This window comes from Leptosomus discolor, chromosome 2 (genome assembly GCF_034619465.1).
Source record: "Leptosomus discolor isolate bLepDis1 chromosome 2, bLepDis1.hap2, whole genome shotgun sequence".
Lineage (NCBI taxonomy): Eukaryota > Metazoa > Chordata > Aves > Leptosomiformes > Leptosomidae > Leptosomus > Leptosomus discolor.
This window is the reverse complement of record NC_141392.1, coordinates 14,617,350-14,689,438: the sequence shown is the minus strand read 5'-3', so window position 1 is coordinate 14,689,438 and position 72,089 is coordinate 14,617,350. Positions and strand designations below refer to the sequence as shown.

Genomic DNA, 72,089 nt, shown 5'->3' with positions numbered 1-72,089 from the left:
CATGTTTTATCATTACTAATTTATGATCAGTATTAAAGTTACATGTGTGGTCCGCTCTCATAACTGAGGACTCTATGAAGAGTTCAAACTGATAGTCTTCTTGAACACAGCTTAGGTATCCTCTTTAACCAAATGGAATGGTTGACAATGAATAGCTAAATCGAGACATACAGCTAGCCTTGCAGACAGACAAATGTTCAGGAAATGACTAAAGTCGAAGCTTCGTGCTCACAGAAACTGGCAACATAGAGAGAAGCCAGTGGGCAACCTTTCTGGGTTTTGGATGACTGGCCGTGGTCACTTCAAGTTGTTTCCATTGCACTCACCACTTACTTTCAAAATACCTTGTGGCAAGCAATAAATAAATAAAAAAATAGGTTCAGAGCAATAAATTCCAACCCTTAATCCAGTCCCACAACTGTAGGAATTCATTCACACAGCTGGGGGCCGAATATCTTCAAATGTCACCCTGTGTTTCTGTAATGTCTTCAGAAAGAACATGAAATTCCAGTTTCTGTATAAAGAATGCATTTTTTTGCTTCTCATTAATCCACCCTTTGTCAACATTGTACCTGTTCACAGTAAACTAATTCCTTTCAGTCATCCCTTAAAATCCCTTAAAAAGAACAGCTGAGAAGACAGGGCAAATCAAAGTAAATGAACATTATTTTTTAAACTTTTTTTCATTGTAAGAGAATTTATAGTGCTATATTACCCTGATCAGTTTCTGCATTTTCATTTTGACAGTACTCCATGAGGTGGACATTTTACAATATATAACACCTAAAGGGACTTTTCTTTACCAGCAGCATTTTAGAATTAAACTCCTGTCAAGGCGACCAGTTTTGCATGAAAGTGATGTTGCTTTTTTTTTATGAGACTATGCTACAGCTACAACATTTGATTGCGGCATTAAATACATGCTTGCAGCAAATATGTTTTGTGCCAAAGGGAGGTATGTCTTCTGAGGAAGGTGGCAAGCATCTTGCTTTCTGGTCATGCAGAAAATTAATGCTGCATTTTCATGGAAATGTATAGCATCTGATGGGAACTGGATTTTGAATATATTAGAGTTAAATTTCAAAGGTTTTTAGATGCTTTTCTAAAGATGCAGACATGTCTGAGTAGGTTTTTCAAAAATGCCTAGCCATATATGAATTATTTCTCTGGAAGAAAGTTTTGTTAGGATCCCCCTATTTCTGTTTTTTTCTGTGATTAAACATAAAATCTAATCCACAAAATCTGGATCAGCTGGCTCTCCACATAAAAGATCTCAAAATATTTTGTAATAAGCAAAATACCCTGTGTCTCTGCCTGAACCAAACTTTCCTACCTTCTATGGACAGCAGAGTGAAGTTTTGAGCTGAACACAGTTTTCACCTTCATTTTATTTACTTTAAATTGGATGTGTTAAAATCCCATTATTTTTTTAAAAGCACAGTGACACTTAAAAACCTCAGTCTCACAGAAATCTAATGTGATTTCAGCCCCTAGGGCCTAAGGGAATGAGAAAAGTGAGCTGTGCTTTTAAATTTTTTTTTTTTTTAACTTCAAACCATTGAATTAAACATATGGGTGCCTGTCTGAAGACATTATGGATTTTTTAGAGATTTAATCAGGGAAGAAGGTTTATGGCAATAACCTGACTGGATATACCACATGTTTTATTGTCTCTTCTTTGTCATTGTCCCACTTCTCCTTAGAGCTTACAAAACACTTCGTAGTGCTTTGTCAAAATTCTGGCTACACAAAGGCAGCTATATGCTATTCACTGAAGGACTCCAGATCCGTTTTGTGTGAAGCTACTAATGAGCTAATGTGTTGTTACTGCTTTGGAAGGCTGATATATGCACCCTGACATGGCCTTCAGCTGAACAGTGATGGGGACTGAAGCTTGCTTTATTGCCTTGACTGGAGTTTTTTTGAGAAAGGAGGCAGGCACATAATGGAGACGCTAATCTACTGTACTTCTGATCTCCCCTGAATGACCCTATTGCTATAGACAAAAAGCTGTGCCTATTAATCCTTGCCTGTGCCCAAATAACGCTTAGCTTCAGCTAAAATTGCTTTGGAGGGTGTTAATTAGCATTTTGCAGACAACAGAATTTGTGATCCTGCCATTTATCCAATGAGAAAGCGGATTAGGATCACTAGACAGAACGCATCTGCAATACTAGATGGAATGATTGTCACCCACCATACAAATTTAATTTTAGTCATCATAATTGGAGTAGAAAGTTTTAATTTCATATTCTCAAAAATCAGAATCTCTAAAAAAGATAGATCATGCAAATATCTTTGATTCCTTATTTTTTTTTAATTTCACCTTACTAAAAACTGAGAACACTTGTCCAACAACACAGGCTTTTGGTGAAATAACAAACATGCACAAGGAACAGAAAAACTTAAGAGGGAAAAGGAAGACAGTTCTACTGTAATTTTTCCTTCTTTCAACAAATAGTTTTGTTTCTTACTCCATTATTTAAATATCTTACAGTCAACACCTTTGAAGTGCAAGGATTTTGTTAATTTGATGGTTTTGTAACCAAAGAAGAATAAAGATACATATGAAAAGTAATGACAACATTGAGGAAAGCAATAGTTGTCGACCTCCCTGTTAGGATGCTGCTATTGTGCTCCCTGTAATACAGAACTCCAGGCTGGGGAGGGACCTCCTGGGCTCCTTGGGCCACTCAATAACTGCATTATACAGACTCCTTTCGTAACTAGCCATGCTCCAACTGAAAGTAGGTCAGTGTTTCACCCATTTCTCCTGACTACAAGACTTTCCAGACCACGCACTTAAGCTCCTTCTGAAAGCTTCATTTATTCATGAATTGTTCAAGCTCATTTGTTCATGGGCCAAGAATATCCTTTACTTTAAGTAATTCTTTCCTTTCCCCTTAATCCCCAGGACTGGCTCACATAGATCAGTCATCTTTCTCATTTTTCTGTGCTGGACAACCAAGGTTTTACCCTCCCTTCACAGGAGACGCATACTTTAATTTAGTTAATCTTTCCAGAGCACAGATGACCAGAGCTGTGTAGTGCAGTTTTGATGTTATCTTGCCAGCACCCTTCACAATGGTGGTGTTCCTTATCTTATTGAAATCTAGTGAAGCAGGTAAGGTTGAAAGCTTCTCAAAAAAGTTTATCAACAAGGATATCAACCAGGTCTTTACATTCTAGGGAATTTTAAAAATGCTAATTCCTACTTTAATGAAAATTATTTGTATAAAATGAAATGGGCATGGTCCTAATCAGACCTGTATTTAACTGATTAACTACTTCTATCCTAAGCAATTTAACACTTATTTTCAGTTTTACCTGTCACCTAGCTGGGGCGAGGAGTTGGAAGGCAAGTTTTGCTTAGTGATTCTGCAACGATCGAACAGCAGCATCGTTTGGAACAAGTTCAGGGATCCATCTGAGTTAAGGTAGTTGCACAATAATAGTCAAAAATCCATTCTGCATCCAGCTGTCATCTTAGGTCGGCAGCTGAGCTTAAGAAAAAAAGAGTTAAAAGGCAAACAGATTCCAAGCAAACAGTAATACCTTTCTTAAATTTATTTAAATAAAATATAAGACTCATAAAAATAATCCAAGTTCAACTGAGAATGTTTTGTTCAAACAAAAAGCAAAGTGCGTTGTTTCATTCTTCAGCTAAGTTTTTAAGACATTATTTTCCTCTAAGAGCTAAGTCATAAATTCATAACTGAATCTTGATAATGAGTTAGTCATGAAAAGTGGCTAGCAACTTAAAACGGACTACAAAAATGTTCTGCACTTCAAAAAACAAAAGAATAACAAAGGCATTTCTGAAAGGAAAACCTGCAATTAAAAATTTTGATAGTGAAGCACTCACATGTTTTCTAAACAATTCCTGCCCTCTTTGGGACCGATAGTGTGTGTAAAAAAAGAAAAAAAAATACCCAGTTGCTCACCTATAATGAGGGCAGGGCAAAGCAACCAAATTTCAAGGTAATGGAATTTTGCACCTGACTTCAGGCACTTACTTCCCTCCTGTACCAAGATCTCTGCAGCTGGTGAAGTTTGCAAATGTGGTTACAAAGCACCTGAGGCAGCTTCTTCTGCAGGCAGCCTGCACAGCTGGGGGGTTACACAGAGAGCATGGGAAAAACACTCATATTTTGACCAGTGAACTGACTGCTCTGAGTCAGGATATGGCTGTTCTTCAGAGACTGTAACTGTTAATGAGCAAACTCTATTCTCTGCTGAGAGAGCTAGCACAGTTTCTCTCAAGATTTGGTTAATTCTGGGTCTTTAAATGAACGATAAAAAAAACCTTGGAGCTAGAACGTCATCTGGAAGATAATTTGTTCTGTGATTTCTTTTGGAAAAGAACTACACATTGTCCCTAAGTTGAATATATACCCTCAAGTGCTCTAATAAATGCTTTGTTAACACTCTTCTAACGGCTGTTGGACAAAAAGATCTCCTCCGTTTGAAAAAAACCCAAAAGTTTTCTATTTGGCTGTCTGCTGCTCATGAACATAGGTATTATGAAAACTGCTTGGTCAGTATGTAAATCGGGTTTGATTGGTGTCTGAATGAACAAATGGATTATGAACACACTTTTACAAGTGCAGAAATGGAAAATACACACAGGCATGACTTGAAATTGCAGTTATTACTGTGCAAAAGAGGTTTTAAACATCTTTATTGGTCTTTGTTTAATTTCACCTTTATTCTCATGGAGGCATCCATCCCAGAGGAGGCCTGAAAATAGATCGAATTATGTTTCCTGATCATTTGTAACTACTTTTTTTCTTTTTAAAGCCTCTTGCCCTTTGTTCCCCTCTTTCCTAATGTACTGCACCAAAGCCTCAGGAGCTACGGATTTCTACTCAGCCATTTAGACCTCCATTGTTCCAGAGAGAGGCATTTCAACACAGGAAACTTTTTGTAGGTTTCAAAACTTCACATCTCCAACCAAGATACTGAAATACTTGCTAAAGATTCCTTTGCAACTTCTGTTTGTCCTCGAGGAAAGGACAAAGCAGAGACTTCCCATCATAAACTTTAACACAAACCTGACTATCGCAGATTGAAATGGAAGAGAAAGTCAAAATCAAACATGGCTAAATCCATGTCTGAACTTGCCACTTGATGAAATAAGGAGGTAAAAGGACACATACAAAATTAAAGCAAGTCTTCTCTGGCCATTTTTAAAATGCAGGCCCTACTCATCCCTGGAATGAGGGGAAACTATTGAGATGTTCATTGAGTGTGATGAAGATCACCACTGCCACTGTACGGTGTATGACAATGCTTCTGTGGTCGTCAACGCTTTCTTTTAAATATATATGTTGCACCATAACTTAATGATAGAAGGGAGTGTGACTTGTTAACCTAGAAGAAAAAAATCCTGTTCCACAGACCTCACTGCTTTGAAGGTTTATTAGAAGTGGATGAGTGTGTTTTGGTCTTAAAATATTGTTCCACAGTAAAACTATTCAATAGGTCAAAATTAAAATTGGTTTTGGTCAAGGACTGAAGAAAACATCCAACTGTGAGAGTCACCCTACTAGTGCTATCTGCTGGTAAAATATTTCACCCCTGTAGATCTGTTGGCAACATGGCTGTTGCAATTAATTAGAATTAATTCTAATTTATTTCTTTGCTAGAGAAGTCCTATACTTAAACCACGCCATTGGCTTACATTTCTAAGACTGATGACAAAGAGAACAAACAACTGCTTCATGCTGACCCAAAGCTATAAAAAAGTGAGATTCCAGCAGTAAGCAAATGATGCAGCTAGAAAGAGCACGTAAATTTATAGTGACTATTTTGTGAATAAACTGGACGACTTGCTTTTCTAATGATGCCAGTGCAACACCCCCTCTAAATATCACATTAATTTTAATTTTAGTGCTTGCTCTCATCACACATTTTACTGTGCAAAATGAGGTTCATTTTTTCTCTGTCATAGTACATAAATAAAACCCCCAAACTAATGAGTCCACTGCTATGTATAACCTCATTGCCCCAGTTACTGACACGCACAAAAGACAGCACTTTCACACAATTGGGCTAACAGCTAGTGTTAGGGGGCTGGCAGCACTTTGAAGGCTTCATTCTTTATCTGACAACAGGTCACTAAACATATATATTTTTTCCACCTCACTTTTGCAAACTGAGAAATCTAGCTGTCATCTGGAAGTGGAAGGGTGCAGTGTTTATAGATGTTGCATAGCTCGACCTCTAACTGAATGCAGAACCAATCTTGTTGTTCTTTGTCGATTCACCCCACAGGTCTCAAAGACTGTGTAGCTCCTTTTTGGAAAATTGGGGCATTTATACTTTCTGCTTTTCTACAACTCTCAAAAATCGTAATATGTCTATAGTGATGTTTTTCAACTCTCTTATTAGAAATATTTTTTGGTCAACTTATCCTTAAGATGTTATTTAGCAACTTGCACTCCTTCTGTGTAAATCTGTTTCAAAACCATAACCAAAACTTAGCAAACACATAATTTTATTTTCTGTATTGCTCCATTCTAAATTATAATAATACTGACAGCGCCACTAAGTGTCAGAAGAAGCTGACCATAGTTTAATGGCTGTGAGCATATTATGCACTCATTTCCTGAAGCAATGACCTAGAAACTACGTTTTTTCCCCTGCATCATACCAAACAGTTACAGAAGTATGGTAAGGTATGGTAGCAAATCTAATTAATGTTTTTGAGGGAATGCATGGGTTTGAAAGATAAACCTATGCAGGCACTGGAAAGCAACATGTGCAATCAGCTAGTTCCAAGGGAAACACAAACTTATTTATTCTATAGCAAATATTTCTGATATTTCAGAAAAACACAATGAAGGTGACTGATTTCTATTACCAGCAGAGGGATCCACTCAGACATGGTGAAATTCTGGAAGGTTCTGATTCCCTTGGAGAAAGTAATTGAGGCTGCATCCAGCGTACAAATCAACAATTGTCTATTACACCCAGGCTTTTCAAAAGAGCTAAAATGAAATAAAATATTCCAAAATACTAACCTAAGAAGTATTCAGAACTAATCAGACAGATTAAGGAGCTGATGGACATGTCAGCATCCTCTGAAGCATTACAGGGTATCTAACCACCCATCAGAGGGCTGAGTTTATCAGTGACATCTGCTGAGGATCTCCTTCTGGCACTTGCTTGCTGTTTCTTCTCTTGCTTTTTGCTCCCTGCTGTCAAGAACCACTACTCGAGCTCAGCTGCCATAGTTCCACTTCACTGGCCTTTGTGGTAAGTCTCTCTGGATTTCCTATTTTTCCGCACTGTCAAAATCCCCCAAGTCCTTATTTGTTCTCAGCCTTCACACTGTGACTGAGGGCTCCCCTGTCTATCCTACTATGCAAAATCTCAGCCTCTGAGACCAGACTATTTCCCTTTTTCCTATGCAGTGCATCCATCTTTATTGCAAAAAAAATTAAAATCTGTTCCTTTCTTTTCATCTTCAGATCATAAACTTTGCCCTTCTCTTATCAAACTGGCGCTTGGCTTTCTGCTACCCAAATTCATTCCTGTCTCAGTGACTTGAATACTACTGTTTATTGGGAATAACCACAGTAGAAATAATTAAGTGACATTCCAGTCAGTTTGGGTCATCAAACTGTAAGACAACAAAGATGAGTCTTGTCTGATAAAGCTTGAGTCTAAGAGTTTGGCAAATGGCTTAAGGTAGTAAAAACTACAGAGAGTAGGTGAAAGCAAAGAAGCGATTAGATTGTGATGCTATATTAGAAGCAGATCTTGATCTTATAGTTAAATCCTATCCAGATACTGAAGAACTGGGAAACTTTTATGGGAAGTTCTACTGGAGAAGGTACTAAAGTGCCTGAGACAAAGCTGGGCATATCAGCATAGAAGCTGCAGTCACCACTGGGTCTGAAATGGGAAATTATGACCCTAAAACACATTAAATAAGGAAGCCTAGATGCAGACCAAGGTCATTCTGTTTAGTCCTGAATAAATACAACAATCACACAAAAAAGGGTGTTGTTTCAAAGTATCTTGCTCCCATATGAGCATGATAACAGGTAAATTACTTCAATGCCACACGATCATGCTGTGGAGAGCATAACGGCAATAACAGTTAGAGAGAAAGCTCTGCCAGTCTGTCCCACTGGTGTCTTAAACTGTCAACAGGTATGCTACAAATACACACAAATCATACGGATACCACATTTTATATACTGCCTTTTGCTGTCTAAGGGAAAAGTGAAATCACAATGAGGCTCCCCATCATGAATGAAGGGTATTGAAGTAGCCTGCACGTGCCCTGGCAGTGCCACATGACATCATAGGATAGCTCAAGATGGATTTCGTGTTGACATAAACCACTGTTTAATTTCAGTAGTATAGGTATCAAACAGCTCTAAGACTTGCTTCACGGACGTTAAAAGAAATGTTTACTTTTTCAAGCAATTACTTAACTTTTCCAATTATCCAGAAAAATGACCTCATTGTAGCATGTAAATGTGCATTGGAGTCTCTGTATGTAAGCTATAAAAAATACAGTGTTAAAAATAGATACGCAACAGGATTGAGATACTTGAGCCCTATACACATGCAGTATATATGCAGTGAGAGTAAAGGGAACTTTTCTACTGTTACCACCCAAGCCCCTCTGAACATTTACAAAAACAAGGGTATCTGCTGAAGTGTGTATAATGGTATCTACCTTATTTGCAGTAGCCAGATGGGATGACAAAGATCAAGCTTTTACACTGTGAAAAACAAGTCTTTACTTCCAACCTCCTCCTGGAACCCTTAGACAGCTGTTACAATCTCCTTTGTGCTGGCACTTTGCGTTACCTTACCATCATATAGATAAGGTTATGGGATGGGACCTTGTTGGATCAAAAAAATCTGAGCTATTGCATCCCTCAGCTTCTAAACTGAACATAAAGAAATAATGTGGGGCTTTTATTAATTCCATTTACCTTTAAAACTTTTTGTAGACAGCATTTAGTCATTCCTTGCCGATGGTTTAGTAGGAAGATGGCACCTGTAATATTCTCTAGTAAACAGGTATTTCGGTGTTTCATCCATGGTTTGAAAGGTTTAACAGAGCTTCTGCATTTACCATCAACACAAGCACAATTTGGAAGTGTCTTTCTTGGACACGAGGCTTGTGATAGAAACTGTTATAAAGCTAAGTAAATGCCTGCCTAAAATAAAAGGAACCTATCTGTGTGAGCTGGTACAAGGTCAGGAAGTTGGCAGACATTTCCTAAAAATTACTTTGTCTTTACTTGCAACCCTCCATCCTCCATTCAGCTGTGTCCTTCCTTGTAAATCCCGCAGATTTAATCTGTGCAAATCAGGGAAGGGCAGGCAAAGGCTGGAAGACAACCAGCAACACCAACTACAAATTGCTTCTCAAGCTCTTCAGCAGCCTAAAAGAGCCACATAGGCACAAGCATGTGCAATAAATGTATGTGAAAAAAAATGGGTTGTGCATCAGCTTACTAAGTATCTACAGGATTCAGAACAGTCCTGTAAGGTATTCATTCTTCCATGAGACATTGCATATATTTTCCCAAATGAAACAATACGGTGGAGACTGAAGGGATAAACTCTTGGGTGGCACTGAAAACTATGATGCAAACACAAGCTTTCTCTACTGTCACCTTCTAATGCCTGTCTGTAAAATATTAAAAGGAAAAATTATCATCAAAAGAAGTCTGCATCCAACGTTTTGAGAGAGCTGGTTAATATGCATAGTTGTCCCAATAAATCTTTAAATGTGTTTGCAGTATTCGTAAATCACTGTGTGAGGCATTGAAATAACTGGCACTACTGTTTTGGCTCTGTTACCAGTTTTACATCAGGGACTTATTTTCCAGTTTTTTCCTCTAAGTTGCCGTAATCATGTGCTGCAGTTGAATCTAAACTGAATGGCATGCACAATAAATATGCTCCCTCACTGAGATCATGCAAGCACTATAAAATGTAAAAGAAAACAGTGGAAGGCATTGAAGTGGTTCACACTGTGACCTTTTATAAACCAAGAAGAGAAAAACAGCAGAAAAGCAAAATTTGTCAGATTTATCTGCTCCTTTTGGCTTAATAACAGAGACTATGTTTGCTTGTCTTGTGAGGACATCTATGGCGCAGGAAAAAAGCCTACCTGAGCAGAAAAGAAATCCCTGCTCAGAGCCTTCTTTCATCCACTCACAGATGCAACCCAACTGTGTATTTTTTTTTCAGAATCTTACATCTGAAGTGATGACCCTTATGCAAAAGGAGTCACTGAAGTGAGCAGACACCGACTTGCAAAGTAAGCAACATGTTTGGAGCCGAAAGACTCATTCTGTACCTCAACAGCAATCCTGTCTGTCACAGCTTTGTTATTGCTTGATCTTATGCCATGTAAAACCCACAAATCTTCAGAAAGCAAAATAGCTGCAAACGCCAGAAGGGACATTAGCATCTCTCAGTCTCTTCCAAATGTAAACAGCTACAAATCAAAAGCTGATCTTACAAAGTGCCCTTATCAGTGTTTAACAACAATCAGAATCCTATAACAAAAGGTTATCTGCTTTCGGTTGATTATGGTTCATGTATTAACAACAAATGCACTGAGCAGAACACAGAAAAGTCAGTTGGACTAGCCCAGAGTACAGAAGACCCCATTTCTGATCCCAAATCTGCCTCCTGGCTTCCCGCACAACAGAGGCTCCACAACAAGCATCGTGGAGCACCAATTACTGTGTCTCTGGTTGTTTATTCATCTGGTCAAGTTAGACTGTTTTACAGTTTTACAGGGCTTTAAAGTTAGTGCACAGTGATGAGAATTTGATTGCTATAGAGGTGATACATTAGCAAAAGGCCACTTCTTCACATTTCTTGCCTTCCACAATTGTGCTTCAGCTGAAGGAAACAAAAAAAGTCAGTATCAAGTGTGAATCACCTTAGCTTTTCATAACACTATATAATTTTTTGAGACTGCTGTTTTCCAAAACATCTTATATGACAACTCCATGCTCACGATTTTTAAAATGCAAAAATGATGTACATTAAGTGACTGAAAATGTATAAATCAAAGTTTATATGTATATGTAATATACAAACACACCTGGAGAATGTGAGTTTGATAATTTTCAATGCATATTAAGAAACATTACAGTTGTTCTCTGCTTTGCAGTAGAAATACACGCAAAATGATGTTTTACTTTTAAAAAACAGGAGTAAAAATATTAAGCTCTTCTGATTGAAACTGGATTTCTCACTTTCAGACTCTAGACTATTCCTAATTTTATTTTCCAAAGGAAAACTAAATCACTGAAAGTAAATAGCTGGGAATCTATTTCTCTCAGTTGGTCATGCAGATATCTATATTGATATATAGATATATATACATAAACACACACACAGACATCTGTTTCTCAAATCCTCAATTCTGGTACTTTTTTTTTTTTCCTTTTTCTTCCATATTGATGCTACCTCTGGTAAAATGAATTCAGATTCACAGAAAAAAAAATAAGTTGGAAGGGACCTCAGGAAGTCACCTCCTCCAACATCCTCAGAGCAGTGCCAGCTTCAGTGTTCAAAGTGAGATCGGGTCCAGTTGAGGTTCAAAAATCTAGAAGGAAGGACTTTTCATGGTGCTTAGCCACTCTAATGATGAAGAATCCATTCCTTATATCCAAACACAATTTCCCCTGTTACAACTTGTGATCATTGTCCAAGTGGAGACCAGCGACGAGTGGTGTTCCTCACGGTTCAGTATTGGGACTGGTGCTGTTTAACATCTTTGTTGCCAACATGAACAGTGGGAATGAGTGCACCCTCAGTAAGTTTGCTGATGACACCAAGCTGCATGGTGAGGTCGACACGCTGGAGGGAAGAGAGACCATCCAGAGGGACCCTGACAGGCTTGAGAGGTGGGCCTGTTCAAACAGGCCAACTGCAAGGTCCTGCACGTGGGTCGGGGCAAACCCAAGCACAAACACAGGCTGGGCGATGAGTGGATTGAGAGCAGGGGGAGGAGGACTTGGGGCTGCCGGTGGATGAAAAACTGAATATGAATCAGCAGTGTGTGCTCACAGTCCAGAAAGCCAGTTGCATCCTGGGCTGCATCAAAAGAAGCGTGGCCAGCAGGTCAAGGGAGGTGATTCTCCCCCTCTACTCTGCTCAGGTGACACCCTACCTCCAGTACTGTGTCCAGCACTGGAGTCCTCAGTGCAAGAAAGACCCATCGGACTTGCTCAAGCAGGTCCAGAGGAGGCCATGAAGATGATCGGGGGGCTGGAGCACCTCCCCTGTGAGGACAGGGGGAGAGAGTTGGGGTTGTTCAGCCTGGAGAAGAAAAGGCTCCAGGGAGACCTTATAGTGGCCTTCCAGTACCTGAAGGGGGCCTACAGGAAAGGTGGGGAGGGACTCTTTACCAGGGAGTGTAGTGATAGGGTGAGGGGTAACAGTTTAAAACTGAAAAAGGGGAGATTTATATTAGATATCAGGAAGAAGTTCTTCACTGTGAGGGTGATGAGGCACTGGGACAGATTGCTCAGAGAAGCTGTGGCTGCCCCCTCCCTGGCAGTGTTCAAGGCCAGGTTGGATGGGGCTTGGAACAACCTGGTCTGGTGGAAGGAGTCCCTGCCCATGGCAGAGGGGTTGGAACTAGATGATCTTTAAGTTTCCTTCCAACCCAAACCATTGTATGATCCTATGATCATTATTTCTTGCCATAGTGTCCTTCAGAGAGTCTGATCCCATCTCCTTCAAACACTCCCTTTGGACAGTGGAAGACAGCAACTAGGTCCCCTCAACCACACATAGCCTTCTCCAGACTAAGCAAACCCCGTTCCCTCAGCAATTCCTAGCACCTCTCATGCTCTAGCTTCCTAATCATCATGGTGGCTCTCCTCTGGACTTGCTCCAGTTTATCACTGTCTTTAGTGGGAGCTCAACACTACACAGAGTTTTTAGACACAGCTACTGGAATCTGCCTACAAAGTCAACTGGAATAGCTCAGCTCCTCAGTGGAAGCTAAAGATCTAACTTTTCCTGCAGCAGATTATGGAACTTGCATATGCTTCCATCCAATAAAGAGCTACAGCTGGCAAATGACATGTACAATCTTCAGCCACATCTGGGTGAGGGTGTTTATCTCCTGTCTAGATCTAAAATCCTTTTAGAAAGGTCTATGTTTCAGAGATGCTTTAGGCTAAAATCCACCTACTTTGAAGCACAGAAAGGAGGAAAATAAGGAAAAGAAGAGTTGCCCAGTTTCTTATTTGCTCAGTGTCATTACTATAATTCCCCCATAAAGGCAGAAAGTCTTCCAGTTTACTGGGAAAGAACGATTGGGTTTTTCCACTACCATGGACTGCAGGCTTTGCTCCTACATCCAGGAAAAGGCAAGTGCAGAAATATGGACATAGATAAAGCCTTCAACGGGAATGCTAATCCAACCTAAGATAATTCAATATTCGGAAGTGATTCTCAGTCACCCAGCGGATGTAGACATCACTTTTATTTATGACCTTAAAGCTAGTTTTCAGGCACCTGTCTCCCATATCTTGTGTTAGAATTGTTCCCATTATGGCCCAAAAGAAATTTACTGCTGCCCACGGAGAACTCCAGAAACAGTAAGCATATCCGCATGCCGAGTCCCAGCTGCCTTGACAGCCTGGGGAGTTGTCACTGGGCTGAAGGCAAAACTGCCTGGACAAGGCAGCTAAATACAAACCACCTAGGAATATATCATAGCCCTCAGTCATTCACTCCAGGAACCACCACAGATCCATCAGGATGCAACAACAACAATATAATAAACAAGAAATTTCATCTTCAAGGAGGGTCCCAAAACAAAAGCAAGGGTACATTATTTACTTATGCCCTGGTTCCATATTTTGTAAGAGGAATAGCACAGGGGACAAACGAGCGGCATTGCAACTCTTGCCCTAAGGACTGCAGTAGCTAAACAGATCATTTGTACTGAAGTCATTTAGAAAATGGTTATAAATAACCCACATGTTGACCTTCGGCTTCCTGCAGCCTGCGCCAGTTTGAGAAATGACTCCAGGAATAATTCCAGAAAAGAGCCCTGTCCACTTGCTGACTTCCATTCTGCCTTTTGCTTTCACATCCGCTTTCAGATAAAATTGCGCCTGTTGGAATACCCTAGCATATAGCAATGCCATGAAAAATCACACTGCTGCACTATTTCTCCTGCCTTGGGAAAGGAAAACAATCTTGATATTCTCTTCTTAGAGCGCCTTTGCATCCACTTTGTCAATGAGTTTGGATGGAGTCTGGAAGAACATTTCTGTTCTGCAGAACAACAGTGTAGGGACCCTTATCATTTCACATGATTTGTGATTGCTGTAACACTTGTACCAGCCCCATTTGCCCTAGATTTCTTCCATAAATCTGCACTGTAACTTTCCTCAAGCCAGCATTACATTTCCTAGCACCCTCTGCCCCAGTAAACAACACTTTGAGAATCTCCATTGGTAAATCTACCGACCGAATGAAACAAACTAGTCAACTGAAAAAGTCCAATGGCAACATAGAAGTCAGGAAATGCTGGACAGATCCAGCAGAAATTACTGGGGGGAAAATCAAATGCCTGTACGGAAAGTGTTGTAATTTAGTTTTACTCCAGGTCTAAAAGTGGAAAAACTTAAAGCTTCATACTACTTTACAGCGGCGCCGTTCAGGGTCTGCCAATGTTTCCATTATGAACTGCAATTTTCAGGGGTTTATAACTCAGCCATAAAAATTTGCTTTGGGATGAAACTAGAAATAAAAGCTCTCCACCCAAAAACTAATTCTCCTCCCCTGCCTTTTTTTTTTTTTTTTTCTGAAGGAGCAAGTTAAATTGAATTTGGTTTTTTTAAGCCAGCTTTTTTTAAAAAAGATATTTTTGTACTATTACAAAATATAGATTAACTCTGAGGGATCTGGGGATATAGCAGATGACAAACCAAATACAAGCCAGTATCATTACGCTGCAAGAGGGCAACGGTCTTTTTTTGTTTGCATTAAAAATGTGACCATCATCCCTAAGAGACAGGCAGTAGTCATCCTCTGCAACTTTGCAATGGTAAGGTCTCATCCAGAGTACTCTACCCAATTAGACCATTACATGTTAAAAAGGAGTAAAACACAGAAGAACAATAAAAATTATACGGACCTCCAAAACATGACATAAGGAAAGACTGAAGAACTTAGATTTCAACTAGAAACAGAAGATCAAGGGGTAAGTGGCAAGAGTTTCCCAATATGAAAAAAAAAAAAAAAAAAAAAAAAGTCAGGATGGTGATCGGATGCTTTCCAGGTTCATTTCACACAGAGTAAGAAAAAAATGTTTATCTGCAAGAATGAAGTTTTAAGTTACATGTGTGTAAATTCACATGGCAGTGAAGTCATGCAGTAGAATCACTCTCATCTTGACCTGGTCATATTACTTAGCAAATATTTCTCTTGAGACTGGATAATCACTTTGAAGTTGGTGGTGAAACATAGCACTCAGACACAGCTTACTCAAATACAGCACTTGGATATATACCCTGAAGTTGTATGACCAGCTTAAAAAACCCCACACATCTTTTTTACTAAAGATCATTTGGATGGTTTTTCCCCTTTGCTTTGCATTTCTAGAGTTTTTAGAGCATATTTTTTCAGTTTCCCTGCAATTAAGACTAAAATCTTGATATGCTAATAAGCAAAAATCCTCACATAATCATGACTATGTGAGCTGCAGCTCTATGAAATACATCACAAAATCATGAAATTTGGAGCAAAACAAGAGGTTTTAGCTCTGCATATATTCCATTATGCAGTTGGTTTCCTTTCCACATTTAATACGGGAAAGAGAAACTAGACTGAGCAGTTTCTCTTTTCTTGCAGTGTGGCTTTTCTTTCACTTTGCTAAACTAACATAATTTCAAGTGTCTTTTAACTAGCAATCTTACAACCTTTACCTAAAGGCTTATTCCCTATATAACGAAAGCACCAGGGTCATCTATACCAGTTTGAATAGAATTTGGGAATCAATTTGTTCAGTATTTTGGGAAAGAATTAGGAGATTCTTCTGAGATTACTAGCAAGAAGTATTTGCCGGCTTCTAGTCCTTTCTGTGGTAGCTTATCACAAAGGCTGGGAGTTTATAGCAATTTCAATACCGTGTAGAACACTGATTTATAATTTAAAAGATCACAAAACTTTGAAAAGCTTCTCACTATGTTTTATATTTGGCTGAGTGATCAGCTGACAAAGCATTTTACTTTATGCACATCACAAATTTTAAATATTGCTGATTCTTTCCTAAAGAGAAGCGTATTTCCAAGTGGTGGCTGGGGAACAGATCATAATCTTCTCCCCCCTCTCAAAGGCTTCTGACATTTTCTACTCTCCCTTTGGCCCCTGTCAGTATTACATCTTCTCTGAACTTAGTTTATGGCCCTCAGGGCCTTTACTCTGCAGGTTATTCACCATCTCTGCTGTCCTCCCTCACCCTCTCCAACCATGTCTCATTGGATTGCATCATGCCTGTACCTCTGATATCTGCTTCCCAAGTACTAACTGTCAGCTTCAAACCCTACCCTGGCTCACCACATTATACATTGCTTTTGATCCTAATAAAAAAGTATATTCAATTTAAAAAACCCCAAACAAACAAAACAGCAGTGCATGTCACTTTTCTTCCCAGAAGGTCAAATCCTCCAGGACGATATTTCTCAACCATGCGCACTGCTATGACAGCACCTCACGCAGCACACCTGAGGTTGCAACACCAGTTCCAAAAACACTCAAGACCTAGATGTTTTGTCTCTGCATCTGGCTTGTGCAAGTAAAGCCCAGCTTACTGCTGACTGAACAGGCAAGGTCCTGACCTACTCACAGCCAACCAACCTCATAGCACATTCACAGAATCACAGTGTTAGGGGTTGGAAGGGACCTCAAAAGATCATCTAGTCCAACCCCTCTGCCAGAGCAGGACCACCTAGAGTAGATCACACAGGAACGCATCACGTTGACAGGCTCACGTTACCCTGATGCTGACTGGACATGATACCCTTGCCAGCTGTACATCAAACATGCCTCTGCAGGCAGAAGAAACTTCTTGAGCATTTGGCTCCCGCCCCTTCTACAGTTCTACTCTTGAGTCCAAACCACCACTCGCACCAAGTGGACACGGAGAGAGCTGGGCTCCAATCTGAAAACACCTTGGGAGAGGACTAGATATCTTTTTCCAGGGAAGAACAAGCAGAACACAGGGCAAGTACCTCAAAACTATTTCAGGGCAAAGTTGACTAAATCAGATTAAGTGATCTGTGATGGCGCAGACTACACTGAAAGTTTGGGTTTGCCTTGAAACAGTTCAGGAGTCGATGGCCACCAGAGACAGCCTGAGACACAAGCCACAGCTTTCTTGCAGAAACAGTGGCCTAAGTATAAGGTCACAGACAAACTTGATGCATTCAACGTTTTAACAAAAGTACACAAAGTCTGTGTGTCAGCAAACGTGATAACTGAGCTTGGATTTACACAGTAAGTTACACAACTGCATAGATTCTCCTGTTCTTGGTCCTGCTCCGGATGGTACCCCACAGAGCACACTGCTACTGTACGCACACTGCTCCATGCTGCACTGTAGGAGGACAACACATGAGACTCAGTCCCTCCAGACTGCTTTCCCTCCTCGTTATCCCCCTCCCACCAAGATTTTACCAAAATAGACAGCAGACTATATTAGATGCACAGAACTCTCATTTTTCAGACTGGCACTTGAGGTTCCCTAGACCACATCTTACCTTCAGCTAAGAAATTTTCAAGAGAAATAACAAAATGAAGCAATACTATTATAAGCAGTCCTTGGGTGGGTTATAAGTCAAGCTGCTGATGACTGAGGAAGTTTAATCACCTTCAGAGCCCTGTAACCTCCCTGAAATAGCCCAAAATGTTATGAAATGGAATTTGTACACAGAAAGCAAGGAAAACAGACCTTTTTAATTTACCAGACTTACAACTATGATTATGACAATAATGGTGGGTCAGAATGTTCCCATTACATCAGTGGATCTATAATTAGCCCCTAACTTTGTTTTTCTGAGGAAGTATGAACATCTTTCAGCTTGCCACTGGTTGCTGTATTAACTGCAACACAAGTGCCCCCTCTCCACCTGTCAGCATCATGCCACCATTTTACTTATGTTTTCTTGAGGCATTAAAAAAAAAAACACAAACCAAAACCAAATCACACTGCTCAATTGCCCCTTTGAAATCCTTTTCTACTTGATGTACTATCCAGGAGAAGCAGCTCCTCACCTGGCACAGGGCCAAACCCCCAGTAACTCCACTCATGTCAGGTCCTCGGCTGATGTATATTGGCACGATTCAACTGGTCCCAAAAGAGCCACACTAGTTTACAGAAGGAACTGGCACAGACAACTCTGCTCTACTCTGTATAGCATTAACAGGTCCTCCTAATTATTTATTGAAAGAATGTTTTATTTTCCTGCTGCTCTCTAAAGCCAAGTCCCTCCAAGGTGGTCTCAATCCAGTGCCTGGAGCTGGATGTTAAGCTATTTTTGAATGCCTGCAAGTTCTGCGTGCTGCCGTAGGTAACCTTACCAGGTTTGGTCAGCCAGCCAGAAGCTAAATGCATTCAAGCTCTGAGTATGATGCTGGGAACATATCTGGGAACATAATTTGCACCATTTAATTGTCTCAGTAAGCCAAAACACAATTTCAACTACAAGAGACATCAGCGCACGCAGATGTTATACATGTAAATCATTATAACACACTAACTTGTGGTTATAGCACTGGAGGGAATTTGACAAAGTAAAATGAAGCCCATCCTTCTTAGCACCACTTCAGAATTTGATTCAGTACAAAGGGAAGGTTTTAAATAATTGCAGTGAGTTAAATTTAAATGACTTGAGGTAATTACAGTATTTTTTAAAGCCCACCTTAGCACACTGACTGCTATAGAAGAACACCATATTAAACTTCCTGACACTTGTTTACGCTTCACTACAAGAAGGGAAGGACACTGATTTCAAATAGTACTACACCCAGCAATCGATGTAAGTACGCACAGATGCATTTGGTAGATAAGGATCTATGGTAATACTCCTGCTGCAAGTGTAATGTAACCTATTCTGTTAGCCCATTAAAGTTCTGTGGTTAAAAATGTGATGGCTGAAGTAGCTTTCCCAATATCGCTTCCTGTTAAAGAACACAGACTGTCACAACTAGGGAGGAAAAAAAAAAAGAGACACAAAAATATCTACCTGTATTTCCCTGTCTTCCATTTATCTCCCCTTCTTCCCTTTTATCAATTTCACCTGTTAAAAAGGAAAGTAGAAGAGAAATGAGACAAAAAACCTCAAAGAAACGAAGAACTTTTATGACTTTTGAAGACAAAACTCTCTTGCAGGCTCAAAGGAAGCCAGGGGGTGAGAGAAGAAAAGCTTTAGTCAAACAATTTTTTTTTTTTAAAATAACTAACAAAACAGAAATTGTTGCATTGTTGCACTGCATTTACCCCCGCCCCCTGCCCAAATACTATTTGCTGCATTTCAAAACCTCATACAACAAGGGCAGCCAGCCTGCAAGTCTGGAAGGGAATTCAGCACATGTTATTGGTGGATGATTTCAACACAGCCACAAGAGGAATGCATTTAAGGATCCATATGTTTGGTTGGCACCAAATCAAGTTCTATTAAATAACACTGTATTCAGCTACACAACAAATTCACTTACCATACATTTCACATGAGAACTAATTTGTTTGAGAGGAATATTGCTGATGTTTATATTGGTTTACTGTAATGAAAACAGTATTTTCCAAACTATGAACAAATGCATACTAGTAGTTTTACAGTGGCTTAACCAAAGTACTGGTAGTGCTTCAAGAAGGGAATTTATACAATATGTATGTTTCTCAGCACTGCTCACGCCAAACATAGTAAGAGGGTTCCACTTCAAAGATGGAACTTGCTTGTAACACCAGGAGAGCAGACCTAAGTCTCTGCATAGGCCATGGGGAGAGCTGCTGAGGCCAGGAGGACTACAGGCAACTCCAGGCTTGACAGCTTGTTGTGTCCAAAAATGCCTTCAAGAAAACCAAACATGTCTGTCCAGTTCTGTTGGGGTGGAGCACGACACGAGGCTCTCCTTTCTCATGCCACTCTACAGAAATTATGAAGGCAATCACTTACCTGCTGTTTTAGCTGAACATCAAACCCCTAAATTTTAGATGCAAAACTAAGGGCCTTTACACAAAAATGCAAAATTCACATACCATTGCCTATCTGGTCAACAAAGCTGCCAAATATTTTCACGTACAGAAAAACACTAGCGACTGCATTGTGCTATAAAAACAATAGAACATCTTGAGGATTTCACTTAGTAATTCCATGCGCTCTGGCATTAATCAATTGGACATCTTCAGAAAAAACATATTTCCTTAGTGGGGAAAAAACCCAGTTCTTCCAAGACAGTCACCTTCAGTGTTTCACATGTTTATAGTTTTGCTTAGAGAAGCATCGTTTTAAAAAAACAATTGAGAAGGAGCCAAGGATGATTTAATGATGCACTTACTGAAACCTCTGCAAATTGTCTTTTTTGTCAGTTTTCGATATACAAAATCTGCCTTGGCACTTGCAATCTTAATATCCATTCTTTTCTTTTCACCAGGACAGTTCTGACTTCTGGTTATGAGTCATGCTAAGTTATAAATACAAACGGAAGCATGGGCTACATTGTTTCCAAAAAATATGTCAACGTATTATTAAAAATACTGGCACCATCATCCTTCATTTTTGATCCAGTTCATTACTGAGGAAACTATTTTAAATTAGCACATGGCACTCCACATCACCTTTCCATGTGCTGCAGGTGTCCATAGTACAAAAATTGCTTCCTGTAAAGAAAAATCTGCATAGTTCTAAGTGTAAATCTGATGTGATGTGTCATGGGATCAAACATTTCTCCATAGGCTGACTGTCCAACAGGAGAGACAATGTACTTCTAAACAAGCTTCCCAAACCAGTAGGGAAGGAAAGGTGGCAGCCAGACAGTAAGTCCTAACTGGAAAATACTCTGACACATACCAAAGAAAGGGTTCATCCCATTTCCAAACCCTGAGCTGCTCACTGGGAATTTATTTAGCAATTTAAACTGCAACCTGTTCAGTGGAAACATTGACAAACATTCATTTATCTGAAAGGTGCAGCACCAAGGCTTAAGTCAAGATGGGTCTATGGATAAACCCGATTTAAATTATTGCATGTTTGGAAAAATCCTATTTATGGTAACGCAATAGTTCTTGCCCAGAAGGTCATCAACCAGCCATCAGTACTTCTGGAGTGCAAAGAGAATGAAGGGAAGCTCCATTTTCTTTTAAGTATAAATGAAGTCTGCTCCCAGAATGATGTATCACATTAACCTGCAAATTATTCTAACTTACACTAAAAAGTAAACTCAAAAGAGAGACCTTTCTCAGATATAAGCATACCTTAAGTGGGCTAGAGATTAGCAATTGAAAATCACAGCCATGGAAGGGAAGTATGGTTGAGCATTCAACCATTCTTATTACTCTGGAAGTATTAAATCATTGCCTTTGCATTTTTGGCATACTGCTGTGACTAAGGTTCATAGTTATTTTGGCTGCCCCTGATAAGACCTTGGCTACATTAAGAACTTCACCCCAAACCCTCCAAACTCAAACAAAACAAACTCCATGTTTGAAGCCAGACTTTCTACACAGATCCATCAGTGGGAACCATAGGCTCTAATGCAGCAGAGGTTGCTCACATGCTTGAGTATCAGTATTTGGCCAAAATGCACTCCAGAAAGGATTTTTTACACTAAGATCAACTATGACAGCAGGTAAGCCTTGCAGTCTGATTTAGTTCTGCACATTTTAAAGGCCAAGAAGCACAGAAGTAATATTTTTATAAATTCTCTACTGTATACATGACAGTAACATCTCTTGATGGCTTTTTTAAATTCAAACTACAATCTGACGTGCTTGATGTCTACCAGTATACATTCTGACAAACACCTTCAATTACACCAAGAGAGCACAAGCAACCAATTAATTCTTCTATGGTCTTATTCTGAGCTTCAAAGTATTAGATTATTACTCCTTCACGTTGCATTTAATTTAAAACAATAAGCACTTTCAAGAACTCTGAGCAATATATCCTCCAACCACAAAATACCGGCCCTCTGAAGTAGTGGAAAAGCTGTAACTATACTCTCCGGTCTGTTTTGACTGTCTTCACTATGTTTTAAGGCCCAGGTTACAAAGTCTCATTGGCTTTGTTTTCAGAAATCTAACTTCCTTGTCACTAGCAATTAATGATCCAAGAATAATGTTTAACACTCATTACACAACTGTTTTTGAGAACTTAGTAAGGGGCAACCAGCTTTTGCCTGCATTTTCAAAGGAGCCTAATACACAATGAACCCACAAAAGATTTCAGGTGCCTCCTCATCAAAAGCAGTGTCTACAGCCCCCCACATGCTTAACAAAATAACGGAATTTCTGTACTTAACCAAACTAACAAAACCTATCTCAATGACGGCAGGTTAGCTAAGGTAGTCAGGCTCATCACTGTGCCCTAGGGAATAAGGGGCCTTACGAGATCCACGCCATTGGCTCCTCTAAAAAGTTGTTTTTAATCTAACTGTTCAGTACACACAGTGCTCACCCAAGACACAGGGAGCAAGCTCATTTCCTGCCTTTGCCTGAGAAGGTGCAGGTCAGTATCCCACACTTGCAGGAAATTACTCAAACCAGTGATCAGTAGACTGATGCAGAATGCTCTGTCTTCTTTACTTCAACTGCAACAGCTAAACACTCCTTAAGACAGAGATGGAGAACAAGCATAACTCTTTTGGAAGTACTCACCTAAGCAAAGGAAAATCTGGAATACCTTGTCTGCTCTAGTGTGATCATGCAGTCTATACTAAAAAGATACTCGATAAATTGACTATGTAGGTAACATTTTAAGGCCTGGCACACAGGTGAACATGCTCAGAAGGGCAGAGGAATTAACTCCAGGTGTCTCACATCTTTAGCTAACACTAGCCACTGAAGTACAGAATGGGGTTGGGGAAACCACTGCCTTTTCCTTCAGGCTTTCATTTGTAAAGACAAATATTCTCAGTTACAGCTCCATACATGAAAAGTACTTGTTTCCCACATGCTGGGTGAGCGCTACTCCGATCAGTGCTACAACTGATTAGTTGGTCACTAAGATGTGAACAGGATGCTGTTAAGTCCCACTGCAGTGTAGAGAGATACATTTGAGCAGACAATCTGATATGGAAAGTAGAACTGCCAGCTGCTGTTTCTTCTGAGCAGTGATATCAGGTTCCCACAATGGAAGCGGGTTTGGAAAACAAAGTAGGAAACTACATGAATTACTAATTGTGTTACTTCCTTTCTCTAGAGCATCTTTAACAAGCTGCATCACAAATGAAGGTTGACACACACTGGAAAACTCACGGAACGTGTCTTTCTTCTAAGATCTCACAAACAACCTTCTCAGCTGTCCTCGAACATGTGTCAACTGAAAAGTAAACTCCTATTGCTTTCCTCCATCTATGTCTTAACAAATTTCATTCTAACATTGTCCACTAGGTTCCCATTTCTGTGTTTTGCCATCTGGATCTCATCTTTATAAACACAAGTTAATTTCACCCACTTGGCTCACTTCATCTGTAGAGACTCATTAAATGGCTTTAAAGATGATTTACTAAAAAAGCTAGAGCTAAAGATTTAACATGAGAAGAGATTAATTTAAGTAGAGAACTTCTTACTTTAATGTCAAAATTACATTACCAATGACTTCTGGCTTCCCACATTGATCAACTGATTCCTGCCTTATTCACATTTGTTCTCTGACTCTGTACATCTGTACTAGCCCATTAATTACTCAGAAGGCACCCCAAGTTCACAGCAATGATTTAGTCACAAGTTTCAAACATCTGAAATACAAATGTGTAATGGCAGAAATTTAGAAGGAAAAAGAGAGTCCAAACACCAGTGCTTTGTTTCTGAAGCAGTATGGAACACACTGAGCCCAGAGTTAAAGTTTATATTAAACTAGTTTTCTTTTGCTTATTGAATTTCACCAAAACAGTACCAAGCTCCCACAAAGTAACATCAATCTGAATGGATTTACTCACTCAGTTATTTCAGTTATATTTTTAAATGGTATTAAAAGTTTGTACTTAAATGCCAAACTTTTCTTAGTTTGAAACAAACAAACAAACAGACGTTGAAAGAGTTACAGCAGGAACATAAACAGCACACCAACTACCTGCTCCTCCCTCCTCTGGATCAGCACAGCACAGAGTCACCGTCTTTCTAGTTTATGTTCTCATATCTTCAGTAGCTCAAGTGATACAGATCTATGCTTGGCGCTGAAATTTTGCAATTTATTCCTCAAAATGATGTACAGGACTGTATCTTTAAACATGTTTTTCTTCTTCAATCTGTAAGACAAAATGGAAGAAAGCCCACATACGAGAAAAAAAAAAAAAAAAAAAGGAGACAGAGCCCAGAGTTTGCTCCTCCTAAGAGTACATAGCATCTACCTTCTTAACAGCTTCATAGGATATGTAAATGTCCCTAAAGATATCAGGAGGGAAAGATTAGGGATGAATTAGAACGGTTGCATTCTTTTCCATTCTCTTCATCTAAATCTAGGTACAACTGATAAGACACACCAGTTCAGGGCTCTGCAGGCCCTGATGCCTGCTGCTGTAGCTGTGTCACAGAACCACAGAATGGTAGGGGTTGGAAGTGACCTCTGTCCCAACAATGTGTAACCAGTTAGTCCAGAGGGAACTCCATCCAGCAATCAACAGGTAGATCCTGTAGCTGTAGTGCCACAAGCATTGTTGAGAAGCCCTTTCAGTAAATGAACCCCTGCCTTGTGCTCCAGTATCAATTTGAAAATGAATATTTTTAAGCATAGTAAAAAGGAGCCAGGTCAAAAAAAATGGGCCAGTCAGTCAAAACCCTATCTGGATTACTTCTGAAAGATTCTGTCAAGCAGCTGGGCTAATTTTGACTATTAAAGTTTTCATTTGACTAGAGATCTAACAGCAGGCCCACTGTCTTCAAGGACTAATATTGCCTCTGGCTGCTCCTCAATACCAACCAGCAGTCCAACTTTTTCTGGACTAAACTTCAATTTGTTTGTCCAACGTGAGCTAGGCACCATCTGGGACACAAAGCCACACCACCCTCAGCCAATGGGCTACGCGAGTCACACTGTCCTCACTATAGCTACCTGCAGACCAAAGAAAAACTCTATTGAGAGGTTTTCTCACATCCCACAAGTGACCCCAGAACACTGTGATTTGGGACCCAAAAAATTTTATAGCGTATATCTAACAGATTTCCAAGCTTATGTCACAATGCATCTCCTGATTAGCTGGCATTTCACTCACAAGCTGAGGAAGATGGAAGAAAACAGGTGCAAACTGGGGACTTCACTGTTTTCTAGGAATGTCATGAAATGCAGACCTTTGTAATTGTTTCTCAGCCTATATCAAGGGAACAAACCCAAACTCCGTATCCACTGTATTTGCAATCATTGAGACTGCAAAAGCAATCAAAAGAACAGGGTTTGGCTTGGCAGTAATTCCTGTTCCCTCCATGATCTTATTTCAACTGTTTTGTGCTATTCTCTGACCTTGTTAAAAGCCACCTTGCCAGGAGCCCGCCACTTTCCCATCTGAATGCCCTTGTCACCAAAATGAATTACCGCCTTGCATTAGTGGTTCAAACAGCCTCCTGATAGGAAATGCAGGAAGAGCAGAAAATGGTGCAAAACTCAAAATGATATATTATCGCTAAAATGCTACAACTTCACTTGTCAAGGATTGTAATTAGAGCTGGGCCAAGGCAATGTTAGCTCAGCTGCCTCTGAACACACCTGTTTCAATTTAATTTGCAGTAATTAGAAAGCCTAGGGCACCAGGAAAAAATGCTCTACAGTTACTGTTTCAAATAGCTGAGTTTTCATGTGCCATTTAAAATCCTGTTTTTCAGAACAGACTGCTGACTTGCTAATGCTAGCAAAATGAAATAAAGCATAATATTTTTAGCAGCAGGAAGTTGTTACTTGCTACTGCCAATTACATGCCTTGTACTTGAACAGTGACATTTTTTCCCCTTTGCTTATTCTTCAAGATAGGTAAAAGCTGGCTTAGGTCTTGGTGCACGAGGATTCTAACAAAACTCCGAGTCCCCCGGAGCTGGCTGACACTTCTGGAGTCATAGCCAATACTGGCAGCAATCTGCTGTGACAGAGCAAACAACAGCGTCCCAGATCCACTCTTCAGAAAAGGGGGAAGGAGAAGATTAAGCAAGAGACTTGGATCTATTGACTTTGGCAAAATGTTGAATACCTTGTCATGCTAATAAAAGTACTGAATTTGGGGAGGAGAAAATGGGGCAGAGGGGGGGAAATTAAAAAAGCATTAAAATTACATAAGAATAGATATTTATACTCTGAGTTAATTTATCAAACTGACATGGAGATGAATCATCCACCATTAAATAATGGGATACAAGTTTTCTTTATATCACAATCATTATTTACAACTCTTAAATATTCACGGAGGAGTCAAGTATCCTCATCTTTTAATTTAAAATGTGATCTTGCAGGCCAAAATAAAAAACTGTTGGCAAAAATAAGTTTCTACAGGAACAGTGCCCAAAGAATGATTTCTTCAAAAACAGGATAGACCTTAACAGTCATGATGGCACTTTTTTTTTTTAAACCTACACTATAAACCACAAGGGGCTCAAGCAATTCACATTAAGCTAGATCTCTGAGTAACAAAGCGATGAGAACGAATAGTAACAAGAGCCTGTGGTAGAGCTAGACACAGCTACTTACGACTTTTAAATACAGAACACAAACCTTAGTTATTTTTTTGAGGTGACAGACAACTCTGCTTTGATGCAGGTTCATTCCCACACAATGAGAATCCAAGTGAAGCCAATAAGGGTCCTCTCGGTGAACTAACTTGAATATATGCATGTATTCCTACAAGTATAAGTCCACTGTTTTAATAATTGGCCTTTTTATGCTGTATTGCCATTAGAAAGACAACCAGACCACTGTATGCATCTTAGAACACATGCCAAAAAAATAAAACGTATCTGGGAAATTCTGAGCAACAATTCATGAATACTGTTTACATTATTTAGGAATGATTTTAATATTATCTGTCATTATTTTCCATAGACTGACACAGATGTATATTTAAAAACTGGACAAGAAAACAGAAAGAGAAACCCATATGACAAAACGAGTGTTAACAGTCAGCAATATCATTTCACCACTTAAGTGAACTTTATGGAATACAACAGCATGTACCTGAAGCTGTGCTTATACAACGTATATGGGATACCCATACCACGCATGATCTTAAAAATCACAAAAATCAGAAGTATATGAAAGTTGCATCTTCTTTTATTCATTTGTCTTTGCTGCTTCAACAGGTAATTTTGTTACAATCCAGGTTTTTAGTTTTTCTATTTCAGTTATGCTTAACTCATGATTAAGGTCTGGAAAAGTATGAAATGCTGTTGATACTCCCAGTGACTTTAACATCTTGTTGGTCTCTTCACCCCATGAGTAGAGAACTAGTTCATCATCAGTTCCATGACACTGAAATAATTCTGGAAGAACACTTGCATTTCTTTTCAAAGCCTAGATGGAGAAGAAACACTGTCAGACACACCACTAAAATTTTTAAAAGAACAGTTATAATTATGTGGTAATTTACACAAGATTTCATTATTAACCTGCATTTTAGTGGTCATACTGTACCATCCCTACAAAAGCAAACAAGGAAATATTTGAAAAAAACCTGCACTTCCAATTCCAATATGCTACCTCTTGACAAATTAAAGGGTTTGTTTTAAGGTCTATCACAGAATCACAGTGTTAGGGCTTGGAAGGGACCTTGAAAGATCATCTAGTCCAACCCTTCTGCCAGAGCAGGACCACCTAGAGTAGGTCACACACGAATGCATCCAGGCGGGTTTTGAATGTCTCCAGAGAAGGAGACTCCACAACCTCTCTGGGCAGCCTGTTCCAGTGCTCTGTCACCCTCACAGGGAAAAAGTTTTTCCTTATGTCAATGTGGAACCTCCTGTGCTCCAGCTTGCATCCACTGCCCCTTGTCCTATCCTTGGCCATCACCAAAAAGAGCCTGGCTCCATCCTCCTGACAGTCACCCTTTACGTATTTCTAAACATTAATGAGGTCACCCCTCAGTCTCCTCCAAACTAAAGAGACCCAGCTCCCTCAGCCTTTCATCATAAGGGAGATGTTCCACCCCCTTCATCATCTTTGTGGCTCTGTGCTATTTATGACAGCAGATGGAGCCCATGAGTATTATAATTCATCATAAATTTCCAAAGAATAGGTACACTTACATGGACTCTCTAACAACTAAGGACAACTTGCAAAGCATTTTATTTGTTAATCTGCCTTCTACACTGATTTGAGTAAAATAATCGTACTGTCTGTGCAAAAAAGCAACAAAACATCATATAAGGACAGCTTTAAAGCCTCGCTTCCCTAATACTCTGCTTACCTATTTCCAGGAAATGTCGTAAGCTTAAATATTAATCAATTGCCTCAGATGAATAAACGTGCTATAATCAATTTTAATTATCATTCTTTTCTTTTAGCTAAGCAGTTTTTCTGTAAAGTCTACCCCACACTCACCTGGTAAACAGCAGAGTCTTTATTGAGAAAACTAGACAAAGCAAAGACTCCTGGCAGGTCTTGATGAAACCTGTATGCTAAATGCATTGCCATTCCACCTCCCATCGAAAAGCCTCCTAGGATGCAGCAAAAGAAACAAAGATTGGATTTTGCTACATGTGTTTGTAACAGTGTCCAATTTATTTTTATCTTCAGACTTGTTTCTTTTATACACAATGCAATCAAAAAACATCTTGAGTAACATAAAGGTTACAATGATCTTAAATCAAAGCCTGATTCAATTAAGAAGTTGGATAGCTAAAGTACTACTGAAGATTCATTACTGAAGAGAAAAATAAGAAAAAAAAAATCAGCCCAAACGCCAATACTTTAGAAGCCATTCGTGTATGGTCCCTACCAGGCAGCTAAACACTGTGGCCATATATTCTGTGACGTTAAAAAAGCAAAACTCTACAAACAGATAATTGTCATTGCTTTCTTTATTCAACTTATTTTTCCCCTAGGCTAGCAGCATTCAGACACGGAAGTTCCGTATTACTATTGTATATAGTCAATGAACATTCACCACATTAGACTAGTACACAGAGGTTGAGAGGTTTTTTTATTGTTGTTACACCTTGGGATATGTAACAGGGAAAATTGCAATGTACCCTACCTGAGCTCTAACAGGATCTCTGAATTAATGGCTTTCTGTGTTCCATACATCTCTTCAACTGCACTAATTCCTTACATAAGATAATTCCTCAGGGATGATTTTTACACGACAAATGCTTATTCATTAGGAAAGAAATCCAGACTCCTGCATAACTTCACAGGGACACAGTACATAGGCTACTGTACTGACTGTATCCAGATAATGACTAGGCTGAAGAATGAGTGGCTGCTGAAATTTCTTCTAGCACAGAGAGGGCAACAAGCAGAAAGGTTATGACCGCAGCTCTACTTAAGAGCAGCATTAGCATCCACGGTACTGGTCATACAACTGGTTTGTATCAGGTGGTTAACTGGTGTTAATTAGTCGCAAAATTCTGAGCCCAGATCTTTTCACAAGAGACACACGAAATTAGGGATTGAAGAAGAAATGCAAAAGTAGCAGACAAAATACCGAATCATTTTTGCTTGTTATCTTTTTGAAGCAATTAAATTGAAACTCCAGAATGGGAACGGCTCTTTTGCTAGGACTATGTAAACCCTCTGGGGCTGACTTCTGTGCTATGCAGAAGTTCGACATGGGTGCTAAACAAAACCCAGGAAGCAGTGCCTCTGCAGCACTGAAACGGAGCCCAATGACACCCTGCAACTTTGGTATTTCACTGGATCCTGGGATCACACAGGAAATCTCTGGCACACACAAGCTCAGAGGCAGAAAATGTTGCATTTTGTAAATATTAGTTGGGTCATGGTGAGACTGTTCCTAACGGGGAATCCTCTTCTGGCACGTTTATCTGCAGGTCTGAGGCCCTTCTATCTCACAATCCATCCCATGTTGTGACTGGAAGATTTGTCTGGATGTAGGAAGCTTTCCTGAAAACACTGGGCTAATCCAGACATGAAGTATTTTCTTTCTTTCTCCCAGGCAACATTACTTTTTGATTCTTAATTAACTTCTGATCTGAATTTCTACTGGATTTCTGATTCTTCTTTCTACTTACTGTTATCTTGTAGTCTTAAGAAACAATTAAGGTCAAAAGCAGTAACTGCAGGTCCCTGACTTACAGAACTTGGATCTTAGGGAGAAACAGCAAGACCACACAACGTGGAAGATTGTAGTCTTGCTTTCCTTTTTCAAACGCACTCCTTAACTGAATTAGGAGAGCTGTATCCTCAAATTAGAACATATACCTGGGAATCCCTAGCTATGCACCCAAGGGGCTGATAATACTCTGATATTTATCTTTGGTAAATAAAGCCAGGACCTGCTATTTACCCTATGAATCAATCTTTAACCAGTTCAAAGTTAAATGCAGTATGTCTAAGTGCCCAGTGGCAGTTCACAGACGTAGTTGAGGAAAAGCAGGAATGAATGTGGGCAAACAAGTTCAGAGCACACCTTAAAAACTCACACAGCACACACCACCTGAAATTTTGAACACACTTGTCTTCACAGAAATAAAAATACTGAAAATACTACTGCAAGCTTTTCATCTGCCTCACTATTTCCTACTAGATGTGTTCTCTTGTCACATGTAAAAGAATTCTACAATGAAAAAAAAAAATTGGACAAGTGTCACAGTAATAACAAAAATTCAACACCATTGACCTCACATTCACAGAGAGAAAAATACAGCCTTCTGAGAAAGTATATAAAATACAACAGCTATGCAAAGTTACTATGTAAACAACACCTTGTGCTAAATAAATAAGAGTTTCCTTTATTCTCTTCTGTGGAATCTGATCATTTAATTCTTCATGTCCTTTTGATCATTCTGAATGATGCTGTCATCCCCAAACCCAAAAAGTAGCACTTACACTAAGAGACCATTTTGCATTTGCTTACGAATAAATACAGATATACTTTGTCCACATATAAAATGAGGTCCATTTTAAGTATTTTAGAATACAGGAAAAAAAACCTGCATTGAAAACTCATTACTAGTTTGTAAATGATTTAATCAAAAATTTTGTACCCACTTAGTCACAATCTGGCAACACTATCTGCAATTACTCACCAGCAGTCTTTGACAATGCAGTCACCTTCTGTTTAGAAGAATATTAGGTAATGGTTCTTTTACATGGTCCATAGTACTATAAGAAAATGTAATACAAAAGACTAGTTCTTTGAATTTGATTTTCCAGGGGAAAACCTGAAGTTTATCTCTTGATACCACAACAATCTCTGAGTAAATGCTGTATAGTAAATGCTTCAGAAAAAAAACAACTTGAATAAGAATTTGTAGTTGGAGAAAATTTTTTTTGATTACAAGAAATATTTCAGTATAAGCATAAATTTGACATAACACATAAAAGACATGCTCAGTCAAGAACTTTTATAAGAATTCAAATTTTGGATTAAGGAAAAAAGAAGAGTCAGGTACAGATATTACCTGTATTACAAAACAAATGTATGAAGTGACAGTCAGAATGTAAGCAAAACAGGGAAAAAGTACAAGTATGCTTATGTATACCAATGATCTCAGCATAAAGAATACATAAACCTCACAGCATTGCTAAGCAGGTTGTGTCATGAGTGTTAATCAAGATCAAAAATTATATGGCAACATCTCAACCTCAGATGAGGTGAACATAGCAAGACCTTTGCTTGAGACCAATCTACTTCCAAGAAGTACAAAGGGCGTGCACAGAAAGCCATAGTTTGCCAATAGGTTCCACATAAAAAATATGCTCACTTTCCATTTTTTCCGTTATATCTATTTTTAAAGATGGCTCTACAATGCTCAGGATATCAGTTCAAGAAAGCATCTAACTATTTGCATTCATTTTCCTGCCCTACAAAGAAAGTTCAAGAACAGGCTAAAAAGTAGAGCACATACAAAACAGACTCAATTAAGTAAAGCACTTTTCTTTCAGTTGCAAAGAAACTTCAGTCAAGTATGCATTTATGACCTCAAATCTGCTTCTGTGTAGTGCTGGTTTCTAGGCAATACCCCTTTGCAGTGAGAAGAAAGCTGCTTGTAACTTGCTTTGCTAGTTGAGAAAGATCTCCTGAAATCACAGGATCGTCACACTTCCCAATTAAAGAATTTTAATCAGAAGGAAACTCCCATCCAATGCTTTATTAAAACCAAAACATTCTTCGCTGGAATATCATCTGTAACTATGTTGAGGTAACCCCAGCCATATGATGATGTAACACAAAGTGAATAGGGACCAAATTTCTCATATGTAATTTATTCCTGCTTGAATAAAATGGAAACCCTCATCACAGCTGCCATTTTTCACTGATAAAATCTTCTTTCCAGAGCTTGTAAAGGCCTTAGGAGCCTTTTAAACATCAAAGTGTTTGCATAGAACCTTGAGCTCACTTCTGCTAAAGATCTTGATTTATATTAATTTGCTCCTCATTTGTATCTGTCTGAAACGATAATCTGGTCCATGATGACATTTCAACATTATATCAAGTTCAGGAAACCAAATATTTATCTACTGTCAAACTTCAGCTTTATTCATTTCTTTGTATTTGGTCTAACAATGTTTGGGTTTGTATCTCAGAAAATGACTAACTTTATCTTCCACAAAGGCTTCTTTATTTAGTCTCTCTCTCTCTCTCATGTCCTGTATACATCACAGAATGCTAAAACCTCTGCCTTCTCCCCATGCTCCACTTCAGTGCCTGCAATGACCTGTTCCTGAGTTCAGAAAGCTCTTTAGGTTTTCATCCTTCTTTACAGGAAAAAACACCTCTCTAACAAACACAGGTTTGACATTGCCAATTGCTTCCTGCGTCATGTAGATCTGAGTGTAAAATGCCTTGGTGAATTTGGCCAAAAATGGACTTAAGAAACAACAAACCAGATCACTTTTTTGTTCTTTCCAGTATAATTTTAAAACACGATCAAAGCTGTTTTCTACACTAGAAATCACAGCTGTAGGAAACAGATTTTAGTTATTAATCACATTTATTGCATGAATTCTGTCATCCGCATTGAGTGCAGATCTTCTGCTCCTTGCAGAGACAGACCTTGACTTCTTCTCGTGTGAACTCTAGTGGCAGAGGTAGAAACTGCTTCGTTACAGCACAGAACCAGAAGAGGAAAAGGAGAAACTAAGCCCCAGGCTTTGATGAGACAAGGATTCAGACTTGGGTGTAGGGGCAGGTTTTGGGGTGTTTATTTTAAGCAATATTTCTTCACTAGTTTCTCTCTAGTAGTTGTTCTTTATCTTTCCTGTATTTCTTCAAATTTGTCAGTACAGCTTTAGTAACAAAGTGGCAAGAGATGAATGCTACAGCATACAGTGCCTGTGCCAGTACAGTGCAAGGAGAGGCAAATACTCTGCTGTCGTGTAAGGCTACACCAGCATAGTTAGCAATTGTCTTTGCCAGTTCTGTTACCTTTACAGTACAGTATATACTCTTGCCTCATTTTCTTTCCATTCTCAATTTCTCCTTTCTTTAGATACTTCAACTTAGAGTTACTTTAATCAGTTTGTTATTAGGCATTTTTCCCTAAAGCTATGTTTCAGTTTACGTTTCACTATCCCTAGGGACTTTCTGTGATCTACCTTCTATTAATGGTAACAGCAAAACCTTGTTCTACACATCATCTGCGAAGAAGCTGACTTTCTGTTTTGACCTTCCTTTTTCATCCATGAATGGAAGCATTATATTTAACAGTGTTCATATATGAATATCAGTGAAGAGTACAAACACTGGTGGAACAGAAAATTCCCTTCTCCACAGAACGCCCTGAACACTGCTCCTGTGTAACTGCTCGAACATGTACTTTGTCTCAAGTGAATCTCCTCACAGCAGCGATTTTCTCCTTTTAATCTATTCATGAAACTTCATGAAACACTAACCTTAGACACTAGCAGAACTGCAATGAATCGTTGCCACCTTTGATAGCTTTTTTATTCTGTTTGTTACTCAGTAACTGAGTCTTTACAAGAACAAAGACAACTTCCCTTGACTGGCTCAGCCACTTCCTCTTCTTAGGAACATGAATCCATTTGCTATCTGACTTTCTCATCAGCCAAAACACATTTTGAAATGACTATGTAAGTGGTACATGTTTTACTGCTTTCTTGTAAAAACAAGTATACAACAGTTTCTAATATATCAACTCCCAGTAAAAGCAAAACTGGTTATGGTTTTATTTTCAACTGATAAGGGTAGCAGAGGTGAACCCAAACACGTCCACCTAAGGAATCATAATTTTTAGCACTAGAAGGAAAACAAAACCCATGACAAATCTCAAATCAATTTTACTAAGATGTTACTCTATCAAATCTATGGTGTGCTTTATTTATCTAGTGAGTTTTCTTGGTTGTTTTTGAGGATGACAGCAGAGTCTTGCTGCAATACTTACCTGTCACTTTTACAGTCAGCATAACTGCACAACACGGAAAAAGGAAGAGAATAACCTATTCTTTATGCTCATGGCATTCATGATTTTAAACTGAATCACAGAAAATAAACTAGAACATAGGCTCTGTAAAATGAATAGTGAAGCACAGGAACGGGTTGCCTTGGAAAGTTGTGAACTGTCCATTAATGGAGATCTTTTAGAAGAAGCCAGAAAAGCAATGGTAAGGATTTACCTAGCGCGGAACCTGCACTGACACATGAAGATGGACTAGTGAATGCTGTTAAGCCTCACTCTTCTATGACCGTGTAGGCACGACTGTGAAGAAAGTATGGGTTAATGTGTACCCTGTGGCATGTCTACACATGATCCTCAAGCATTCTAAAAGCCCATCCATCCATTTAAATTTGCACTGAACTCAGGCATTCATTAAAGATGAGCAAGCATATGTTCTCAACAGAGTCTCTACTAAGGCTGAAAAGATCAGAACTCAATTCACTTTATAATTAATTTCTTCCCAAAGCCATTATCTGATGATAATATGTGATGACAATATCATGATTGAATTATTTTTGGTTCTACTGCTGTGAGCCTTATTTACTCCTAATCTTCACTATTATTTGCTAAGCCTGTCATTCACCATGCAGATCAAAACTGAGAATGTGTTGCCTTTCAGAGACCATCGTTTCTAGATACATTAATACAGACACCATCAAGTGCTGGGAAACAAGTGGTGGATCCTACTCTGGTTAAAATTATGAGCATTTGTAACTCCTACTAAAATAATTTATGAAAGAAATAGAAACATTCATTTGTTAATGTCTCTTCCTTGTACATTAGGAAGTAAAAAGAATAGTAGAGATCCAAAAGAAAAATAAATAGCCAGTTCAGGTGCAAACAAGCAGTGCAAATGCAACACAAATTTACACTGGCACACGGAAAATGAATGAAACGTTCACTGATACTACGGAGGAGATGGACCAATGGTAACGCTTTGAGCCCAGCATCTCATTGGCGTAATTTAGATAAAGCACAAAGCCACATAATGGGTGGTACAGAAGAGTAATGTCATTTGAATTGCAGTGACAAAAAACAATATAAACCCATGAATTTACTCTGTGAGAGCAAGGCAGTTAAGTGCCTCTAAACAAAAGACCACGTTTTTCTAATAAAGACAGAAGATACAAGACAGGATGAGTGACAGCAATAGACTTAGAAGTGAAAGACATAAAATACCAAGATTGTAGGTGAATTGGTTTGCCCTACATTTTAACGATTTATTGTTGACTTTTTTATCTTCCCATATTTACAGAATCCTCTTTCTCTGCGATGTCAAAGCCAAGATACTTCCTCCCCATCCCATTCTCTCACACACTGAGAGAGATGGAAACGCTAATATTTACAAGAAGCACAGAGCTTTCATGTTACTTCCACCATGGTTCAGTAGCTATGCAAGAAGTCTAGCAATAAACAAAAAGTGGTTGTGTGTCTTGTGTTATTGTTACAGTACAAGGGGTCAGGAATCATGCATGTATTTTTTGGCATGCAGACAAATCTACAGGACTGTTACGGAAAGTTTATTTTCACTGGCTGCTTACACAAGTGACTACAGGTGGCAGAGACCAACATGCTTGGATCAGCATTTCTGCACTACACAAAAAGTGACCTGTAAAAGGAGGCAAGTAGCACTAAATTAAGAACAAAAAAAGGGAACAAAAAGACTGCCTTTCACTGAAGTGTGGTTGACTAAAGTGAGTGCTATCAGAACACTCCAAATATGAAGTGGCCATTTCTTTCAAGAGCTTCTAACATATTGTTGAGTAAGATTGTTGTAATTTCCACCTAAGTGGCGTTATTTTGTAGTGCACTATCACTACAGAGGCAGTTAAAAAAAAAAAAAAAAATCAAAACAACAAACCAAACACAAGAAAGCCAAAAAGCAAAACCACCACCACCTGGAAAACCAACTCAGCTTTAAATAGAAAAAGAAATTATTGTCCCACATTTCAAACTCTAGTTATTTGCTAATTTAGCAATGAATCCAGGCATTTATAAAGAAGGAATACATCCAGTTTTTAAGAAGGGATGCTATCAAAGCTCCAAGTGTCGGAATTTGACTAATTTTATCATCATGTTTTATCTCCAAAGTCAATATAAGCCTACTTACAGGATTATTTGCAGTAAGTGATTTAGCCAGGAAGACCAGTAAAGTAACCCAACAAGAATGTTTGGCTAAAAAGTGACCTCCATTATCAAATTCTGAGGATGATATAATTATTTTTGAATAATTATATATTGCAGCCAGTCTCCCTTCCTTCCTCCTCCAAGGTCAGGGGAAACAAACCATAATGAACCAGAAGTCTACCTCTTTCAAAAGACTTCTGTATTAATAGGAAAGTAACTCATGAAACGGTCAGGAAATAGGAATGGGTAGATGAGCCATGTACTACTATGTGCTGGCTGTTACACTAAATTGATATGGAGGTTTTAATAATAAATTTCATCTACCTCCAGGAAATTCAGTAATTTAACTCTTTAGAAGTAGATTCATAGAGCAGCTGTTAAAAACAAGGCTGCACCAATATTTTTCTAAACAGAAAAAGAGTGGCATTGCACAACCTGGACTCCATCCTCAGCTTTAGAGTTCTGCTCTACAAGCAGCCGCTTGTGGATTTCAGAGCTAACTGTGGTACCGAAACAAACAGCGCAGGCTATAATTTCTTTCAGAACAAATGATCTTACAGTACCCACAACCTTGAGCCTTGTGGAAAGTTTGAATGGCTCCAGAAGAATCATCCCCCAGAACACTGGGTGTCTGGCTTCTCATTTTCCACTGCTTGAGGGCCTGCTCCCGCTTCCCCTCTCTTCCCACTCGCTCTCCTTTGCGCACTGCTCCCTCAGATCTTGCCTTCTTATCCCACACCTCTGAGCTGTCAGCAGCTACCCACCTTCCTGCTTGCCTAACACCTCGCTCGCCCTCCTCTAACAATATCTGACACTCATCCTCAGCCTGTAATTTCTAGTCTGCTATTCCATATAAAACCATAACCTTCAATCTTGTTACCCTCCTCATACTCATTTTGTCTTCTTTCCACTCATTAGAACTCCCACTCATTACAAAACAGACAGTCCAACAACCCCGTTCTCCTTAACTCTTTAACAACCACTTCATTCCCTGTAACTAACTCTTCATGCAACTGCTCTGCTCTCTTGGCTTCTGTGACCTACCTGAAAAGGCCCCCACTGCTCTTCACAGACTTCCGAGTCCTCCAGTCTCTTCTCTCAATTATTTTGTCTCTACTTTCCCTAATAAGATACGTACCGTTCCCATTATCGGTCTCCAACATGACTCAACACCACTGAATGCACTGAGGAAATATTTCACCATGGTTTTCTCTGCTATAATTCTTGTATTTTTCCCTTCACCTCAAGAAGACTGCCTCCTCCAACACTATGGTACCAGCAGTCACAAATCCACTGTCTACTCCCCACCTGTTACCTCAAACCTCTTCTTCTTTTACCAGATGAATATTCATGACTTTTTCAAAGAGAAATCTAAAAAGATCTGGCAAGACTTAATTCTTTGACATTCTAAGCAAGTGCCCATATCTTCCATTATCTCCTGTACACCAATCTTTCCCAAACTCAGAAAAATTTCAGGCCATCCATTTATCCTTTTCCAGTAGACATTATAGCTTGGTGCAGACATACTGACTATATCTTCATAACCAAATCTTGGCCTCATATTCTTTTTTGATCAACAATGTTATCAAGCTGTCAGGTGCCTTCCCAGAATTCCTAATTTCCTGTAAGAAACAATGCCAGAAGACGGGCAATCATTTGCACAAAGTCATCTAAATCAACTAAGAATGTCACATTAGGCTGACTCAAACTGATAGTAAACCCAACCTTTATGCACAGAAACCTTACAGGATCTCTAAGCTTTTTTCTCTACTGCATCACACACTGGTTAATCATCAAAACCAGTGCAGAGAAGGCACAAAGTTCTTGTGGAAAACCACTTAATCTTGTGCAGCCACAAGTGACACAATTCATCTTCCACTGGCAAATTTCTTATGCATCCACATGCGTGCCCTCTGCACTTTGGATGGAGCTAATTCAGGGCTGCCTTATTTTGCTTGTTGCACAAATACTAGGCTCAACTGGGGGATGTATGCGTGTAGTCTCTGTCACAGAGGCAAGGAAACACTGCCTTACTCTAGAAGCCTGAAAACAAAGCTCTCACTCTTGTGAAAGTAAGTGTAATTTTATTTCTGATTTACACATGAGGAATGCAAACACACAGAGATGGGGACTTCCAAAGAATCTATGGGCTGAAACAATCGGTGCATACCAACTTCCTTACTCTGCTTATGACTTGTAAAACAGCACTCATACTACACAGTCTCACTAGTTCTAATTTTTAAGGCTACAGAGAAAGTAGAAAAGCCTAGTAGCAAGTTGGATCCATACACAGAACATCTCCCAGCTCACTCTACAGAAAAGCACCTGCACTTCTTCAGCTGTTTCCAAGCCAGCAGGTATAAGACAGGAAAAACAGATCAAAGAGACTGTGCTGACAGCCATCCAAAACAATGCATTCTGCAGCCAGGGCAATGAGCCACAAAGGGAAAGTAAACAGGCCTTCAAAGAGCAACATGGGGCTGGACCAAAAAAACATTTAGGCTGAATGGTAGTGGCTCCACCACGCAGGGTTTTGATGGCATGACTCAGTTGGTCATAAATCTATAAGTTCCCACATTAAGAGGTTTTTCCCCAAGCTGAAATAGTTTGTGGTCTAGAGATGGGACAGGGAGCCAAGGACTCGTGAATTCTCATTCCCTCTCCGACACAAGCTACTCCATTGCCCTCAATTCCTGTGCCTCAGTATCCCACTATCTATTTCACAGAGGTACTGTGAAAGTTACTGGAAATTCATGGAAATTAAGAGGGACAGGAAGACAGACACATATGAACTATGACAGCTAATACTTCATTTGTTATCAAGTGTTAATCTTTAGTGATGTGTAACATACAGATGTTTTCCCCATGAATTAACTTAAGACAGAATTATTAGAGCAGTAAGGAAAAGCTCATGATTATTTATATGCTACATCTCCACTCTTCAAAATACAAGTCGTTTTGAGAAAATACACTTTGCCACCCTTGAAAAGGGCTAAAAGGAAATAGTAAAAATATGTACTTTTTCCAGTAAATCACTGCCCACTCTGGATTTAAAATAACTATTACAAATTACTATTTACAACAAAAAACAGTTGTAAGTTACATTCTTGAGGACACTGATTACAGTTAGCCACCTTCCCCACCTGATACAGGTTTGAATAATGATTCAATATTCTCGAGGATTGGCTGCTGAAGAGGCTGTTCAGCCATTGCAAGGCACGCTCATGAGCTTTCAGGAAGGAGTAAATTCAAAGGAGATGATCTCTTAACAATAAAAAATTATTAAAATTAACACATTAAAAATAAGTCTTTCTTACCTATTAGTATCCTGTTCTTTGCAATACCATTTTTAATTTCATCGTTGATCAAGTCTGTAAGTCTCCAGCACATAGAATCAATACTTTCAATGTGTTCTGGACAGTCATTAGAGATCTTATACCTGTCAAACCACACAGTAGAAAAGGCTCCTTTCTTAGGTGTATATGGCCTGGAGTGGTGGAAAGAAAGAAAACAATTGATTAACCAAGCATAAGATCAAAAGACTTCAGCATACATGATAAATAAAATTTCAGCATCTCTCCAGCAAAGGAGAGAAGGAACTTCTTTCAGGTCTAACTCAACTTACATCCAGTCACACTGCATTTCCTTGCATTCAAAACATGGTCCTTCATGAATGAAGTCAGCCTTTGGAAGCCATGTAAAATGCAAGTTTCAGTCAGTTCAATGTCAAGGTTGATCAGGTCAGGTAAACATTTTAAATCTTAACTCTGTTGAGAGGTTCTTAATCCTAAGCAAAGTTAGCATTGAAATTCACCTTGGAATAGGACAAACTGAAGTAACTGCTAAACAAGACAGCTTTGCAGGAGCTAACTTTATGGGCTTCAGTTGTCTCATTCTTGTCGAAATTGTCAGGAGACAGGTGTTATAACCTCTAGGTATTTTTAAAAATGTCTTCATTCTCTCAATTTGTCTTTTTCTTAAATAAATACAGCCTCAATGGTGCAGGTATCTCATAAAAATAACCAGAAGAAATGCCATGTGCTTACTGGATTGACACACAGACACAAATTAGAGACATGATACCCCCCCTGCCATAATACTCTGTTGTTAGATTAGTATTTTAAGTGCTTTAACACACTGCCCAAACCTCAGATAATCATGTAAGCTACAATTCAAAGCAGGCTTTTCTTTGTTTTTAAATAAAGAAGACAAATAGAGCCCTGAAATCCCAAGAAAGGTGGTCTAATTGCCTTGCAATTTCTCTACAATTTAATACCAAACATACTGCTATGAGATTGATGCTTCATCTCAAAACCAATCCCCCTGAAATCCTTAATTGCAATGTTTAATCAGGGGGCACATTTGTAATTTTCACTTAAGATCAGATCAGATTACAACCATTGCCTACAAACAGGCAGCCTTTGATAAATTTATGTGGATGGGAACCCATGGAAAACACTAACATTGACTTCTGTGCTCTCTCTGGATTTTTTTCCGTACTAGGATTAAACAAAAACACAACTAACCTAAAATGAGAAAGCCACTATTTCAATTACTCTTAATGAAGGAATAAATTCTGCCTTTATTAATACAGAGAGGCTTCACATATGTAAATGACTATCTAAACCAGAAATACTGCCACTAGTACAAGCGTTCAAGAGGCAGTATACTATGTGCATTACTCAGTCACTCAAGTAAAAAAAGAAAGAACACAGATTTTCTTCTGCTCAGTGCCATGAACATGAAATAAAGTCCATGATTTAAAAGCTGGTAAGCCAAATATAAAGAAAGAGGCAACAGCAACAAGACAGGTACAGACAGACTGCACTGTTTCATCTTTTTGAGCACAGCTTCAGGAACAAGTACCTAAAATTACTACTTTTCAAAATGGCATACAAGTATCTGGTCAAGTTCAGCACAGTGTGTGTCTTAAGTAGCCCCTCATTCGCTTAACTCAAAACAAACCATATACTTAAGCACTGGAATTAACAATAATTTTTTTTTCAAGTTAGTCCTTACTTGTCTATTAAAAAAAGGTAACTCCTAAATTGAACGAAATGCAGTGGACATATTTTGTACACCCAACAAGCTAAAGCTAAGTTTGAAAAACATTGTTACAATGCTTCTGCTTTTCTTTTATTTTTTTTTTTTAACTTCTCTTTAGTATTACCACTGTCTCCAGGATTCGTCCCAAATGAACTGATCAACACCTAAGAAACAAGATTACAAATCTCTAATTCCCAAAAGTCAATTTCTAAGAGGAGACATCCCAGTCAAAAATATCAACAGTGGAATCAGTGGAGCTTCTGGAAGTCACTTGGATGATGTGATGTGCAACAGACTAAGTACTTGGGGAAACAGCTTTTAATTCACTGTTTTAACTTCCCTCAAACACTTTTACATCAATCCTGGTTAAAATGCTTAGCAGCCAGAGTGCTTAATTTTCTAGTAAAACCAGAGTACCTTATATTTGTGTGAGAAAAGATGTGTAAGGTTTTAGTATTATTACAGCAGGTTGATCCAGGATTTCCACAGACTGAAGATACAGATCTGTATCCCATTACAGAAATTTACATTTACTATACAGAAATATTAAAACAAACTTCCCCACAACTGAAAGACAGATCCATACAATTTATAAACAGGAAAAAAATCCATGATGAGATTATAATACTTGATCAGATGTCAAAACTCAGGACTTTCACCTGCTGTCTTTGCAAATTCATCAGTAAGACAGATGAAAGACTAATGTGTCTTGAGGCCCCAGGAGAAGACCTCCAAGCAAATGGACAAGATGCTTTCAGCTGTCTCAAAAACATCCTTGTAACCACTCTTGATTTCTCAGAAATGCATTAAAAATAACCTTTACATAAAGCTGAGAAGTAAGATTCTTTCAATGGTAGACCAAACTGGCACATCTGTTTTAGTCATTCACCTTGTTCCTTAAATAAATCCCTTTATTAGCTGGCACACTACAACTCAGACATTACCACGGTAAACAAATATGTTTGGCATGGAACCATCTGTACAGCTCCAAGAATACAGCACAAAAATTTTTCATACAATTAAACCACAAAAGAAAAAATAATAAAAAAAACCCCAAACCTACGTTACACGAGAGTCTGGCCTGAAATACAGAATGGAGTGAAAACTCCAACCAGTAATATCAGTACGGTCAGTAAAGGTGAGTGTCAGAACAAATGGTCAGCTTTAAGTCTGGATTTTTTGATTTCCCAAGTTCAATCAGAAGTTATAACATTAGTCCTCATGATTTTTTCCTCTGTGCCTCACTTTTTTTATTCCTTTTTTTTAAATGGTACTATAAAAAAAGTCTCATGTCTCTAACACGTGTGCTGTTGAAACTCAGTATGAAAATATATAGCCCCCCAAGTTGTGTGATTTCGTTGTTGTTTATTTTGTTTTAAAGAGGATGTGTGTTTTTGTTTTGCTTGCTCTGGAGCACACAAAAGATCCAAATCTGTGTAAGAAAACATGAATCAAGAACCTTCTCTCTGAGTATATCCAACTCCCAAACTTCTACCTATTTTTAAGACACATTTGAAACACAATTTCCTATGAATTGAACTAACTCTTAAAAATAAAGAGAAAAGACGACGTAAAGAAGACATGGCTAATATCAAACAGCATTTAAGAAAAAGAAGGCACTCTGAGGAAAAGAATCTTTAAAATGCTTCCCGACATCCTCAAATCCCTCTAGAGAGTGTTTCATGATTACTTTATAGGTCTTATTTTTTAAGGGTGCGCATTGATCTATGATTGTTTTCTCACACATACACTTCTTGCATGAGACTGCAGTTTCAAGAAGATCGCACACACCTAATATTTGAATGTCTCAAAAGGAAAACATATCCTGTAATATCTCTGTAAGTATTTCTCATCCTTTCAATCTTTTAAACATGTATTCAAATAGAAGTAATTTTCACTGTTGATTTCTCTGCAAAGTTTCAACATAATACAGATCATTCAAGTTTTCACAAACTCAAGACAGGTTAGCTTCTGCTAATATAAGTTTTGTGCTAAAGAGGAAAATATCATGAAAGCAGGAAGCAATAACACAATCTTTTTCTACCTTCCTGAAGCATGGATTATATACTCCAGACCTGTTTAATCACAGTTAGAATTGTGCTAAATAGTTTGAAATTATGTTAAGTTAACAGACATGGAAAGCAACCACATGACGATACACAAGGTGCAAATTCAGATCAAAACCATGCCAAATTCTATCTCCAAAATGATGCTATTAGCACAGCAATTCACATAAAACTACAGGTGCTCTTGTTAGTTATCCAATAAATCACTGTCCCTGTCCAACGTTTTAAGTTAAAAGACAGGCCAGCACTGCTAACTGCTTTAAATAGGAAACATAGGAGTAGCAGACAGCATGCTGATAAATAGCAAATACTCTTCTCCCAACTCTTTCTCCTGATGCACAATTGTATCACTGCCTTCACATTCAGCACTATGATCACCCTGCTAATGCAGTCACATAAAACCTAGACCACTGGTGCTGGCTTACAGCTTTCTTGAAGTTCCAGACGGAACTTCCTGAGATGTCAGACAAAACTGGGAATTTATAGTCAAGTTAGGCTTCAAGACTCAAATAAAGAAAGAGAAAGATCAGAATTTTTGAAATCCTCACTTTTGCTTCCTTCCCAAACCCATCAACTCTCAGTTAGGAGGCACAGAGTCACATGAGACATTGTAATATTGTCTTTTGGAAGACTGTACATTCCGTTCGAGAAAATCTACAAAGCACACTGCCAGACTGCTTAAGTTCTACTTTACTCCACTCTGCTGAGACCCCACCTGAAGTACTGCATCCAGCTCTGGAGTCCGTAGTACAAGACATGGACCTGTTGGAGCGAGTCCAGATGAGGGCCACAAAAATCATCAGGGGGGCTGGAGCACCTCTCCTATGAGGAAAGGCTGAGGGAGCTGAGGTTGTTCAGCCTCGAGAAGAGAAGTCCCCAGGGAAATCTCATAGCGGCCTTCCAGTACCTAAAGGGGGCCCATAAGAAGGATGAGGGCAAACTTTTAAGCAGGGTCTGTTGTGATAGGACAAAGGCTAATAGTTTTAAACTAAAAGAGGTAGATTTAGACTAGATATAAGGAAGAAATTTTTTTACAATGAGGGTGATGAATCACTGGAACAGGCTGCCCAGAGAGGTTGTAGAAGCCCCATCCCTGGAAACATTCAAGGTCAGGTTGGACGGGGCTCTGAGCAATCTGATGCAGCTAAAGATGTCCCTGCTCACTGCAGGGGGGTTGGACTACATGGCTTTTAATGGTCCCTTCCAACCCAGAACATTGTATGCTTCTAGAAGCAAGTCTTGACTCTCTTAAAGTTGATAGCAGGCTTTTCCAATGAAAGTAAAGTTACTCCCCGTTCTCAAATTCTTTCCTAGCATTATCTCACTGCTTAATATTAGTACACAATAGAAAATCTAGTTCATAATTCTGCTTTTTAATTCTCACTACCTGCTTGAAGCAGAAAGTGAAATTTAAAAGAAAAGAGGAGGAAGACAAAGAATCCACCTATTCAAATCAGAAGTATACTTTAAAGCTCTAGACCAAGGTATATCTTACATTAAAGCTGAGGTTAAACATATCTTAACAACAAAGATTTGCAGTATGGCAACAGAGCATAAGATGTGTCAGAAATGCAAACAGTTTAAACTTGGAAGTATACTTGAAAAAAAAAAAATTAAAAGGAAGGCAAGAGTCATCTCCATGAGAAGTAATTTTGGCTGTTCTCAGAAAAGGCTGTGCCTGTTCACTCAACCACATGCAAATGCTTTTGATAGAGTTGTTCTGGATGTACATTGCCTGAAATGGGAGCTAACTGAGCCAGTACAGAATGGTTACATGTAGCAAATACTATGCTGACAGGTTTTGTCACTTGGGACAAACCATACTCATTCAAGACAAAGGAAACAGCAAGAGAAGCTAACATAAAACTCAACAGGAGAAATTCTGAGTTTGTTTCTGTTTGGTTTTTTCTGTTGGTTTGTTGGGTTGGTTTTGGTTTTCTTTTTCTTTTTTTTTTTTTTTTTGGGGGGGGGGTGTGTGTGTAAATCATGGGGATTGTACTGATCAGAGAAATGGCAACAGTTTTATGGTTGAGAAGACCATAAATTACCTTGTCTACACGCTGCCAATTCCTCAGCAACCAGCTAATAGTGGCTGCGTTATGAACTGACTGAAAGTGGCAGGAGGTAATCCGGAGTCCAATCTAAATCAGTTCTCCATTATGGGCTTTGAAAGACAGTCCAAAATTCAAAGTGGTATCTTCCACAAGCTTATGGCAAACAACATGGATGACACTAGCTCTTAGCTAGAAACCTCCAAAAAGATGTAAAGCAAGAGCACAGAATGACACATGACTTAGAACCCCACAACCGCTTGGTGACGGGACCATATAAAAAACACCGTCTCCAATTCTTCTGTATTGGAAAATGGCTGACAGAAGGAAAACGAAAGGAAGGCTAAGAGTGTGATGTAGTTAAAGGGATTAGAAATACAGGATTATTATCATCATGTTCCACTTTGTTTTCCCCCAGCATGACTAAAGTATCTCTCAGAAGTGTTTATTGCATTCCACATGGTATTTAGTGTATGATGTAAGCCTTACATGTATGCATACCCATGTTTTCCTCACCTAATACAAGAGAAGAAATAAAAGGAAAATATGAAGTTCATTCAAGCACGCTTCCATCATTATTATGCAGAAAATGTTAAATTTCTGCTTAAGAGAGGGAGATGAAAGAACCACCCCATGATACCAACCAAAACCCTTCCCATTTGTCCCTCTAAACTTCCACCTCCAAAAAGACTTCTTTGTGTTAAATTTATGAATGAGGTTAGGGCTTACAAAAGTGAAGGATTAATAACATTTGCTTGAGCCAAAAATAGTATGATAGGCACGGTGCACGCTCCCCTACACAGCTCCGCCAATCCATCTCCAGTCTGACCTGCAGTACCCCTGCTGCTTTTCCAATCCTAGGCCTCTCACAGGCAGAGGCTGCCAATGTAGCTGAATGGTGCCAAACTGTCTGGTGGTTTTGTGATAGAGCCAAATGGGGACTACGACAAGATGAAACTCATTTCCACCCATGAACTGAGCACAGATCTGAACTTAGGTGAAAGGATGGAGTACCAGGCCACATAATGCTGAGCAGTCCTTACCAGCCACACACTTAGAGACAAGGGAAATCAGAATAAATTAGGAAAAGAAAAAAAAAAAAACAACACAGACAACAAACTCTGCATAGAGACTTATTGGCCACAGAAAGGTATGTTGAGTGAATGTCAAAAAGATCCACAAAATAGCCCAAAAAGTATTTATAGTTTACCTTCTGATCTTGCAAAAGAGGACTGTCAGAATGGAATGCTAGGCAACGCAAAGAATCTTTGACCTAGATATTTTAAGGGAATTATAGAAGGTAAGGTATACTTATTAAAACAAGCGGAGCCTAAATGGTTTTAACTTTACCACGTTAGCTCCTGCAATGCCAATTTAAACTATCACTTTCTATTAAAAAAAAAAAAAAAAGGTTAAATTGGGTGGTATTCAGTTCTGATTTAGAAACTCAATAGAAACCTAATGTTTAAGTCACAGTTGTAGCAGCTGAAACAGTATTTAAAGCTGTAGCCATCCTGACCCAAATAAAAAAGGAAAAAGGAAACCCTTTCCTTTCAAACTATTACTGTAGACGTGGCTTTAGGGATTGCATCAGCTGCTAGGACTACAATTTGAGGTTTTGGGTTTTTTTTTAATTAAAGATATTCATAGGCATTACAAGGGAGAGGAAATAGAATTCTGTTGTGTTTAACAAGTTTAATATATGTACAGAAGCACTGATCCCGAAAGAAAGCTAAAGTTAGAACAACCTATTAGAACAAGTTCTGTACTCCTTTTTAAGTATCCCAGTTGCCTACATTACAGAGGAAAAAACAAAACCTCTGTAAGCAATGTCTAAAAATTCTCATTTTTAAAGCAAAATTTGCATGCCCCAGCTATGTGTGTTTAATTTTCAAACATATTACAAATCCAGGTGCTTCTACTCTTACTATATCACACTGAGACTTCAAATTTACATATTTCTCCCTTTTTTATCTAAGCATGCTTTTTACAGTAAGCATTTTACTTCAAAATTCTGCAAGTTTTTCTTTTTTAATAGTAAAATGCACTACATCCTGTTATTTTTCCTCAGCAAACAAATGAATATGAGAATCATAGGACTCTTTCAAAAGTGACAGGGGATGAGTGTGACAAAATGTTGCAAACTCTTTATCTGTCCAGGGGACATTCGGTGATCATTCTCTACATAGACGTTACACATTATAAAAATGATTAAATTAAATGTGTAACTTTTTACAGAGACCTACAGAGATTAGTAAAAAACATTTTTCTAAAATGTAGTTCAGTAATGTTCTATTGCTTTTACCCTAGCGTTTGCTGAAATCAAGGCTAGTGAAGCCAGAGAACATGTTTTAGAATTCTTCTAGATTATGATAGGCTGGTTTTCCAAAATAATTTTCAAACATATTGACCCTTGAATCAAAATATGTTTGAACCTCTGATGTTGTAGTAAATGAAGAATATGTATGTTTCAGTGCCAAGGATAAAATCTTGACAAAACGTAAATATAAGCCCCACCCATCCTCCACAAAGAAATAAAAAAAAAAGGTGTTTTGTTGCAAAATGTGAATTCCACTGCTTTTCAGAACTCTTATTTAATAGAGGTGAAGAACGTGTAAGACTAAATCTATAGATCTATCTATCAGAAGAACTATATCCATCAAAAACATGAAGAGGTATTCCTGACCTGCAGTTTATCCTGCCAAAGCCTCTAGTAATGCAGTTCTATTATCAAACCTTCTTTTACTTGTGTAACTACTTTGATGTACAGTGTTCAATGTGTATGTGGTAAGTTATGCTGGAAAAAACAGGAGTTCATAGAGTATGCACTACACCCACATTAACATCATTTTGCCAGAAGAACGTATTAACCAAGCAATCCTAGGTATGGTCTTGCCTAAATTCAAGCTTTTCTTTTGATTTCATTATCAGTGTCAAAACCTGATGGCAAGCTTTGCACTCTGCTCCTACAATTGACAATGCAGTGGCAGGTTGTGACACCCACAGAGACTCTCAATGACATTAGCATAGCTTTCCACCAGCATATCACTTTGTCTCTACATGATCAAAGACTGGATCAGAACCTTCTTCAGCATATCTGCACACCCATAACCATCTATCTATAGGTTTCATTATCAGGGATGCGGAATTCCCATGTTGGTGCCAGAAGCATTTGGAATTCTTATCAAAACATATATACATACACACACATACACATAAAATCAGACCATATATTCAAGTTCCTAATGCAGATATTAGTATTTTAATGTCTGCCATTCAAGTTTGGATGCTCTAGGCCTTGTTTTTCCTTTCTGTGGAAGAAAGGAGAGCAACCATTACAAATGTTTCAAAAAACATAGTGTGCTTTGGACTTGAATGCCAAAACAACACAAAATGGGTCTGTAAAGGCTTCTGTTGTTTCAGTGTCAACCAATAACACGTATCTTTACAAACTTCACTTCAGCATTGCTGCAAACAGTGGCAAACATTATTGTACATAAGGGCATCTGTTTTATTTCACTATGTCAGCTAATGGTGCTTATGAGCAACCCAGGGCTGCACACTAATATTCCCAAGTGTACTTCATGTTGCCAGTCAAAGACAAAGAGTGTGGGTATTTTTTATTCTTTGAATGTATAACTTATCAGTTTTGCTAGAAACCATTTCTGAATCAACTCATGCATGATCTCTATCTGCTCTAGAGAAGAATAAGAGTGACCTCAACTTAAAAAAAGAGTGGAATTAACTGTTCATTCACATCTTGTAATTACAACAGCATCTTTCCTTCCCATCTGTTTATCAAAGTACTAAAATCCAAAGGCTTAAGACAAAAACAAATTCCCCATAACTGCCACCCATTTTAGTCAGGAGATCCCGATGCTTAATCATTTATACTTAGTTTACATCTGTAGTTATCCAAAGAAATCAAAACAAATGAGAAAAGGATTGGACCCTAGAAGTGCAGTGGGATGGAAAAGTGAAGCACGAGCCTAACAGATGTGGTCTGAGGTGCTCTGGCTGCATCTAATGTGAAGAAAGATTGTTTCACAGAGAAGCAAAACCTCCTGCATTTCTCCAGTACCTGCAGTGTTGACAGGGAAGAAATAGAGCCCATCAGTACGTGTGATGTGCCGCTGATAACTCTAGCATCACTTTAGCCTGTCATCAATGAAGGAATGAGCACATTATTTACAGAAAATCATACCCACTACCTACTAACCCAAAACACACTGCCTCAAAGACTTCCACTTAGGGGCTTGATTTTTCTGTAACACAGTGAGTACATTCACACTGCAATCTCTCAATTGCTTTTCCTGCCTAAGTAGATCATAAAAATACATGGTCAAGGAAAGGTTGGGGTTTTTTTTTTTCCACGTATTACTGAGTGCGAGACAAAATCTGCTATTATACTTGTTTATACCCTCTAAGAAATTTTTTTCTGACTTTCAAAGCTCTGTACCTCGAAAGTCCGTGTAGAATGTCACAATTTCCTCTTCCTTTCAGCATTCATCCACACTTACGCACAAATTCAGAAAGAAACTTAAACCCTATTACCTTTCAAGGAAACATTTTCCTAACTTAGAGCCACATGCTCCTTCAAAATGAATTTATATTAAGAAAAATTAAACTTCTCTGAAATATAAAGCCATGACTTTAGACAGCTAAATATGGAGGTAGGTGTCCAACTTTTAGCCTTTAAATTTAGCCTCGTTAACTTTCAAATTCCCAGGGGTAAACATTCTTATCTATATTTCCAGTCTACTACTGAACACACAGTGTCATTAATAACAAGATTTGTGCCTACAGTGAACGTTGAACTCAATTCTCTTTGAAACAGAGGGTCACGATTCAAACTAGAAGAAATGTGTCATTTTAAACTCCTAGTCCTCTATCCAGCAGCTGAAGATCTTTCATATTCTACTTGCCAAAAAAACTGACCACCTTCAGAACTGAAACCTGGCATTAAATACAACAGAGTATATTAGTCGTTAATTTATGAGAGTTAATATAGGCACGATTATGATCCAGAACACGGCTCTACAATGCCATTATAACCACACTGGAGTATCATCTTCTGTTTACATCAACGAGATGGTAAGATGTTAGGAGAACAAAACCCGCATTTGAATTAGAGACTGTGACTTGTGAAGTCTTAACAATTTAGAGTTTTAACCACTTAAAATCACAGTCCCTGGACAGCAATGCACCGCTGAGCTCCAGTTTTACCAAAAGCATATGCATGAGAAAGAATAAGGAAGTATGACAGTCTGTACGAATATTCACAAGCGTATTTTACAGTACTGGAACAGAGTAATTTAATCCTACAGTTAAACTATATTAAACAATACCTGGCAGGAGCTGTTGGGTAAATTACTTTTATATGTTGGAAAGACATGTCTTGATTCAAAATCTGTTTTATCCATCTTCTTGCTCCTTGACCAGTATCACCTGTATCACACAGAAGAGTACAACAAGAATTATTCTGTGCATTTAGAAAGAAAACTGTACAATGTCACATATATTTATATCAGATTGACCTAATTTCTATATCACAAAAGTTAATCCTACAAAATGCTAAAAAAGAATTTCCTAGAATAACCTAAATCCCCTTTCCAATGAAGGTGCACTCAAAACTTCTTAGAAACAGACTACCTGAGGTCCTACAGTGTAAGTTTAATAAATACTTTACCACATGCAATGGCTTAAGTACCTCCTAATCAGGCACAAGGCCTTACCTCTTACTTGCAACTTACCTTATTTGCTGATAACTGTGATAAACAAAAAATCCCAATGAACATCTTAAAAAGTGAGATAAAATACCTGCTGCTCCCTTAGAAAAGACAATTACTTTTACTACAGAATTTTATGTTAACCCACTTTAAAACCTAGTCAAGAGCAATAAAAAGGATCTTCACATTTAATTACGCTAACATTAGACGTAGGCTTTAAAGGAAGTATCAAACACACACAATGTTTTATAGAAGTGGTCAAGTGATGAGTTTGGGTTAAAATACCTGGCAGGCTTCTCAAAAACCTTAATTGCACAATTCCGTTTGAAAGCTAGTTGAGATCCAACTCTCAATGTGTTTTTTCCTAGTTGTATCAACTTGGCCTATTGCCAAACCCCCTGCAGACTGAAGTGCTATGAACAGATACACAGGATGAATTCCTCTGCAGGCGGCATGTGTTCCTTCCAAACAAATATACATATATACACCAGACAGTTTCTAGAGCTTGTCTTTGCATCACTGATATCTTCAACTATAACTTCACTGCCATCCTTCTGAACAGCATGCACACACGTCTCCCATGAAAGTTAAACAATGCCTCAAGCTTCAGGAAACTGGCCCATCAAGGAATATGGTTGCTAGTAGGCAGTAATACAACATGGAGTAACACTCAACCTAAAAATTTGGTGATGATTCAGCAAACTGGAATTTCACTACTGCCACTCGTGCCATAGGGCTTTAGTCTTCACTGAAGTCCAGGCTCACACATACTGTCAAGTCAAACTGCTGATCTGAGTTAACAGTATTCTCTACTACTTTATCACAAGTTGGTCAGTTTGACTTTAGAACTCACTCTATTCTTTTCAATAAAACGGCCAAACCATAAGGAAAAAAAATCACTGCCCTAAGCCAGGCTTACAGCCACGTCACATGGGTTCATCTGAATGTCACTTGAATAAACCAATTTATTGTTACAATGATTACAATTACCCAACGGAGAAGACTTGCTCTTGCTTTAGCACTCAAACAAAATCCAGTGATCTTTATTTACACATAAAATTAATGCATCTTCAGAATTCAAACAGAAGGTAAGAAGGATCCAAACCCAGCTTTTTTTTTTTTCTGTTGAGCACAAATGGCGTAACCATGAAGTTCTGTTTGACTTAAATACTCCAAGTGACAAGTAAGCAACAGGGTTGCAAAATTGACACAAATCTTACCCTGTGCTACGTTAAACAATAAAATCAAAGTTACATCTTTAACTGGATGCTTCAGAACACATTCCCACAAGCACTTTGCTTATGTGGGTAGTATGGTCTGAAGTCCAAGTACACCTCTGATTCTTAGCAGACACTCTTGACATGCAAGAGTTTCCTCAGGGTTGCTGCCACCTAATTTATGAACAATGTATCTTAAGGAGGAGGAACAAACATTTTTTTGTCTATACACTCCTTTCAGCTAGAAAGCAAAAGTTTAGGCTTTGCAAATACTTGCACAGGACCCACCCTCAGGTAGGTCAACCTAAGCAACTATCTGAACGCTTACAGAACCAGGACGTACTCAGGTCTTTACAAACTGCTTAATGGTGCAGGACACATCTTAAACAAATTATTTATTCACATTTCTTAGGCTTTAGCAAGATCAGCAGAAACATTCACAGTTAATGAAGTTAGTTTGTCCAGCAAAGTTCAGAAAACTCATTAAGTAAGAGAGAAGTTGACTATGACCTGTGTGTCAAGAGTCCCCGTGGTCCAAAAGCTGTGCAACCGCTGTGAGCACTTGCAGGCAGAGGTAATACATTTCGATTTGGTAAGAACAGAATTTGGAGGAGAGGGAGAACGTGAGGAGACTATGACACCAAGAAAAACCCAACAACCTTCTGAAAGGATTGTCATTCAGGCCGTTCTTAGATTTTTGCACTGTATGTTCTTCTGAACACTAAAAGGAAGCAAACAACCCACAGACTATTATGCTTTATGTCCCTTTACAAACCTGAAATAGACTAGTGGCAGCAACATTATCTTTTTCCCCCTCCTCAAGTAAAATATGAACTATCTTCCTTTCAAATACAGTTTGCATTTCCAAATTTTCTTTCTGTGCGAAGTTTAAACTTAACAACATGTAACACATAGACTGGATATTAGGAAAAATTCTTCACCAAAAGGGCTGTCAAGCACTGGAACAGGCTGCCCAGGGAAGTGGTGGTGTCACTATTCCTGGAGGTATTTAAAAGACAAGTAGATGTGGTGCTTAGGGACATGGTTTAGTGGTGGGCTTGGCAGTGCTAGGTTAATGGTTGGACTTGATGATCTTAAGTCTTTTCCAACCTAAACAATTTTATGACTCTGTGCGTGTTACAACACGCAAAGTTGTAAACCTAAGTCTAAAAAATTATTATATATTTGTTATGTCCATTTGCCTTCCCTGTTGAGCTACCAAATAGATCTTCTATCTAAATTTGATGTACAGTACTGGGAACTTTCTAATATTTTTCTATACCATTTTGCATTTACATTCTCCATTTGTTATAATTTGTCTGGAGCAAGCATTATGAACAAAATGGATTCGTGCCATCTGAGTGCCACTTTCCATCACAAGTGCTGTACAGAAGGTTTACAATTCAGGTTTACTGGCCAGCCCACAGCAATGGCACTGCGGCTACTTCTGTTTTAAGTTCTGTTCTGCAGAGCTGCTAAACAAAACCAAATAAAAGCACCCTTGTGCTTCCCATTGCAAACATTATGAATGAAATCATATTAAAAATGAAAAATTGTAGAGTACTTTAACCACATGTGGAATCAACCTCTAACCATAATCTTCCCCTACTCCTCCAACATGAGAGAAAATTATTTCCTCAAGCAATAAAGCATTAGCATTAACAAGAGGGCTGAACATATCTTATGAGCAATCTTTCATTCTTTACCTCACAGAATGTGAGAAAAGTAAAATTAAACTAGATTATAAAAATGAAACTGATTTAATAAGCACGTACATCTTTGTTGAACTAACAGAAGCATCAGCTAAAAGCAAAACAAGGAGACAGTGAGTTGAGCATGTTGCCCTACGCACACGGATAGGTCAACAGAATTGATTCCCAAGGCCTTGATCTAAAAAGACCTATGATCACTGGTGTTTGTTTGTGTGTTGTTTTTTTTTTTTTTTAAGTCATGTGGACTTTGTTGTTGTTATTTAGCAGGTTAGAAATAACCGTTAAGGAAAAAACCCAATAAAATACACATTCCCCTCCTGCCCTCGGACTGGTCACTGACGCAGGTAACTACCTTCTGCCAATGGTGGCCACGAAGCCAGTTTGGACATGGCCAGGTCCCTCCTGAACAAGAAGCAGTCAGTCTATCAATACTGACTTTTAAAAGGCAACAACAGTACTCTGTCTGATCCTAAAAACGCCAAGAGCCATTTTAATTATGAAACTTATCCTTCGTATGTGGCTAGCCTTAAAGTGGAGGGATCAAGAGAGTATCTGCCGGAACACGTTTCTTCTCACGGCGAACGAAGCCAGGCTGGCGCATAACGACACCATCCCTAAAACACACACCTCAGGCCCCAGCCCTAGACCCGGCCCAGGCGCACACACACCGCTTTCCCACAGGTGACTCCTCCTTCCCGGCCAGCGCCGCGCTGTCCCCAGGGGGAGTCAGGGGAGGCTACAGCCGCAGGGACAGGGACACCTCACCCCCCTCCTCCTCGCTTCCCAGCGACGCCCAGCCTGGCGGCTGCCGTGCCGACGGACCCGTCCCGCTGACCCCCCTCACGCAGCACCGGGCTGCCGCGGACTGAGGGGGCCAACCCTGCTCCCCCTCCGCCGCGCTGCCAGGAGGGTCCCGCCGCGCAGGAGGAGGGAGGCGGCCGCGGCGGCGGCGGCGGCTACCCCGGCGCCGCGGTCGGAGGGCGGCCTCCCCCGGGGCGGCCTCCCTGCCCCCTTCCCCGCGCCCCGGGGTTGCAGGGGAGAGAAGGTTGGGGGGAGCAGCCACCTGAGCCGTGCAGAAAGATGAGGGAGGCGGTGTGCCTGCCCGTGGGGGACACCACGCTCCTCTGCAGCGCCGCAGGTGCCGCCATGCCCAGTGCCCTCCTCCTCTTCCTCCTCCTCCCGGCCCGGCCCCGCCGGTAGCGCGGCCCACCGCGCCGGCGCACAGGCGGCCCCGGGAGGGCGCCTGAGGCCTCCTCAAGCGCTTGGTACGGCGGAGGTGGACCCCGGTCTGGCGGAGCCCGCTCTCCCCTGTGCCGGCCCCAAACCAGAAAAGTCGTTACCTGTAACGCCGTGCCGCGTTACCAAAGCGTATTTGTGGAAAATCCTGTATCCGCACAGACCCCATATTTAGACATGCCATATGGTAGGCAAGCCGGGGATCAAAGCAGTAAAAGCGGGGGGCGGGGTGTCGCCGCTTTTGTGTTGTCGTGTGTGAAAGGCGATCAGGCTTCAGTCTCACCAGATGCACACTTTAGAGAGTAAAGGCCTGGCTGGCAAGAGAACTGAGGGGAGGCAGGTGGCAGGGGGCTCTGATGGCACCTTCGAGGCACTTCAGAAAGCGAAGGGCCTGCGAGGACCCATATAAACAAGGCCAAATAGATACTTGAAAGCTTGTCTGACCTTAATCCGTGTCTGAGCGCAACTACTCTGATGCTCTGGGTAGTTTCTACAGAACTGCTGCATGGGGATAATGAGCAGGAGCTTTCTTTTTCACTTTTAGGTAACTTACATTCAAGGTCATAAGACTTTTTTTTTTTTTTTCCTAGTGACGTGTCGATTAACCACCTGCCTCGGTGCTTTGAGCTCTGTGCCAGTGGAACAAGGATGATCGGGCATAAACTCCGCTATTGCCATTTCACTAGCCAGGTGCAGTGCGAGCCAGGGGGTGAGCAGTGAGTTTACAGATTAGTTTTGCAGTTCATCATGAAGTATTTTGGCAAGCCGTAGGGGCACACCTGTTAGTCCTTAAAAATGTAATGAAACCTTAGCCTCTTGAGGTAGCATGTTATTACCTTCAGAATGGCCTGTGGGTTAAGTAGATGAAACATCAGTGTGTGTGTAATATGAAGAGCATGCTGTGCTTGTATTTCTGTTCAAATTACTGTCCTGACTACTATTTTCCAATATGTTTAGGCCATGAAATCTCAGGGCACCAGTTAAACGTAGATGGACAAACAGCATGTTATGATGCCCCTTCAAAATGTGTGCAGCTGTCTTTTTGATAGATCTGGAAGCATTCTGCAGGGGTCCAAGAAGTAAATAGAAGGAAAAAAATCTGACAGTTGGCGAAATGAGAAAGTTACATGGTGGGGAGGGGTGAAAGAGATATCTAAAATTTTCTACAGTCTCAGTTGCCCGATTCAAGCGTACAAAATCTCAGCAAAGTAGTGCTATCATGAACAAGTCAGTATTGCCAGTGCCTAGTAACTGAGACGCCTTACTTTTCATTTGACTTGCAGTATACAAAAGTGATTGTGGTATTTGAGTCATCAAGGCTCTTTCATTTTTAATTTAGCTTAGCAGGAAAATTTAATCATGATTATAGGATATATTCACTCAGTTATACTTATTTGTAATATTTTGATTTATCTTGCCATCTTTCATGGCCGTTGTAATTTTTCAGTGCTATTATATGTGAAGGGTCACTGAACAAAGGTAACGCATGGCTTTGGAGTAACTCTTCTGCACAGTTACAGCAACAAATCATGATCAAGCCTTTTTATAACTTACGGTTTGTCATTCCCTGACGGTGAGTTACAAGCTTGGAGGTACAAGATTTCTTTGTGCCAGCAAATAAAGCTTGATGCCAGGAACAAAACAAAGGATAAAATATCAGACCTTGAAAAAATAGTACTGGAGGGTTTTGTGTGTTGTTTTTTTTAAAAGAGGAACAGTCAAGGCATAAGATTTGTTCTTTCTTTTCCATTAAAAAACAAGTGAAGGGCTATTTTTATCTCTCCTTGATTGGAGAGGACTCCAGGGCTTCAGGGGAAAGACCAATATTTTTATAAAAGACAAAATAAACAACTGCATAGAAACTTGTGAGAGAATAGGAACCCTGGACAAACATAAATGAAAAGAGCTGAGTTATAATTCTGATGATAACAAATTTACTCTAATAACTTGTTATTTATAGCAGAGGAAACTGCTTTATTGGGGTGGTTTTTAGTGTATTAATTATATTGAATGTTAATTGTATTAAAAGTGTGATTTAATGGCACTGGAAAAAACAAAACAAAAGAGCAAAAAAAGCTTTCTGACTGTGATAGGTCTGAAACAAGTGCTCAGGAATGGCCAGGAGATGATTTTGTTGTTTCTGGAAGTTTTCTGTTGTTAGGAGGATGATAGTCCTCTCTGCTGCCAGTTTTTCCTTTTACCTGAAGAAGGAAGGGAAGGAGGGAACATGCTTGGAATAAGAACTAGAAAAGGGTTATAACTATTTCCCTGTGCCAAACCTGTGAAGCAGACAGATATAATCCATGAAAACCATGAAAGTCATGGCTGCTGCTGAAACCTAGCCCTACTAACTGAAAGGACTGTCCAGAATGAATTAACAGTATGTTAGTAACTGTGGAAAATTATAGGCAAAATGAAAATGGCTTGCAAATTTTGTTAAACTAACATATGCTTAAGTTCTGATGTTTATGTTTTTTCTACAAGTCTTCTACTGCTGACATGTAACATCTCCAAAAGGAATTTATTACATTTCACAGCATCAATAAAATGTCCTCCCACACCCTTAAAACATATTCTGTTGCAATTGCTTCTCTTTTTAATTTTTTTCTGACCTTAATGAAATAAATGGATTGAATTTTGACTTAAATGCTAAATAAATATCGAAATGTAAATATATGGCCATATTTAAGTTTTCTAAAGAAATTAAATGTTAAGTGTGAGCTGCATTTTATTCTTTAGGATAGGCCTTTGCTAACGGTGCTTTCTGTTCTGACCCTGTTCTCTCACACTGACTTTACTCAGAGGAAACCAGAAGAGTTTAATTTACTTGCAAATATTTTGATATTTTTCTCATTTAAATTGGCTTTGCACTTTAAAATTAACTTTATCTGAAAACAGTATGTTGCAGAGTAATTTTTATGTCCAGCATGTGTGCATATATAACATCCAGAAACACTATTATAACTGTATATGCAGAACTAAGGCATTTGCACCCCACATTGAAAAACAGTTTGTAGGTATTGTACAGTTACTGTTGTTTTTTTTTCCAGTAGGTGAGTTAGCCACAGATGCTTCATCAATGATTATAAAGAAGTATATCTGATTTCTAGTTGATTAAATTTACATTTAGGTGATTTTTACAGAAGGGATTTTGGTATGGAAATAAAAATATCAGGTATTTGGATCTTCCCACACGCCCTTTGTATTTCTTTCTCAGTATCATGACCCTATGATCACCACATCATTAATATTTAGTCTTTATTGCTTGGGTGATAGCTATCCTATACTTTCTTCCTCCATTATTAAGGCATCAAAATTCAGTGCTGAATTTCTTTGACTCTTTAATACGTTCCTTCCCTCTCCTATCCTTCTCCCAGTTTTTTACAGGCTGAAGGGTCTGTCCACTATTTTTAAGACCGTCATGCCAGTTACTGTGGTGATGAAAATAAGCAACCATCCTCAAATTAGCAGGTGATTCCATTCATTGGGAGTCAATGGTAGTGTTTTGACATAGAAATATATGGCATGGGGTTTATTTAGGTCTCCTCTTTCACTGTACATCTTGTCGTAGTTTACACTGAAAAGTTCTTGTAAACAGTTTTCTGCCCAACTGCCGCAGTAGAGGCAAGAAGTGCCATAGGGGTTCCTGCTCAGGCGCACAGCCTAGTGATCCATTTATCGTGCTAAACTATTCATACCCTCACCAAGCCAAATGAAAAATGTATTTCCATTCATATTTTTTAATTAAAAAGTCAAGGTTTTAGCAGATGATTGATGTTCGAAACATGTAGATTTTGAAAAGCTGTTTTCTTGTCCAGTCAGAAGTGTATTTTGGTGCCGAGTTCCCCTGTTCCTTACTAGAAAAAAAGCTCCCTGGCTACGCTACATCCCTAATACTGTGCATCACAGATATGATTTGCCATAGAGTTGGGTAGGGGAAGTCAGTCCGCAAACAGAAAAGCAAGTTGCGTTCTGCATCTGAATACTGTCTGACACGGTGGATCTTGACCCAATGTTTATAGTTACCACAGCAAGGTAAACAAGTAATAAATAAAACAATCACGTGCTTTTTGGCCCAAGAGATAATTGGTATTTAGGGTCTTGTGAGATAATTTTGCTAGCAGGAGCCAGATATTTACTGCATGCCATCCAATTTGTTTAAAAACAAACGAGGGCACAGTCCCAGGGACAACAGGAGGCAGTTCCCTTCTGCAGAAATCTGAGCCTGCAGCTAGCCAACACCCTGCCAAAACAAATCCAGGCTTGGCTACATTACTGGTGCCTGTGTGTTTCTTCTGCTTGTTCTTTGCAGCGGGTTTGCTGCTTCTGAGTCATTTGGACGTCCACTCAGCTGCTGCATCTGCAGGCATCTCCCAGGCAAGCTCCTTGGCCCATCTTGTTCAGCTTATAGACTGCTGGAGCCTGGAGGGATGTTCCTCAACCAGAACTCCCCAAGGAATCTCGCAGACATGCTCGGGGCTTACCAGAAACACATTAACAGTATTCTCAGCAAATAGCGAAGCTGCTTTGTGTTAATATGTGGACTGGTGGTGTCTGCCTTTTATTTAATATGTTGGTGATTAGACCTACGGCTGCTAGCTGGTATAATTGGTTTTATATTGACTTGACAGTTGCTGGCAGAGATGCTTTATATATCAGACAGTCTTTCAAAGATGCTCACCCTGGGTAGTGAACTCACCTTGGCCGTGGGAGATTGAGTTTAGGACTTTTGGGGGAAGTTTGGAATGCCATGGGAGGATTTGGCTCCATTGGAGCTTTGCCTGTGGGAAGATGTTGGTACTGGAGCCACACTGTTATTACAGTCTTCAGTAGAATTTCTGGGCTTAGAATGAAGGATCCTTCATTGATTTAAACTGTGTATCTGGCAAGTGTGTTACGCCTTGTGATTTTGGTGTTCTCGTATTTCTCTTGAGGACCGGTGCTTTTACATATATGTTACTGAATACGAATCTCAGGTTCTTCTTGCTTTAAAAGGGCATAAGCACTCTGAATTGAGGAAAATGCTGTGAAAATATGAACCTTAAAATCCAGACATCCAAGAAAAAATCCCCAAGATTCTTATTTTAAAACTCATAATTTTGAGTCATTTTTTTAAAGTTCTGATTTATGAATTAGGAGCTCATGAAATTAACAGGAGCGCTCTGGTGAGATTACTGCACTGGAGTTCATAAATAGAGTGTGCCCAGATCTGTGCTGCCCTGTTCTGCATTTGTGTGCATGTGAATCGGGAGCGTTAAACATATCACGCTCTCAAATAACATAGCTGTGCTAGCACGCTCCCTCGTTTTCTCCATAGAAATGCAGTCTATTCAACCAAAGTATCTCGTGTCAATGTGAAGCTCTTTTGCCAGTATAAATTGGAAGTCTGAAAGAGGGCTTTGCTTATATAAATATATTGGCAAGATTTTATACAGTCACAACAAAATCTAAATTTGTTTTCTTAATGCTAAAATCTGGTTTTGGTTATGTTACTGTCAGTCTAGAGTAACTCCCTCCGGTTGACCCAAAGATAAGTTGAACCCAACAAAAGATCTTTTGGACTCACAGCCCTGTAGTGACATTAGAATGTGGAAATGGCAGAAATTGGGTGGTTTATCTGCAAGTAGAAAGTATCTGTGTTCACATTGATTTTGGTTAATTTACCCCTTCTGAGCCTGAGCGGATGAAATGTAGAAGTTTATGTGAACACTGGAGATGTATAATACAGACCTCCCTGACAGACCTATTTGTTGCTTTCCTCCTGCTTTCGTACCAGTGGGACTTTGTTTGTATGGCTTCCACATTTTGACATTTGTTTGTCAAAACTGGGGTGTAGGTGCAAGCATTTTTTTGGTACCAGTTTACGTGATGCCATAAAGCAGCATTTTTCATTTTTCAACACTTATTAGCTCAGCTCCTCAGCTGTGCAGCACCACACCCTGATGTGAAACTTATAGAGGGATTATTCTGACAGGTTTATATTGGCCTAAATTTATAGCATTTCATTTGGGAAAATGAGTATCTTGTTCACATTTCCAGTACAATGTTGTGACTATTTGACAAGATCAACCATCAAGACCTTTGGAAGACTGGAAATCAGAGGGTGCCCTAAAGATATATAGTTTCACTTTTAGACAGCGGATTAATGGAATCCCTATTTCTTTAAATTGAATGTGCTGTGTTTTAAATTATTTTAGTGTCAGTGCACCAAATTCTTCCAAAACAGAGCGTCCAACATGTATATGCATACATATATATAATGTTAATATTGAGGTAAGCTGAACGGTGCAATATTGCCCTCTAAGATTTTAAGGTAACATTTGTGATGCCTTAAGATAAAACACTGTGGTGTATCTTTTTCATCATAGACCAGGTGCAGTATAAGGGCATACAGCATACATCAGTACATTTTTTTCTACATACAGATTTATGATTGAATATAAAACCAATAAGCAGAGTGACTGTCATATATACATTTGTTATGTTTTATTTATTTTTCTAAAATGCAGTATGTCGCAAAAGAGTAGTTCTGTAATCTTCGATCGTAAATTCTGGATGTACTATTTTTCTGTGTGCTAAGGATAAAATCTATGGCTGGTCCTAACTATTTTATTTAATTGGACTTTAAGGGTGCAGGTATCTTTTTTCTGGGTGTGTAGCATTAACCCTTTTCTCAAGTCAGTAGAGGCAGCGAGTCTTCTCTATGGTCTGTAAAGGGTGCCTATGGCCATGAGCTCAGCTATATACATCTGAAGTCTGGGCATCTCAAGTTAGGTGAGATTAAGCACATTCTAAGTTTCTGCTTTGTTTGTGTTGTTGGATTCCAGGTCATGGCCATACTGTTGTTAGCAGGCCACTGAAAATGATGTCTCTGAGACAGAGACAGTTTGGATCTGTAAACTCTTGTAGTTGGTGTGTGGTGGCTGAGTTTGGGTCCCAGTTTGGATCTAAACTCTCATAGTTGGTGTGTGGTGGCTGAGTGACAACAAAATAGTTACGACCCAGTTCTGTCATATCTGAAATGTACCTACGTTTTTAAAATCAGCACCATCAAGCTAGCAATAACAAGGTTTTGTTTTGTTTCCTGCAGCAGCAGAACTGTGGAATTAGAGTATGAAAAACATGAACAGGTCAATGTGGAAGGGTTACCCACCGGAGTGTTGGATCTGCTGTAAGCCTTGCTGTAGAGCAGTTTTTCCATTACATATCTGAATAATTCTCATGCATGTGAAAACTGCAGAACTGGGCCACCTATGGATAACTGGATGACTCCATTCTGAGTCAATTAACACAGAATTATGTAGAAAATTAAATAATTAGATTTTCAGAGAACGTGAAACATGTAAGTTATGTTTGTGTAACAAAATCAGTGTTTCAGAATTGCAGAGACCTAGGCATGCAGTATGCGAACAAATCTGGCATGAAGCATTATGTATAATTTAGGTGCAGATTGCTCACTGTTGTCTTGAAATGTGGCCTTTATTAGATACCTGTGAATTACAATAAAATTCGATACCTTAATGACATCAGAACCATATTGCTTTAAAAGAACTGACACCAAAATACTCAAGTGTTTGAATTAAGAAGATCCTTGTCTGGATTTCTGTGTTTTCCATTATTCAAAATTTAGCCAATATTTTCAAATGAGTTGTGTATTCTTTCAGATTCAAAGGGAATTACTCAGTTGAATAAACCCTGCTGTAAGTCAGTCTTGTCCAAATGAAAGCCAGTATTACGTGAGAGCAATTATTTTTCATGGTCCTCAGCATAAGCCATGTGATATTGGGGAGTTCTGAACGTTTGAATGTGCTAATTATTCTTCCCTTTGCTCTGTGGTAGATGCTGTTTTGCTATATAAATTGGCTCAGGAATCTGCATGTTTTTGTGATGTGCTAGTTGCCATCTGCTTTGGAGATATTCCCATGCACTTTTGTTGATGCAACAGCTATAGTGTTTTCAAATGTTGATTCTATGAAAATGTAATGTGATTGGACTTGGACAGGTACCTTAAACAGACCACCCATCATATTTATTTTGCTGCCAGTCAGAACAGGCAAACTCTTGGGTAAATGTTGAAGTGCTTTGAACTTTCCAGATAGATCATGAATAATTTGCGGTTCATTTTAAAAGAGATTTTGACAGTCCTGAAACAAGCCTGCTTAACTAAAAGCCACTATTATGATCCAAACTTTCAAAGCCTACTATTTAATTTGATTTTATTTTTCAGTTTTGTAATTATTTTCACAAACAATGTAGTCAAATGCCTTTTGGTAGTAGAGAAAAAAGCCTGTTAAAGAGTAAGTTAGAATGGTATAAATTTATTAATATTATTACTCTTAAGTCAAATGCAGAGCAAGCAGCTATATTTGCTTATGTTTATAAAATGACTGGATTTGGTGCACAAGGTACATCAAAGGTTCTGTATATATATGTAAACAAGAATGTTTAATGTGGACACAGATGCTTAGATATGGTGTGGACACTGGAGCTTAGATATGCTTATGTCACGAACATATTTGGAAATCACTGGTTTTAAATCCAGCAGGAATGTTTTATCGCTGCCAGTTCGAGAAAAAATAACAAAGTCAGGGTTCAAACCACTAATACAAACTATATACACAATAATACACACTCATGCATGTGTTGTTAACCTGTTTGATGTCTTGGTTTTACTTTAATGGTAAGCAGAGGCAAAAACTGTCTTAAGTCTTAACCTTTTCAAGTGTTAAGGACTGGAGGTGACTGATACAAAATTCCCGGGTAGAAAACTGATGGTTAAAATAGACTGAAAAATAAGTGATCACACTGAAACAGAGTGTTATCATCACAGATCCAGAAAATTATCCAATAATGTATTAAAAAAAAAAACTTGTTTTCACATAAATGTTCAATAATCTTCTCAAAAAGAAAAAGTGTGCTATAGAAAAGGGATTGTCTATGAGGATTTCCATAAGAAGCAAGTGAATCTTTAAGGATCTTCAGAACCATAGCCACATTTTTGACTTAATATTGGCTGGTGGTGTGCCAGAGAGGAAGAGAAGACTTAGGTGTGGCTGGCTGTTTCTGAAAAAGAGATAGTGTTGACAATTATTAATAAGAAAAATGAAGTCTCAAGAGAGGATGGCCTAATGGCAGAGCTATTAGCTACATCCAAAAAGATGGTCTCACATCCTTGCTGAAGCGTTCAAATTACATGAGAACGCAGTGTGTTTTCCCAGATGGGGGAAAGAGAAGCATAATCATCTCTGCCTTTAAAAATGATGACAGAAATAGCTGAGAATTATACCTCAATTATGTTGATCGATCTCGTAATAAACTCTGCACACAATCTATCTGTCTTTGCTAGGAAAGGGGTCAGGAAACAAAAATACACCTTTTTTTTCATGAAGAGGACCAAGATGAACTTGGGATGAAGTTTTTTCAAATAAGTGTATTTATTTATTAGAGATACTGTGAAAGCAAAAGTTTTGTTTAAGTGAAGCAGAAGTTCGGTACAGGATCAGGTAAGAGATTTCTGCCATGGTCTTGTTTTGTAATGAACAAAATCAGTATTTTATACTGAAGAGTCTCATCCAAAATATTGCAGTAAGATCTTGAACAAGCAAATACTAATTTACAAGTGCTCAAACAGCAGTTTGAATGTGTAAGGATTTGAGCTTAGTTTCAGTTACTAATCGTGATACGGCTTTTGTATCACGTTTTGCTAGTCAGGTACAGAGAATGAAAAAGTCCTGAGGTCATAACATGGTGCAAGCATTTATCATCTGCACATGTAGGTACAATAGGTAGGCAAGACTGGTGCAATTCGGATTTTGGTGTATTTTATATGTACACATAAAACTTTCGGGTATGCTGTCACAGTGACTGTAAGTGCAAATTGTTCTTGTACTTCACTTGAAACACTGCGGGTTTTGAAACCTTGTATTTTTATTGAAGGTGGTTGGTCCTAATTAATTTATGAGTGCAGAGAAGTGGTCTAGAGACCATTGGTGTGAACAAGACACTGTTCTCATCACACCAGTGAATTGAAAAAATAATTCAGAAAAGTGAATAAGGAATTGTGGATTTTGCAAGCCAGGTGAAAGCTGCAGAATGAGAATGAATTGTCCTGTTATATCTCATTTAAATTGATGTTATAGGCAATGAGCTTGAGATGATAGGACTTCATAGCAATGGAACATGGAAAATAAGTGCCTTTGTCACATCGTCACATTCCCTTTCTTTTGTTCCATGAGGTCATATATGAACTTAGCTCTACTGACTGAATACATAAATTACAGATTTAAAAGGAATCTCACTTTTTTTTTTTAATAGAATGGGCCATGAGAGATTTCCACAGAAAAGTACTGGAAACACTTGCCCCTCTCACCCTGGTTTGATTAGCTCAGAGTACCGAAATTAGACTGTGTTGTCCTCGAATGGGTAACTGAGAGATACATAGTAGGGATCTCAGAGTACGTGCAATTGTTATGTATCTGATGCCAATGCCTAGGAATGCAGAGTTTTATTCTTTGTAATTAAAACAACAAATAAAATCCTATTGAGTAGATTTTGTGGTGAAGTTCTCTTCTGCGGCTCTCTGTTCTGGTCACTGCCATTCTGTATGGTAACAATTTGAAGTACTTAATGGGACTGTTAGGCAAAGATTTTTGCTGATTCTTGCATTGTATGGCCATTAGTAATTCTGAACTTCAGTTTTAGAAAGGCTCTGAAAGTCTGGGCCACTATGACACATTTGAATCAGCTGAAATGATTTAATATTTGAGTCTTTGTGATAATGATGTAGAAGAGTTACTGATTTAGACACCCTGACTTCTGAGTTTTGCTGGTACCTTTCAGCCTTTTGATACATGCGGATGGGGTACAAAATTTTTCAGTTTTACTGTGTTTTATTAAGGGAGAAGCAAGAAAACTGAGTGATGCTCAAATTCTCCAGTGCTGTCTCTTGTCAAAAAACTGGGGAGGAAGGAGGAAAGAGACATTACTGACAGTGAGGCAAAATTGTAGATTTTGGTCTAATTTTTGGGGCAAACAAGTGTAACTCCATGGTTTTGTTTTGTAGTGGCATAGAAAACTCCTACCAACATTTTTAATAATAAAGCAAAACCTTCAGTGAATGAAATCCTGCCCTAATATTTTAGCAGAATGGGAAACCTGCAGTTTGCATGTCATTCATGTGCCAGAGCATTTGATAACACTACAAAAAGTTCCGTTTTACCAGGCAGGTTCTGATACATGAAAGCTGTGACTTCAAATTATTTCCCCCTTTTAAAATTCCTAGTGATTCTGTTTTTCTCAATACTAGTGTTGTTATATTTATTTCCTGAGGGTATCCAGGTGTTTTCACAGGAATAATGCAATTTCAAGACATTTCTTTTCTGCATGCCAAATTCATTGAATTAGTCACTGTATGCAAACGCGGCTCAGCCCTGTCCAGTGGCAGTAATGAGATGCAGTTTCTCAGTGGCTGGTTTCCAAGCTGGCAGAGGACAATGGGCAGTGACAGCCATCACCATCTTCTGCTGATTTGGCTGTGGGACGTGGGGTCAGAGCTGCAGCACATTTGGGCCAAAACACGGCACAAACCCCCACATCCATAGCAGGCAGTAATCATCCTTAATAACAAAACTATGTTGCTTCTTGCCACGAGACACAGACTGTGAGAACAACATCAAAACATCTTGAGAAGACAGAAGAGAAACTTGGACTGAGAGTTGTCCTGTGTGTAAACAAAGGGTTGTCGTCCAGCATGTTTGGGCGGTATCTGAACATGTGAGCATTGTGCCTCAAGGCAAAAATTAGCAGAATGGAGAGTAGAGCTGCTGAAGAAGAAAGCAAATGTGCTTTTGTATTTTTAATGATATTAAGGATTTAACACTACTTTCAAAGTCTGTGTCAAAACATAGGTGTTTTGGGCACAGGGTATAGGTACTTTTTCAGCTCGTCTTTAGGGAAGAAACGTAGAGAACCACACACTCAGCAAGTGTAAATCAGTGGGACACCAATAAAGCAGTTGAGAACCAGGTCCAGAGAAGGGTCTAAGTTTCAAATTTAGGGACAGAACCATACCTTTAATGTTTTGGATTTGGGGTTCAGGTTCAGGGCTAGCTTTAAATAGAGCAAAACAGTTTGAGAGGTCAGGCGGGTTTTTCAAAGCAGGAAATATTCTTGGTAACAGTGGTCTTACTTCTGAAAGGTTAATGTCGTTCATGAGTGGTCAGGCGTAATGCGTCAGTGCCAATGTCTTCAACAGTGACAACTCAAAATAAGAAATTTGTTCTTGCAAACCTTGTAAGCATGTATGCACTTACAATTCCAATGTAAGTATCTGGCTTTGGCTGCATATACATTTGGTGTCAGAAGACTGAATAAAGTAATAATAATAATAAACAGTTGCTCTTTTACAGTTGCTTTTATTCTGTATGCAGCCTTATCATGGACATGTCCAAGTGTCTTTTTATTTTTTTTTTATGTTTGTCTCATTCCCACTTTCCAGTGGGAATTTTTATTCACAGTATGAAAATACTTAAATCACTGTTGCAATTTGTTTTTATTGCCCAGTGTGACCACTTATTCCAGGTGTTTATTTATCTTTGTTCTTACTGGGTTTTATTCATGCGTACGTTTAGAATGCTTCTGCCACATTTCATGGCTGTTGGGCCTCTTGGATGGGAGGATGTTTTACCATGTGCATCATTATCACTTCCTTCATTATTTTGTACACATCTATTAGGTCATCCTAAATGTTTCTCATCGTCACTGAAAATAAGCTTAACACATAACAGGTGTGGAGCCAGATGGGGAGAGAGAGCTTGAAAGAAAAATACTAGTTTATCCACTGCAGTGCAGTGCCTCTCTCGGTCAAACAGCATGAGCGTATATTGATGCAAAGGCGGGTGCAGCCTTCCTGGCCCACTCCCTCTGCAAATCCTCCTCTGCATAAGTGCCTTGCTTTTGAGGTCCATATGCCAGAAGGAACCACGTAAAGCAAGTAAGTCTTCCAGGTCCAAAAATTATAGGTTGCTGCCTATCTGCCTGTCATTCATAGCTCTTCACAGCCTGCTATGTTATACTGAGATTTAATATTGTCTTAATGCTTAGCATACACCTTTCCTTCGATGGACACAAGTTGTAAACAAAATAGGTAGGGAGTTACCTAAGTGTTGCCGAGCTGCATTGGGACTTCTCTGGAGTAAAGGGTGTTAAAGCATGAATGGCTTTATAGTGCCCTGCTATCTGGCACCAGGTTGGGTTGAATTTAGTAAGTAAGTGATCGGAAAACAGCTGACTCCCAGTGATTCACAAATACCGGAAAGGTGCCTTTAGGATCTCTGCTGCCAGGCAGAAATTGCAGGAGTTTCATGGCTCCTTGTGCGATCACAGCAGCCTGAACCAGCCCCATAGTCGCAATTGGGAGAAAAGATGGACGAAGTAGCACAATTTGTCCTGCCTTTTCTGTCTTGACCTTCATCTGGCACAAATGAAGATGTGTCCCTAAAAGAGTAAAGAGATGCATTTTGATTGCTGTAGGACCAGGCTCTAAATCAGGCACAGTAATATAATCCTTGTTTTTTCCTTTCTTTCTCTATACTATTATTAGACCAATTTCCTTTGTCCCTGTTTCTCATTTTTTTGTGCATTTTTAGGAGACCACTATTATATTTTCCTTTTTCTTTAATGTGAGTATATCTAAAGAGCCCATTGTTGTCAGCTGAAGTATTTATGTAGTTTAGCATTTAGTAATTCCATTTGCTCCTTTAATTTGATCCTTTAACTTACTTCTGCTTATTTTTACATACAGTGCCTCCAAATACTCTGCACCAGATTTGTTTATCTTTTTTAAAAGCTTTCAGCTCTCTGCTTGTAAAGCTCTTTGCATTTCATTCCTTACCTAACCACAATGGCCTATGTTGCACTTTTCCCTGTTTAGATTGAAGTGGGAAGAATTTCAACTGCACTCTTTCCAACAGTTGCTTAAACATTTCCCACTTTTCCCCTAGTAGCTTTCCCACAGTTAGTAGAAATCAGATCAAAAGTACTGTCCACTCTTTTCAAAGTCAGCTACTTTATTTCTCTTATGCTTTCTGGTGATATTCTGTGCCCACCCTTGAAATTTCTCGGCCATCTTATATACTTTGAGAGAGTACATATAGTGTGTGTGTGAGAGAGTAAATAAATGCATGCATGCACACACACAACTATATTTAGAGGTTTTTTTTTTCTTTCTCTCCTCACCTTGGCTTCCAAACTGCTTACATCGCACTGTTGTGTTTTGGGGTGTGTCTTGGTTTTTTTTCTAAACCGTTGCACTATTTTCTTAGTGTAGCAAAACTATTAGTGGGATGGAGAGACATCTGATATGAAGCATTTGTCCTGTCCTTGGGGACAGCTGACCAGTTGGACAACTTGGTGTGAGTTCTGGCATGGGCCACTACCCCAGATGTTTTGGTGGTATGTAGGACAGTGAGAAAGGAGTGGTGTTAGACTAAGGAGGGAGAGATTGTAAACAGAAAAGGTTGGATTAATTTTTCCTAAACTGATGAGTGCCGGCCTGAAGCTGCCTTTCAGAGCAGAAGTCTCAGAGAATTACAGAAGGCTACCTGGTAGATAGACTATCTCAAAACCCATTCACTGATTACTTGTCACTGTCACATTGCCTTTGTCTCACAGCCTTGCATCTGAAGTTTTTGGAAGCCAAAGAAGTCTCTGCAAGAGAAACACATTTGATGCTTTATACTGACAAGAACTGAAAAAGCGTTAGCTAGTCAACCTTTTGAAAGTCCTTGGGCTTAATTGAGCCCTGTGTGGCTCCAGTTTTATGCTGGTTTGGATTTGACAACTCAGCCGCCATAAAAGGGGATGAATCAGCACTTGAAATATTGTTTAATGAACTGGTCATATAAAAAGGCCAACTGGAGCAGAGGCATGAGGTGGATCGAGTCAAGATTTTCTGCTCTTGTGCTCATTCTTCCAGGCCGTGCTTCCCCATCAAGGGTGTGCAGTGGGATGTGCAGTTTGGTCTAAGCCAAAAGCTGTGGGCTGTGGGCTAGCTCTTTAGCTGGTTTTAACTGGCACAGCTCCCGTGAAACCAAGTTTTAATTCATAGAGCAATTGCAGTTTTATACTCGCTGGGGGAAACGTGGCAACTGGTTGTAGCTCCCAAACTCATATAACATTTGTTTATTTTCTCCACCCAGATAGTTCCTCCAACCCAGTTTTATTTCCACATGACTACTTTGCTGCACATTTCTCTTTGAAGTCCAGCCTCTAACAATACTTCTCTGCAATGAGTTCTTCCTCGCTAATTTTGAAGTGTTGACCCAAAAACTAGGTGGGTGTAATTACAGTACCTGCAACCACCCTGTGAAAACCTGAGCACAACTGCAGCAAGGGAATATATCTGCATTAGTAGTTGGAATGAAACACTGTATTGAAAGTGGAATAGAATGATGCTAGGACCAAGTAAATAAAAGAACATGCCCCAGTGTATGAACTTGGTGGGTGGAGCAGAGGAAGGATTCATTGAGTGTGAATTAATTCACCTGCTGGCATAAAACCAGATGATGCATAATTTATTTTGAGACTTTTCTGTTAAAGCAAATAATCAAAATATGGTGGTGAAATAGTGTGTGCCACATTTTATTTCTCATGTAGCCTTTATTGCTAAGTGTTAAATGGGTTGTTCTGCAACTAGGTAGGGACTAGAGCTTTCTGAGCAATAGACGTTTTGAAAGAGCTGCTTTGTGAGGTGTACAGTAATAACTACATCATCCAGGCTGATCAGCGTTGTCTTACAGTATTATCAGCATGTGTTTAAAAACACCAATGATTTGTTTGTTTATTTGAAATTCAGGGGTTTATTTTTCCTTTTTATAAAAGTAGTGTGGCAGTAATGCTTCTTTTATAAGAGAAATAATGTCAATGGAAGGCTAGATGTGCCTGTAGAACATCTGCTCTGAAAAAAACACTTGAAAAGTAACCACTCAGTAGCATGATAAGAAAACGTCTGTGAAGCACTGGGAGGAATATTATCAATGGAAGGAGACAAAGAAAGACAAGTGAGGCTGGATCTAGATCAGGGACAGACATCTGCCAACTGCCAGTGGC

At 39.1% G+C, this 72,089-nt stretch overlaps 1 protein-coding gene across 1 annotated transcript; it reads right to left on the bottom strand.

Moving 5' to 3' along the window:
* Positions 1-27,491: 27,491 nt before the first annotated feature.
* LYPLAL1 (lysophospholipase like 1) lies at positions 27,492-55,894 on the bottom strand. The gene is made up of 5 exons (XM_086460748.1): positions 55,810-55,894; positions 51,437-51,536; positions 40,243-40,412; positions 28,758-28,873; positions 27,492-27,731 (listed from the first exon to the last, which is right to left on the bottom strand). The coding sequence occupies exons 1-5, from the start codon at positions 55,892-55,894 to the stop codon at positions 27,492-27,494; spliced, it is 711 nt and encodes a 236-aa protein (XP_086316874.1).
* Between the last annotated feature and the right edge of the window lie 16,195 nt (positions 55,895-72,089).

Bases quoted from the DNA above. Each gene is read 5' to 3' on its own strand.
- LYPLAL1 (XM_086460748.1), bottom strand. From the start codon at position 55,894: ATGGCGGCACCTGCGGCGCTGCAGAGGAGCGTGGTGTCCCCCACGGGC. The intron at 51,537-55,809 runs GTGGCTGCTCCC...TGTGTGATACAG, and splicing joins CATCTTTCTGCACGGCTCAG to GTGATACTGGTCAAGGAGCA. The intron at 27,732-28,757 runs GTGAGTGTGGGG...TTCTCCATCTAG, and splicing joins AAGACTCTGCTGTTTACCAG to GCTTTGAAAAGAAATGCAAG.